Source organism: Malania oleifera, chromosome 7 (assembly GCF_029873635.1).
Source record: "Malania oleifera isolate guangnan ecotype guangnan chromosome 7, ASM2987363v1, whole genome shotgun sequence".
Lineage (NCBI taxonomy): Eukaryota > Viridiplantae > Streptophyta > Magnoliopsida > Santalales > Ximeniaceae > Malania > Malania oleifera.
In genome coordinates, this window is record NC_080423.1 from 75039349 (window position 1) to 75111437 (window position 72089).

General features: G+C 35.2%; 1 protein-coding gene across 1 annotated transcript; it reads right to left on the reverse strand.

The window, feature by feature from the left end:
- Window positions 1-4303: 4303 nt before the first annotated feature.
- On the reverse strand, window positions 4304-35241 carry LOC131160895 (uncharacterized). Its single transcript, XM_058116770.1, has 2 exons — window positions 35065-35241; window positions 4304-5074 (listed from the first exon to the last, which is right to left on the reverse strand). The coding sequence occupies exons 1-2, from the start codon at window positions 35239-35241 to the stop codon at window positions 4304-4306; spliced, it is 948 nt and encodes a 315-aa protein (XP_057972753.1).
- Window positions 35242-72089: the final 36848 nt, after the last annotated feature.

Sequence of the window (72089 nt, forward strand, 5' to 3'; positions counted from 1 at the left end):
CTCCATCCGCTAAATCTTCTTATTGAACAACATTCGCAGATTTTGAAACATCTTCATGTGTCTTAGAATTTCCCTTTTTCAAATCCCGACACTCCGGTTTCACATGCCCCTTTTTACCGCATTTATAATACTGAATTTCCTTCTTCTTCTTGGATTGATTTCAGGATGATTTCTGACTAGACCCATTCTTAAACTTTCCTTTGCCTCACTTATTACAACCCTTACCACAAGTCCTTCTTCATCATATATCTTCAACCTTTGATGAAAATTTAACAAGGCACTTGTTACCTCTTCTAGATCAAGAGTTTCTTTTCCCCACGTGAAGGTGGTCACAATATTTTCGTAGGTATGAGTCGAGGGTAAAGAATTTAACAACATCAAAGCCTTATCATTCTCATCAAACTTCACATCAACCCTCATCAAATCACTTATGATTTGGTTAAAAGCATTGATGTGTTGATCCAGACTTGATCCTTCAATCATCTTAAGCCAATATAAACGCTGTTTAAGAAAAAGTTTGTTATTGAGGGATTTAGACATGTACCGGCTTTCTAACTTTCGCCAGATAGCCGTTGGAGAATCCTCCTCCATCACCCAATAGAGAACTTCATTGGCCAAACACAAGCGTATTGTAGACGTTGCCTTTGCTTTCAAATCTACCTATGTTGCCTTATTCATTCCTTTTGGTTGAGTATCAAGCAAAGTTTTAGCCATTCTTTGTTGCACAAAAATGTTCTTCACTCTCCTCTGCCATAAACTGAAGTTTCCGGTTCCATTAAATTTGACAATGTCAAATCTTGCAGAAAACGATCCTGATGCCATAACAACAATTGCTCTGATACCAATTTGTTGTGATATGGATCAAATAATGAAGATGCACAGCGGAATAAACAACAACAAGTAAATAACACACAACTAGAACAAGAACAACACAAAGATTTATGTGGTTCGACAAAGCTTACATCCATAGAAGTAATGACACACAAATTTCACTATGGAAATCACAATGTACGCAATACACTTCTCAAAATGATCACTCTCACTTCAATATATGCCTAAAATAACATATATAGAAGTTCCTCGGAAGTTTCCCTCCATTTACCCAACCACCCAACGTTCAAAAATTCAAAATTCATAAAAATTGCTCGCCGCCAATGCACCATTCATCGACGAGCACAGGGCTTCATTGATGATCCACAAAAGACGATTCGTCGATGAGAACAAACTTTCATCGACGAGTCCAGATCTCTGAAATTTTCCTGCTTTCGGTATTTTCTCGTTGACGATTTCAGAACCTTCGTTGATGACTTGTTTGATATGCATCAATATGAATTGCATAATCTCACGTTTGACATTCGTTGTTATGGCCACATATTGTATAATTTAATTCGGATAAATTTTTTTTAATGAAAACTTTAACTATGCGGTTCAAGTGGAGATTGCTTGAATTTTATGCATTGGAGTAACCCAAATTTTTAAAAGCCAAATTAAATGAATATCAAACTTTTAGAAGCGTCCACCATTTTTTTGGTATTAAGCCTTGTGCATTAACTAAATATTGGGAATTAGGTGTGTGGGCCTTGTTCACACAAACAACCCATGTTGGGTAGGGTTTCCTTGTGCTAATATTTAAATTTAATGAAGTGGTCTTGCCTTCATCATAATTTATGGTAATTACCCATCGAATCACAAATTAAGGGTAAGGAAAGAGGGGAGTTGGTCCTTTATTACGCATTGGACTAGAATCAATTGACTCAAAGGTGCAACATATACATCCTTAAATTTTTCTTATTATTTTCATATTCATATGTTTGTGAATAGATTTGGAAATTGATGTATTTGTTTATTATTCACAATAAACTAAAATCAACAATTTTTAGTTCTTGCATGCTTCGTATTGTCTAATTGTTATGTTAGACAATATCCATTATTGGATCAGTAACAATAGATTTTGTAAATTATTGTCTATATCTAGCAAATCCTCTTATAAAAGAGTGACTTACAAATGATTGGATCTTTAGGATTGTAAGGAGGATTTGTCTTAAGGTTACTCTATTGACCTCAATGATGGATACTTGAATCCATACTTATAATGTCAAGTTCTTGAATTCAATGAGAAAATTAAATCATATGTTTAGTACTTGTAATGTCAAGGATACGGCTGACTTGTATGTCCTATAGACTTAAAAAGAGCTTGAATTACATAAACATAAGATAAATAAACCCATATGAGTGTCAAATGTGGTGTTTTCTTGTCTCGATTAAGACATAACTATATAACACTAATGAAACAAGATAAATATCAGCAGACATACACAAAGCCAGCAATCCATGTGTCATCTTATTCGAGATACTTGAAAATGTTGAAAATTTGTGTGTAAATTCACTTCTAGTTACTTACATAAATAATTGGTTCAAAAATATCGTTGACCCTACAAAGTATTCCTATGGCAACAAAATATTATTAATTAGATTATTCAGAGACTTTGATGATTTTTGAATAATGATTTGTCAAGTTTTTGTTACTTGAGAATTCACTTGAGAGGGCCAATGATTCACCTGTTAAAAGTTGTTTAACTTGAGAAAATAAGAATTTCAAGCAAGAACACTATAACATGCATGTTTATATGAAGTATGTGAAGTAGCCATCCATGCCTCCATGTTGTATGCACATCTTTGCGCACATTCACTATCTTTTACATGTTTCTTTCCTCTCTTTTATTCATTCATTTGTCCATTTTGATAATTGAAATATTATTTAGAAAATAATTATAAAAAATGAAAAAAAAAACTTAGTCTAAATTTGAATTTTAAACTAATTAGGTGTTTTTAAATTGAAAATATTTTGCTCCAAATGGTAAAATGTGAACATTATAAAAAGTTAAATTGGATATTTTTTTAATATTTAAATTTATTGCTTATTTGAAAATTTTTGGTTACTTTGAGAGAAACTCATTATGAAAAAGTATTTAAATTTGAAATTGAAGAATTCTAAAGTAATCTAGATTATTTCCTTTTGGTGTTGTCCCTTTTGAGAAATCCTATCAAATCCATATCTTACATGTATAAGGAAATTTCCTTTTTCTTTCTATTTTCCTTGTTGCAAAATTTCTCGCACAAAATCTTGTAAGGAAATTTCATATATGCATGTTTAATCACTCGATTCGTCGACACCAACACCCATGCATAAAATTTTCTATGATTTTATAATTTTTTTATGCATTATGGAAAGACTTTGAAATTTTTTTTTGAATTTTCAAAATGAAAGGGGCGGGAGTTTTCAAAACCACATGATAGACATAGGCACCTCTAAAAGATATAAATGGAATGGTTGTCTCAAATTGGAAAGTTAAAGATTAACCCTATATTTGGAAAGATCTTAGATTTAGATTTGTATTTAATTTGGATTAAATGTAATGTAAAATTATATTAAAATTTATCAAAATTCAACCAAATTGAATTTCGACATTTGAAATTCATACTTACAAACGAAGCATAAATGTATTTATAAGTGTGTGTGTGTGTCCCATACTTTAGAGTGGCACTTAGCTCTCACACTTTTTCACATCATGCAAATCTATAGGCTACACTTTAGCCCATTCTTTTATGCCCCAAATTTAATACTTAATCTAGATTGTCTATTTGAAAATGATAGTTACAAAAGAATTTAACGGCAGCACTAATTTAAAATTGGTTAATTCCAACACTAATAATTTAATTTTTATTTGAGCACTTTGCAATCTGGGAAGCAATCTAAAGCCAGCACTAGCTTGAGTCCATTGTATGAAACCCAAATTTTGTTTTTACTGCCAATCTAATTTGAATTTGAAAATAATGGTTACAATTTCGATACTAGTTTAAATATCTGGAGACAATTATTTAAGAAATGTGTTTAATTTCTATTTAAACACTGCAGCCACTTTAGAAAATCATAATCTTCTTCCCTCATCTTTCTACACTGTCTTTATATTTGTGGAGGGAGGTACAAGTACAGCATCATAGAGAAGATTAAGGGGATAATGAGGAAGAATTAAAATTTAAGAGGCCTTCTATGTCAACATTTTGTCAACGGTTGGACCCGGGTAAACCAATCAGGGGATGCCACATTACCTGCGATGGCATCCTGGCCGATGCCTCGTGATAGATAGTGCTACTGAAATTCGAAGGACTGACATGGAAGCATAAACCAAGCCAAGTCAATATGCTACATTATGTATTCAATCAGGATCCAAGTACACCACTCGTCATTTATCAAGAAGCTAGCATATGTGATGGTGCTCAAAATTCATCAGCAATGAATAATTTATCTATAATTAGATGTATCAGAGATACCCAAGCATGAAATCACAGAGGGGTTTTGAGGCATAAAACTAGAATCCCCCGCGAGCTTTTGATCGAGCCGCGAATAACAATCCACTGCCTTGATCGGGATCGATGGAATTTTTTGCTGCATTGTCGGTGGAGTTCTCCATTGAGGAAGTGGCCCTGAAAGAATAAGTGTCTCGAGCAATGGCCCTGCCTCGAGCACTGCCTGCATCAGTCTTCCTTTCTCAGGCAGCGATTTTCCCTTAACAATACCATCAATCGTTGCGGAAGCACGATCGGCTATGGCTTTTCCAGAGTAATCTTCGCTCACCGGGACAGACCCATTACCGTATTCTGAACCAAAAGGCAGTTTTGACATGGTGTTCTTGTTGGAGAAGTTCGAAGACGAAACCGAGTTGAAGAAGCAATTTGGCGGGGATGAAACATATGAGTGGGGATTGTACGTCTCGGGTAAGCCGCTGGGTATGCTTGAGCTTGCTCTCGGTGGTCTTGGAGGGAGGCTTTCGGACGGGGTATGCGGAAGCAGGCGGGAGGCTTTCGCTGATGCCGATGGCAAGGCCTGGTTAAGTTTCTGCAGTTGATCCCTTGCTTCATCTCTTTCCTGGCGGGCCACGGCCAAGAGCTGGAGTAACTGATTTATGTTCTCCTTGCTTTTTCTCATCTCTGCTTGGGCTTCTGTTCTTATTGTTTCTAACTCAAAGGTGGTGCACAGAAGCTTGTGTTTCAGCTCATCAATACTCTCCTGAACCTAAATTAATGGCATGATTCATAAGGATTCAAAATTTTAACACCACATATACTCCCAAAAAGGATCAGATCAGTGTTGGTTGTGAGAAAATTTTCAAAATTAAGTTGAGCGTAGGAAGAAAAGTTGAGTGTCAGAGACATCTCTCATAAAGAGGAAAGGAAATTGAGACACAGGGCTAATGGTGAGTTATAATATGAACCATGAACAATGCTCTGTTTTTTGACTCGAAAAGTTTAACTACATCTACATTTTTTAGTATTAGTTAAAAGTACAAAAGTATCATTTTGATTTCCATTGATGCTGAGATATTCTGATTCCATGCACAAGGAACAGGAGGACTGAATAAAGGCAGGGGAAAGGAAATCAATACATCAGCCTGGTGAATCACATAGGTGCATCCATGGTTTGCTAATTCCATAGCTCCCGCGTGCCCCCGACGCACCCATCTCAACAAAAAAGGGGAAAACTTAAAAAAGAAATTCAACCGAGAAGTAGTTAGTATTAACAGCACATGTAAGGGGATTTGGAAAGAGCTGAGATTGTATCAGCATCTTTGAGCCTTGTTATCTTTCGAAGTTTGAATATTATGCTTCTAATCTACCGGGTGACCGGCTTTTTCCTTAATTCTTCCCTGTCTCGTAACAGGATGGGGTTTGAAGTTTAAACCCTTGAGAAACAATAGAGACTATTCATGCCTTTACTAGCGGGGCAGCTCGCGAGGGGGTTTGAAAAGTATGCCTTTACTTGAAAGGAAAGACAGCATACAAATTTGGAGATCCAACGGCTGTTTTTTTGCGAAATGAAATGAGGTGAGAATAAAAATTTTTTAAAAAAATTTAAGTGTAAAATTATGAAGAACCAAATTATAAATTTGATTCCATTCGGTCTACTGTCTTCCAATGCTTATCAACCTTCTAATGAATGCTGCTTCAAAAGAAACAAATTAAATGAATTATGGTGTTTAAAACTTTCTCACTTGTTAAAAGAATATGAATTCTGAAATGCAGGGAACCGCGCCTGTACTTTTAGGATTCCTTGGGTTTCAAAAGCAAGGAAAGGATTTGGAAGATATGAGTAATTAAACAAAGCCAAACGAGTACTATAAAATGCCATAATCCGAAAGAATGAGCAGATTTAGGAGCTGTAAATGTTTCAATATTAAACATCAGCAAAAAAAATCACCCATTTTCTCATTACATCAAAACAAATTTAATACAGAACACACATAATGATAAAAGATTACAGGAGTATCGCATTAAATTAATAACCCAGTGAAGATTCGAGCTTCAAATCACATCCCAAATCTACCTTTTATACCTAATTAAAAAAAAAAAAAAAAAAACAGAACAGACTAAACACCACGCAGAGTAATTAATAAATTAGTGAAAACTGCAGAGCAGAGTAACATTCCAATTCCAATCAGAACAAAAACAGAAAGCAAAAACAGTCCAAACCCACAACACAAAAAGCAATTTCGTAACACAGAGTAGACACCCCGAAAGAAGATCTCCAGAAATATAGTCCCCACCTCTTGATAACCCCAAAGAGAATCCATCTCTGTTTCTCTCTCTGTTTCTCCGGGGAGAGGATGAAGATGAGAAGAGGTGATGGGGTATAGAAGAAGTTCCAGAAACAGAAGGGGTTATATCTTCATTGAAACAGCAATAAAGATATTTGAAAACCGACCATAAAAGCTATGAGTGCCTTTTAATGACAACAGCAGAGCAGCCCGCAAAAGAAACCATCCGGGCTTATAGGGATACTGGCTTCTTCTTCCTCTTCTTCTTCTTCTTCCTCTCTCTGCTATTCTATTTTTGTTAACCCAACTGAATTTTAATAAATTAGGAATAAACTAACCGTGGGGAGAAAACGTTTCAAGGCTAGTATGAAAGCACGTGCTTTTGCACGTGCATAGCTTTTTTTTTAAAAATGATTTTGTTATTAAAAAATTTGTAATAGTGTAATATCAGAGGGTTCCCCATTTAATAATAATGTAATAATTTAATGATAATATTAAATTATTTTGTTATTAAATAATAATAATGTAATATCATAGGGTTCCCCACACCATTAAATAATAATAATGATAATAATAATTATTATTATCATGCTAGGTAAGATTAGCTATCCTTCTTCGCGTAACTTATTTATAAGAGTATGTTATGAGTGAGTTATTAATTCAAACGTTGGATTTATCATATAACTTTTATTATTATTATTATTATTATTCAAAACAACAAGTTATGAGTGAGTTGTCAAATAACTCACTAAGATATATTTGCTTGGACCTTTGGATACTTGAGTACTTCAACTTTAAATTGATAAGGCATTATATAATCCCTCTATTTAATGCACTTTTGATTTGCTAGATAATTGCATTTAAAACTTGTATTAGTAATCAAAAATTACTTTTTTTTTAATCAAATTTAGCCGTAAATTCTAAGACCCCATTTCGTATTTGAAAAATGCTTAAATAATTTTTTTTTTCATCTTAATAGTTGCCAAAAAAATAAAAAATATATCAAAGCCATAAATAGAAATTTAATTTTACATATTATTGATACTTATTTTAAATTTTTAAATATATTAAGTTGAACATATTTTCATTTTAATGATATCTGATGTAGAATGAAAACACAATAAAAAATAAATTTCTTTTATTTTTCTTTCTTTTCCCTTTCCTAATAAATACCGGATCAAATCATATTTTGCAGGGTATAAATCGATTCAAATCAATGACTTTGATAAAAGAAAAAAATAAAAAAAAAAACATTATATTTGCATTATGCATTTTCTATGTAAAATATTCATGATTGAGAATAAATTTTTAAATTTTTTTTTTGTCAATTAAATTACTATATATATTTTCTCTTTTTACTTCCCTTGACAATTAAAAGACAAAAAAAAAAAAAATATTATATATATATATAACGTATTTTAAGTTTCAAAAGGTACTTAAATATTTTCATTAATTTTCCTTAACCTTGTGCTTCAAAGTTTAGATTCTGGGGCTTCATTTAGATTTACCTAAATTTTAATAAAATGCAACATAAAAATCATATTAAACTTACTACAAGTTATTCTAATTCATGCAAATCCAAATATCAAATCTAATTTTTTTTTTTTTTTTGTTTTGGAACGTATATAATCTAAATATATGTGTTCGCTTTAGTAATGCAGTAATATCTGAGTTAATTATACTTATAATCATAACCTAGCTGGGTTGACTCGAGTGGTAAAAGCAACTTGTGATTTTGGTGATCTCAAGGTCATGTGTTCAATTCTCCATTGAGAGTTTACTTCGGTGAATTACCAGGAGTGTATCAATGGGCGGATGACTTTCACCTCCTGAGTTTGGTACCGCACCATAGTGTCCAAAATGAACATGGGATATTATACATAAAATTTTCAAAAACAAATCCTATAATTATCCAAATATATTCTAAAAATCATTCATAAATATTTCAAAATATACTCCCAATCATCAAACTTAGGAGTTTGGCCATTCAAGTTGACAACTCACTCATAAATCTTTGTTAATGATAAGTTACTTTGAGAGAGCAATTAACCCTACCTAGCATAATAATAATAATGATAATAATAACCCCTAGGGTGTGGTTTAGGTGGTAGTACAAGCTGCGAGAGTGCCTCTTACGAGATCAAGTGTTCAAACTCTCCCGGACTCGTTTCCGCCCCTGAACTCCTGAATTTACCCTCCCTTTGGAGTTGTGGGGTCAACTTCAAGGGGCGCAGAATTAGTCACGTGGACCGTAAAACGGACAGGTGGATACCTGGTGCGTAATCCAAAAAAAAAAATGATAATAATAATAATAATAATAATAATAATAATAATAATAATAATAATAATAATAATAATAAAAGTTATATGATGAATCCAAGGACGTTTGAATTAATAACTCACTTATAACATGCTGTTCAGATTTATATAACCACAACCTAGCTGGATTGGCTCAAGTTGTCATGCCTTGAAAATATAAAACTGTCTCTGATACCATAATTGTAATGACTTGAACCCATTGGGGTCCAAGGGCGACTCTCCATAAATTAATTCAATGCATGTGTCGACGTAATAGGTCACGCCCGTATTTGATGATGACAAATACTCATTATATCTAATGGGTGTTTGAGATTATGTGTAGGAACTAAAATTGACAGATCTTAATGCACATAGAAGAAAGTGAAGAGTGAAGACCCAATTTTTTGTGTTGTAATATATTTAATATATGTAAAAGGTCTGTAATAGTAATAAGGGCTTTTGGTTTGTAATAATCTCACACACATTACATGCATGGTCTAATAGGTAAGCTCAAATCGAAACATAACTGAAATAGGACTTAGAAAAGACCTTAGGACACTCACACATTCACTTGTATGTGTTATACTTTTGAATAGGGTGTTTTTTGGATGAAATAGGACCGAAATGTACAAAATGTACACACTCAGTCGACCGGGACCTCACGTTCATTTTGACCCCTGTCGACCGAACCTAGTCCGGGTCAACTAGTTGACCACAGCTCGGTCGACTGAACTCCTATAGTTCATTTGGCCCCTGTTGACCGAACCTTTTCGGAAGTCAACATTTTGACCCCCTAGTCGACCGAGAACTTTTTGTATACCACCAACTTGGTCGACCGAGTTTCCATGTGTGGGAACCCAATGGTCTGGTCGATCGACCAGTCTAGTTCAAATTGACCCTGGTCGACCGAACCTCGCAAATATTGAAAAATTGCTCTCGGTCATACATGTCTGATCGACTGAACGGGCAGTTCATTTTTGGCATGGTCGACTGAATCCCAAGAACTTGTATCGACCGAACTTGTTATGGTCGACTGGTGCTCTCGGGTTGGACTTATTTTTTTACTGTGGTTAACTCAGTAAAACAGGTTTAAAATAATTAAATAATGTTAAAACTTTCGTAATTATTCCAATCATGTCCGTAATGGTAATAATTCAGGTGAAGTCTATATATATCCCTTCATTTGGAATGATTAGAAACTTAATTAGCCAACTTGATTAAAAATTCTCTCTCAAGCTCAAAATTCCTACTACTCATTTTTACACTCCATTCACTCACTCTTACCCTCTCTCATTGCAAAAACTCTTCATAAGTTTAGTTTGAGTGATTGATTGAAAGGCTTGCTCTCCTTGATTTGCTTGTGTGATACGATTTTCTTGAGAGTCAAACCTAAGTGTTCTTAGGGGACTTTGTTGATAAACTTGTATTAAACTTCTGAGTATTGCATATTCATTGCAATATCTTGGGAAGTTTGTATTTGTTTTTGGATTACAAAAACTATTTCAAAACATTTTCAAATATCTTGAGTTATTTATCTTGATATAGCTTTGAAAAGATATTTGTTTATGTGATATTAATCTTTGTTGCAATATTCATTGTCATCATCAAAAGGGGGGAGAATGTTGACCTTACAGGTCACGTCCGATTTTGATAATGACAAATACTCATTATATCTAATGGGTGTTTAAGTTTATGTGCACAAACTAAATTTGACAGATCTTAATGCATATAGAAGAAAGTGAAGAGTGAAGTCCCAATTTTTTTTGTTGTAATATATTTCATTTATGTAAAGGGTTTGTAATAGTAATTAGGACTTTTGGTTTGTAATAATCACACACACATCACATGCATGGTCTAATAGGTAAGTTCAAATCGAAACATAACTGAAACAGGACTTAGAAAAGACCCTAGGACACTCACACACTCACTTGTATGTGTTATACTTTTGAATAGGGTGTTTGTTGGATGAAACAAGACCAAAGTGCACAAAATGTGCACACTCAATCGACTGACACCTCACGTTCATTTTGACCCCAATCGATCGAACCTGGTCCGGGTCATTTGGTTGATTATAGCTCGGTCGACCGAACTCTTGTAGTTCATTTGGCCCAGGTCGACTGAACCTCTTAGGAAGTCAACATTTTGACCCCTTAGTCGATCAAGAACTTTTTGTATACCACCAACATTGTCGATCTAGTTCCCATATGTGGGAACCCAACGGTCTAGTCGACCGACCAGTCCAGTTTAAATTGACCCTGGTCAACCAAACCTCGCGAATATTGAAAAATCGCCCTTGGACATACATGTCCGATAGACCAAACGGGTAGTTCATTTTTGGCCCGGTCGACCGAACCCCAAGAACTTGGGTCAACCAAACTTGTCCTGGTCGACCGGTGCTCCCGGGTTGAACTTATTTTTTTACTGTGGTTAACTCAGTAAAATAGATTTAAAATAATTAAATAATTTTAAAACTTTTCTAATTATTCTAACCATGTCCCTAACAGTTATAATTCAGGGGAAGTCTATATATATCCCTTCATTTGGAGTGATTAGAAACTTAATTAGCCAACTTGATTAAAAATTCTCTCTCAAGCTCAAAATTCCTACTACTCATTTTTACACTCCATTCACTCACTCTTACCCTCTCTCATTGCAAAAACTCTTCGTAAGTTTAGTTTGAGGGATTGTTTGAAAGGCTTGCTCTTCTTGATTTGCTTGTGTGATATGATTTTCATGAGGGCCAAAGCTAAGTGTTCTTGGGGGACTTTGTTGATAAGTCTTGCCTAAGAAGACTTGCATTAAACTTCTGAGTATTGCATATTCATTGCAATATCTTGGGAAATTTGTATTTATTTTGGGATTGCATAAACTATTTTAAAACATTTTCAAATATCTTGAGCGATTTATCTTTTCATAACTTTGAAAAGATATTTGTTTATGTGATATTAATCTTTGTTACAATATTCATTGACCTACATATTATTTGCTGAATACAAAGATTAAATAATTGTTGCAAACCAAGCATATACATTATTTGATATTTGCACGATTGAGATATTCTGCTGATTGGAATATTTGAAACTTGATTGACTTTTTTGTTTGAGCACGTTGATTGAATTTTTTGTGATACAAAGATTACACTTGTTTGCACTCTCACGCACTGATTACATTGATAGAAAATATATTTGAGAGTTGATATATTAAACCACACTGAGTTTACATATTAAATTATTTTGTAGTGTATGTGATTGAGCGTATCTGAGTACATATCTGCTTTACACAAAAGCACAATTACTGTACCAATATTCTTTGATTGTAAAATCTGAGTGTTTCCAGGCGTGGCCTGAGGGGGCGGTAATCCAGCCCCGTAAGGATTGGTTGTAAAGGTTGAGGTCAGCCCTGTGCTAATTGACCTAGTTTGTTTAAGTGCTGCTCCACCCGCTTAAGTGAGTAATTATAGTGGTAATCCTTGTGCTTGTTAGTTAAGGTGGGGATGTAGACAATTGGTCGAACCTCGATAACATTTCTGCGTGTCACTCTTACTTTACTGCTTTCTAGTGCATGTTAGCTTAATTAAATTGCTTTATTTAATTTTGGGTATATATTTATATTACTTGCACTAGATTGACCATAGGGTTGTGAATATACTGTTGCTAGGATATTTACCTAGGGATTAAATTTTAAAAATACCAATTCACCCCTCCTCTTGGGATCACGGTAAAAGCTAACAGCATGCAGCGAAAATAACTTAAACCTCAAATACCATACCAGAGTACTAAAACCATCACAGTCACATCGTTTGCATTTGTACATCCAGATAACCTTATTAAATCTCCAGGAAAAAAAACATATATAAATAACTTAATATCACACTATACTTACACTAAACTATAATAACTAACATCCCGCCCCGTAACTCGCTAGGCTTGATTTTCTGTATTTCCCAAAATGTGAAAATATTTATTGGGGTGAGACACTTCTTAGAAAGACGAAATAGATTATTATCAGTGTGTGAAAAAAATGAGTTTTTATGTAAGAAAAATACATCCATTAAATTAACTTTAAATAAAAATGGCATTTGTAAAATATAACTCACACCTATATAGTAAAAAAAATACTTATTTTCCTTCAGTTAACAACTCTGGCTTAGTAATAGCCTCAATTACATAAATCTACAAGTATGTATAAAAGAACCTCTCATTTTGGACTAACGATATGTTTAACCCCCATGACGGGTTGTGCGGTCTGAAGATTGGACTTAGCCTTGGTTGACCTACCAAGACTAAATCAAAATAACTCATCTGTGAGTCCAATTCGCCTACCGTTTCCTGGTCTGGACTCCAGGAGGGTACACAACCCTTCTCTGGCCAAATCGACTTTTCATCCACCAACACTCTTAGAACAGTGTGGCTGCACTGATTCTTGTCTGTAGCTACGGTACCAAGCATCCACTGGTCCATCAAGGTTCTTAGAACATATAATGAAATTTAGATAATATAATAGAATGCATGATCTCAATTCTCAACACATAATTCATAGTAATATCTCCCCATCATTCTCAATAATAAATTTCTCAACAACCAACTTCTCAACACACAATTCACAATAATTTTTCCAAAATTTTCCAATGATCCACGTGATTGGTATTTAGACAGTCAAATTCAAAATATCCGCATTATTCCCAACAATTCTAGAAATTAGTATAATACCACAACTTTTACCATATAATACCATAAAAATTCCAACAAGTTTAAATATGCAATATAATATATTATTCTCATGCCACACAATTTTAGTGTTATATCATAGTCTAGTAAATTGACTGGAGAAAGTATGTCATAATACACTCAATATATTTTGCTAAAAATAAGGGTATGATCACCTCTACAGTTTTAATTTAACTCAGAAATATATATATATATATATATATATATCATAGGAAAAAGGAGATGATCACCCTACACACTTTTATTTTCCCAAATACGTATATAATAAACCCAAAATCATAAATTTCATACGCTTGATTCATTTAGAAAATCCAATAAAATATTTATGCATCCAAATACCCAAGTTTAATCGGTTTAATTCCAAAATAAACTGACCTAATCTATTCCCCTTACCTTAGTCCTGGAGTAGTGCCTACGACGTCCAAACGATGAAATCTCTCTGGTTAAAATGTTGAGTAGTGGAGCTGGGACCCAGAAATGATGTTTGTTTTTCAATTTGACCGAGGTACGCAAGCAAAATTAAGAGAGAGAAAGAGAGAATGAAGAGAGAGAGAGAGAGAGAGAGAGAGAGAGAGAGAGCAAAACCTGAAGGGGGGGGGGGTTTTTAAAACTTCCTAAGGAAGTTTCCTGCTTCCTTTATATATATATATATATATATATATATATATATATGTGTGTGTGTGTGTGTGTGTGTGTGTGTGTGTGTGTGTATGTATATATATATATAATATATAAGATTATAATATTATATCTTTATATTAAAGGATTTTATATTAACATATATTATTATATTATAATCTATTACTTAATAAATATTATTATTTTGTTAATTATTATTATTATTATTATTCTGGGTTACTACATCCTCCCCTCCTTATAAAAATTTTGTCCTTGAAATTTGCTAACCATCACTTATCACAACCTCTAGAATTTACTGTAATAATAACCCAACTCTAGAAAGAGCCGACAACCACCCACATAGCGGCCTCATCCCAAGTTCATTAATGACTCTCACTTATAGTAGATACTGAATCCAACTTCCTCTAAAATCCAACACACATGCCCGCAATATATCTTCCAATAACTGAATCGTCCTCCCAGATTGTCCATCAGTTTGGGGAGGAAATGTTGTGCAAAAGGTAAGGTGTTATCCCAAGGCTTTCTGCAAGCTTTTCCAAAATTGGAAAGTGAATCGTGGATCCCGATCTGATATGATGGATACTAGTACATCGTGTAGTCTAACTATCTCCTGAACATACAACTCTGCTACTCTATTCATGGTGTAGCTAACCTTGATTGAAACAAAATGGGCAGTTTTTGTTAAACAATCAACAATTACCCAAATGACATTTTTTCCATAAAGTGCTAATGGTAACCTTGTTATAAAATCTATGGAAATATGCTCCCACTTTCACTCAGGAATGTGGAGTGGTTGTAATGACCCAGTTGATCTCTGATGTTCAACCTTCACTTGCTGACAGGTAAGACACTACTCCACGAATCGAATAATTTCTCTTTTCATGTTGCTCAACCATAAAGATGCTCAAAAATCCCGATACATTTTGGTACTTCTTGGATACATGGTATAAAGAAAGCGATGATCCTCTTCTAGAATTGTTCTTTTAATCTCTACATCATTGGGTACACATAATCTGGTGTAAAACCTCAAAACCCTATCATCTGAGATGTTAAAATCCACCCTCAATTCACTCTGTACTTTACCCATAATCCTCACCAACTCTGTATTTTTCATCTGTGTGGCTTTAATCTTTTCCAGTAAGGTTGGTTGGATTACCAGATTAGCAATGAAAGCCTGATCATTTCCCTCCACTATTTCTACACCAAATCTTTCCAAATCCATTATGATTTGATGTTGAGCTATCACTGCTGAGACTGATGCATTCTCTAACTTTCGACTTAACGCATCAACTGCCACATTAGCCCTCCTTGGGTGGTAGTTGATGGTACAATCATAGTCTTTTATTAGTTCTAGCCATCTCTTATGTTTTATATTTAGTTCCTTTTATGTGAAGAAGTACTTGAGACTTTTATTGTCCATAAAAATTTCGCACTTTTCAACATACAGGTAGTGTCTCCAGATTTTCAACGCAAATACCACTGCTGCCAATTCCAAATCGTGCGCAGGATAGTTCTTTTGTACTCCTTGAGTTGCCGAGAAGCATATGCAATAACCTTCTCCTATTGCATTAATATGCACCCAAGCCCTTTTTGAGATACATCACTGTAAATCACAAAACCACCTACTCCTAAAGGAATTGTTAGTACCGAGGCAGTGATGAGTTGCTGCCTTAATTCTTGGAAACTTTGCTCACATTTATCAGTCCACTCATACTTCACATTCTTTCTTGTTAACCTTGTCAGAGGACTTGATAATTTAGAAAACCTTTCCATGAATCGATGATAATACCCTGTCAGACCTAAGAAACTCTTGACCTCATAAATATTCTCAAGTCTCGCCCAATCCACTACTGCCTCTATCTTACTTGGGTCCACAAAAATCCCACCCTTGGATATCACATGTCCTAGGAAGGTAACTTTTTCCAACTAGAACTCAAATTTCTTAAATTTGGCGTAAAGCTTCCTTTCTCTTAACACTACAAAAAATCAGGGTATTAGTGACGGTTTTACAATAGTTGCTATATATATATCGTTACTACTAACTTTTATTGATGAATTAAAAATTTCTTCACTAATAATGGAGTATTAGTGACGGATCATAATCGTCACTAAAACCCTAATAAAGTCACTATAAAGTCTAGAGCGACTCAACTCAAATTCGTCACTAATAGTGGGTATTAGTGACAAATTACAAATTCGTCACTAATAGTAGGGCATTAGTGAAAGATTCAAATTCGTCACTAATAGTAGGGTATTAGTGACGGATTACAATTTCGTCACTAATACTATGACATTAGTGAATGATTCAAATTTGTCACTAATACTATGACATTAGTGAAGGATTCAAATTTGTCACTAATAGTAAGGGCATTAGTGAAGGATTCAAATTCGGCACTAATAGTATGCTATTAGTGATGAATTTGAATCCTTCACTAATAATTAGAAAAATTAAAAAAACCTTTAATTCTAATTTTTTTAATTATATAAAATTCTGTAATTACATTTTCAAATACATAAACTGAAACCTTAATTACTACAAAATTCGTTGTTGACCCTATGGGTCATATCTTGTTTTGATTATGACAAATACTCTAGTATTTAATGGTTTGATGAGTTTGTGTGTAGGACCAATCAAACGTATCATATGGTGCACGCACATGGATTTGTAGAAGACGAAGATTCAAAATGTGTATTCAATGTAATTTATATTTATCATATTGAGTCTGTAATAGTAAATAGGAAATGATTTGTAATAATTAATGCCTTACTTGCATGGTAGGATCGATAAGCTCGTGACCATAGATAGACCTTAGGGAACACCCTTCGGTCGACCGACACCGGATTTTTTAGTGTCCTCGAACTAAAAAGGACCTAAATATGACCCTAGGATACTCACACATGCATATTTATGAATGGTCATTTGAATTGGGTGTTTGCATGCTTAAACATGACTAAAATGCTCGAAATAGGCGCATTCGGTCGATCGTACTTCACAATTCATTTCCTCCCGGTCGACCGAACCCGGACCAGGTCAACAGTTTGACCACAGTCCGGTCGACCGAACTCATATAGTTCATTTACACCCGGTTGACCGAACTGCCTTTGAGTCAACACTTTGGCCTCCTAGTCGATCGAGCCCAAAATGAACGCCAATGCTCTGGTCGACTGAGGGTCCTCGGGAGATGCCCCAACTGTCTGGTTGATCGAACCATCTAGTTCATTTCTTCCCTGTTGATCGAATTGCGCTGTTTGGAAAAATCGCTCTTCTTGGTCGACCGACCCTGTAGTTCAAATTTGGCTCGGTCAACCGAACCATATGAACTTCGGTCGACCGGACCTCTCGGGTTGCCCCTAATTTTTTACCGTGGTTAACTTTTTAAATGGGGTTAAAATAATTAAATTGTATTAAAACTTTCCTAATAATTCCAAGTGTATCTTAAACGGTTATATTTTGGGGGAAGTCTATATATACCCCCTCATTTGGAATAATTAGACAGAGATTAGCAAAAACAATTAGCAAATATCCTATGATTCTCAAAAGCTTTATTTCTCACTTCCAAGCTTCATTTTTCCATTCTTACTAATCCTCATTGCAAATCTTGCTAAGTAAGAGTGCTATTGTGAGTATCTAGTTTAGCTTATTCTCTCGTTTGTTCTAGTTGATTGATATATATGTATTTTTATTTGAGAGTAAGCTTGAAGTTTTTTCTAGGAGACTTCATTAATAAGTCCTCCATAGGAAAACTTTGTAGAGCTTGTGAGTTTTGCATCATCATTGCAATACTCAAGAGTTCGAATTGCTTTTGTTTGTGAAATAAATTTTTACGAACCATTTTCAAATATCCTATATGCTTATTTTTGAGAAAAATACTTTTGGGATATTTTACTTGTGAAGATCTTTGTTATTGCACCTTTTGATTGATAATATTATCTTGGTACAAAGATTAAATATTTTACAAACAAATTTCAAATATCTCTTGTGATTTATCTTGAGAAAAATTATTTTGAGATATTTGTTAGCATATTGAAGATCTTTGTTGCTATATCTTTTTATCTTGATACAAAGATCAAATAAATTTTGCAAACCATTTTTGAATATCTCTTGTGGGGTTATATTGACAAAAATATTGGTTGAGATATTTGAAGTGTGCTTGTGATCTTTACTTGTGCATTGTGATTGAATATATTGTGTGTTACAAAGATCATATCATTTGCACTCTCACGCACTTATTACATTGCTCATATAATTATTTGAGAGTAGACACTTAGACTACATTGAGCTTATCAAATCCTATCTTTTGGTAGTGTATTGATTATACTGTGCGCAACTAGGTACATATCTGCTTTACATGAAAGCACAATCACTGTACCATTTGAATTGAGAAATTACTATTGTATTTCTAGACGTGTCTTGAGGGAGCAGTAATCCAGCCCGGTAAAGATTGTGTCAGTTGAAGTCAACCATGTGTTAATTGACCTAATTGTAAAGGTTGAGGTCAGCCCTATGCTAATTGACCTGGTTGTTTAGGTGCCGCTCCACTCGCTAAGTGAGCCTATAGTCGTAATCCTTGTGCTTATTAGTCAAGGCGGGGACGTAGACAATTTGGTCAAACCTCGATAACATTTCTGGGTGTCGTCTCCTTTACTATTTTATTGTGCATGCTTGATTAAATTTCTATTGTAGTTTAAATTCCATTGTATATTTGCATTGATTTATTTTACATGCACTAGATTGACCTTAGGCTTGTGTAATACTGTTGATTAGTAGATTGACCTAAGCAATAAATTTTAAATACCCATTTCACCCCCCCTCTTGGGGTTGCACCAAAGCTAACATTCGTAAATCATTCAAAATTTTGAATTTAAATACAAATTCAATTAAAATAAAGAAATAACATATGTTTAGATAACAAAAATTATTTCAAAATTCAAATACAAATACTAGTACAAATTCAAATTAAAATACAAAAATTTCATTTGTTCAAATAACAATAAAAATTACAAAGAATTAGTCAAAAGTTGCATCTGATGACTGTAGTGCATACAAGCATGACATTGTACTGATGTTATGACAGCCGCGAATCCTACAAATTAAGAGTCATTAAAAAAAATTAGTATACAAATGTAGAAGAGCTAGCGCTCAGTATAATCAAGGAAAATAATTATATGATATAACAAATTCGCAAAGATTTCATAGTCATACATATTACACAATTTGTACGGTAGTAATATTAATAATGAAAAAAATAATATCTGTATTTAAAGCAAAACACTAAGTTCCCATATTTCCATTGAGTTGCACACTTAAAAGGTAGCCTATAAAGTCGAAGGGATGAAAGGGTCTTTGAATAACCATGAGAAGATACACACATAACTATACTTGCAACTTTATATATATATTATGTGTAATTACCTTTTAATTTTTCGAAAGGTAAAACTGAGTGAATTCATTAATAAACAAAGCTCAAGTCGAAAACCTAAGGATACAAAAGTGCAGGAAGACCCAAAACAGGAAACCAACAAGGCAATAAAAATAGTGTCCAGCCAACAAATCAACAAAAAAACTGAAGAGAACACCAATAATAGAAAATGTCAAAGCAGCTGAATCAGCTATTGAGAATTTGATAATGTTCATTAACCATACGTGTAATTATTATCTTAATATTGAGATACCTTTAGTTATGGAGGTTGTTTTATCTTTTTTTTTTTTTTTTTGTGATAGTGTTTAAAGTCTTTTAGGCATGTTTAGTCATGAAAATTATTTTATAATTTTTTTATATGATGGTGTTTAAGACCTTTCAAATAGTTGATTAATTTTTTAGGACATGAGGTTAGTCTGTCCTTTTACCCTAATCTCCAATTAAATAAATTTATGTATAATATATGAGTCCTCTGTTACCCTTTTTATAAGCTTAGGTGCTTACGAGCAGGTTTTAATTACGTCTTTAAAAATTACATTAATTAATTATTTAATTTGTATTCTTCTTAATCAATTTGCCATCCTAAAAAATAAATCAGTTTTTGGAGAAATCAGATAAGTTGAATAGAAGGGGATATGTGCATATGACTTCAAATAGGAGAGGACTTAAAATAGGAGTCATGTTTCATTACATGCTTCTCCTTTTAGATAGATGCATTTCGAAAGGTTTTGAAGGAAATTGAGAAAAATGAAAGGAAATGAAAGAATAAGTTACTCATAATTTAAGAGATAATGATAATCCATGCACGCATATTTATATATATACATACAAAATAACATACATATTAAGTTTGCTAGTAATTTTGTTGCAAAGAAAATGCTTAGAATGACTCCAATCTTTTGTAACATACATATAAACAAGAGTAAGGTTATTACTTTAACATTCATTTTATCATAATTATCATTGCACATAGTTTTTTTTTTTCAAAAAAATTTTATTGAAATTTCGGCAGCATGCCTTCTGTAAATTGGACATTTTCCCATAAAACCTGTACCTGATAGGTTCAAATAAGTCATTTATAAGAAGTTCAAGGCACACAAGAACCTATATCCACTACTAGCATGCAATAGACATCAACTGCATCCGTCATGCAGGAGGCATTCTAGACTAGCATGCAATCATGTAGCAATCAACAATTTACAACAGTGGTACATGTATCCATTAAATTCAGAATATAAATAGCAAAGAACGGTGGATAGTATTGAGTTCAGCGTAGCATTGTTATTCATCTAGGCATTTGGACATGGACGTTATGAGATGATGAGAGCATTTAATTTAAAAAATTATGAAGATGATGATCCCTCTGAGTTATGTATATATTCAACTTATGTCTTTTTCAAATTTTCAAATCCTTAGCCAAGTGTTTTTAATATTTTTAATGATTTAGGCTTAGCAATGAATGCTATAGGCTTATAGGACCAAGAATATATAAATGAATGCTTCTTTAAATGAACTAAGCCTACATTGTCTCATTTCTTATGATCCTAACTTTCACTCATCCTTTTAAAAATATTTTAACATTCATTTTATGATAATTATCGTTGCAAATGGTTTTTTTTTTTGAAAAAATTTTAACGAAATTTCGGCAGCATGCTGTCTGTAAATTGGACATTTTCTCATAAAACCTGCACCTGATAGGTTCAAATAAGTCATTTATAAGAAGTTCAAGGTACACGAGAACCTATATCCACTACCAACATGCAATACACATCAACTGCATCCGTCATGCAGGAGGCATTCTAGATTAGCATGCAATCATGAGCAATCAAAAATTCACAACAGTGGTACATGTATCCATTAAATTCAGAATATAAATAGTAGAGAACGGTGGATAGTATTGAGTTCAGTGTAGCATTGTTATTCATCTAGACATTTGGACATGAACGTTATGAGATGATGAGAGCATTTAATTTAAATAATTATGAAGATGATGCTCCCTCTGAGTTATGTATATATTCAACTTATGCCTTTTTTAAATTTTCAAATCCTTAGCCAAGTGTTTTTAATATTTTCAATGATTTAGGCTCAACAATGAATGCTATAGGCTTACCGGACCAAGAATATATAAATGAATGCTTCTTTAAATGAACTAAGCCTACATTGTCTCATTTCTTATGATTCCTAACTTTCACTTATCCTTTTATAAAATATTTTAACATTCATTTTATGATAATTATCGTTGCACATGGTTTTTTTTTTTTGAAAAAATTTTAACGAAATTTCGGCAGCATATCGTCTGTAAATTGGACATTTTGCCATAAAATCTGCACCTGATAGGTTCAAATAAGTCATTTATAAGAAGTTCAAGGCATACAAGAACCTATATCCACTACCAGCATGCAATACACATCAACTGCATCCGTCATGCAGGAGACATTCTAGACTAGCATGCAATCATTCTAGACTAGCATGCAATCATGAGCAATCAAAAATTCACAACAGTGGTACATGTAATCATTAAATTCAGAATATAAATAGCAGAGAACGGTGGATAGTATTGAGTTCAGTGTAGTATTGTTATTCATCTAGGCATTTGGACATGAACATTACAAGATGATGAGAGTAATTAATTTAAATAATTATGAAGATGATGCTCCTTTTGAATTATGTTTATATTCAACCTATGTCTTTTTCAAAATTTTAAATCCTTAGTCAAGTGTTTCTAATATTTTCAATGATTTAGGTTCGGCAACGAATGCTTTAGGCTTATCGGACCAAGAATATATAAATGAATGCTTCTTTAAATGAACTAAGCCTACATTGTCTCATTTCTTATGATTCCTAACTTTCACTCATCTTTCAAAAATATTTTAACATTCATTTTATCATAATTATCATTGTACATGATTTTTTTTTTTTGGGAAAAATTTTAGCGAAATTTTGGCAGCATGCGGTCTATAAATTGGACATTTTCCCATAAAACCTGCACCTGATAGGTTTAAATAAGTCATTTATAAGAAATTCAAGGCACACGAGAACCTATATCCACTACCAGCATGCAATACACATCAACTACATCCGCCATGTAGGAGGCATTCTAGACTAGCATGCAATCATATAGCAATCAACAATTCACAACAGTGGTACATGTATCCATTAAATTCAGAATATAAATAGCAGAGAACAGTGGATAGTATTGAGTTTAGTGCAGCATTGTTATTCATCTAGGCATTTGGACATGAACGTTATGAGATGATGAGAGCATTTAATTTAAATAATTATGAAGATGATGATCCCTCTGAGTTATGTATATATTCAACTTAAGCCTTTTTCAAATTTTCAAATCCTTAGCCAAGTGTTTCTAATATTTTCAATGATTTAGGCTCGACAATGAATGCTTTAGGCTTACCGGACTATAAATATATAGATGAATGCTTCTTTAAATGAACTTAGCCTACATTGCCTTATTTCTTATGATTCCTAACTTTCACTCATCCTTTCAAAAATATTTTAACATTCATTTTATCATAATTATCGTTGTACATAAGTTTTTTTTTTTGCAAAAAATTTTAATGAAATTTCGGCAGCATGCCGTCTATAAATTGGACATTTTCCCATAAAACCTGCACCTCATAGGTTCAAATAAGTCATTTATAAGAAGTTCAAGACACACGAGAACCTATATCCACTACCAGCATGCAATACACATCAACTGCATCCGCCATGTAGGAGATATTCTAGACTAGCATGCAATCATGTAGCAATCAACAATTCACAACAATAGTACATGTATCCATTAAATTAAAAATATAAATAGCAGAGAACAGTGGATAGTATTGAGTTTAGTGTAGGATTGTTATTCATCTAGGAATTTGTACATGAACGTTATGAGATGATGAGAACATTTAATTTAAATAATTATGAAGATGATGGTCCCTCTGAGTTATGTATATATTCAACTTAAGCCTTTTTGAAATTTTTAAATCCTTAGCCAAGTGTTTTTAATATTTTCAGTGATTTAGGCTCGGCAATGAATGCTTTAGGTTTACCGAACCAAGAACATATACATGAAAGCTTCTTTAAATGAACTAAGCCTATATTGTCTCATTTCTTATGATTCCTAACTTTCACTTATCCTTTCAAAAATATTTTAACATTCATTTTATCATAATTATCGTTATACAAGGTTTTTTTTTTTGGGAAAAAATTTAACGAAAATTCGGCAGCATGTCGTTTGTAAATTGGACATTTTCCCATAAAACCTGCACCTGATAGGTTCAAATAAGTCATTTATAAGAAGTTCAAGGCACACAAGAACCTATATCCATTACCAGCATGCAATACACATCAACTGCATCTGTCATGCAGGAAGCATTCCAGACTAGCATGTAATCATGTAGCAATCAACAATTCACAATAGCAGTACATGTATCCATTAAATTCAGAATATAAATAGTAGAGAATGGTGGATAGTATTGAGTTCAGTGTAATATTGTGTTTTATCTAGACATTTGGACATGAACGTTATGAGATGATGAGAGCGTCTAATTTAAATAATTATGAAGATGATGCTTCCTCCGAGTTATGTATATATTTAACTTATGCCTTTTTCAAATTTTCAAATCCTTAGCCAAGTGTTTCTAATTTTTTCAATGATTTAGGCTTGACAATGAATGCTTTAGGCTTACCGGACCAAGAACATATAAGTGAATGCTTCTTTAAATGAACTAAGCCTACATTACCTCATTTCTTATGATTCCTAACTTTCACTCATCCTTTCAAAAATATTTGGACATTCATATTAACATAATTATCGTTGTACGTAGTTTTTTTTTTGAAAAAATTTTAACGAAATTTCGGCAGCATGCCGTCTGTAAATTGGAAATTTTCCCATAAAACCTACACTTGATAGGTTCAAATAAGTCCTTTATAAGAAGTTCAAAGTGTTGACTTTTTGAGTCCGATCCCTGTTTTGATAATGACAAACCACAGTATCCCACTTGTGTAACTGAGTGTGAACAGGTTTATATTTTTGTAAGTACAAGTGATGAATGAAAAATGGAAGCCGTAAAGAGCACTGAGAAGAACACCAATCGGCGTATTCCATTGAGCATTGAGGAGCAGAAGACACAAAGACTTTATCTATTTTCTGGGTTGTAATAGTAATTAGGGTTGAATGTGCATGCATCTTACATGATTTAAAATTGAAACTCTACCTGACCTTAGATTGACCATAGGACATCCAACTAACATGAAAAATTCTTTTCATAAAATTTCTAACTTATACAAAGGTTTTTTTTAATGATTTTAAAGTTAAAAGAAGGCAAAAACTAAATTTTTCAAAGGGGTCAGTCAACCGGCCAGTCAACCAAATGTTAGAAATAAGCAATTTTCTCACTTGATTAGATCTCATATAAAACTATGTTCAACATAAAAATTGTGGCATTTTCCCATAGCTTTGGTTTGATACCAAGAACGTCCAAATTGGAGTTACAAAGAAAAAGTTATGGCTAAAACACTGAAACGTGTCCGTAACAGAAAAACTCCCTTCATGTTTCTTCTGTCTCATTGATGGACATTTTTCTTAAAACAAAACTAATTATCTTAAAATATGTACAACATAAGAGTTATGGTCTTTTCTCTTACCTTTCTATTGATATTAAGAACATCCAATTTGGAGTTGCATAGAAAAAGTTATGGTCAAAACGATGAATAGTGTTTGCATAGAAAAGTCGAGGCCGGTCGACCGAACCTTCACTACAGTCGACCGAAACTCACGGATTTCAAGCCTCGGTCGACCGTACCTTGAGCTTGGTCGACCGAACTTCTTGGGAAAGTGTCCCAACGGCCTAAAAATGGCTGGTTTTCACTATAAAATACATTTTAAGGTCCCAACGACTATATAACGGTCACAAGGGGTTTTTGCCTATAAATACAACCCCAAAACACTTGAAAATTGTTGGAGAATCCCTTTGTTAATTTAGTTTATCATTCTTTGATTCTCCCATACTTCTATACCCCATTTTTTCTTTAAATTCTCATTTTTCTCCTACTTTTCTTTTATTTGAAAATCATTTTGGGAGAAAATATTCTTGGAGGTTTTATGTGAAGAGGCATGAGCATATATCATATACATATATATTGCTTGATGGCTTTATTTTTTCATTTGTGATATATTTTCAAAGATTAAAATGTCCCCTATTCTCTTCTTTTGAAAACCATTTTTGGGGAAAATATTTTTGGGGTTATATTTGAAGAGGCTTGAGCATATAACATTCTCTATATGTATATTACTTGAAGGCCTTTCTATTTTTCATGTTTTCAAAGGTTAAATTTCTCCCATATTCTTTTATTTGAAAAAATATTTTTTAGAGAAATTTCTTGTGAATAATGTCTTGAAGGGTTGGGGTAATATTCTTGCTCATATATTTTGCTTGAATGCCTTCTTGGGATTAATTTTACAAAGGTCAATCATTTTGAAGAAAACCCTAATATTCTCCTACTCATATCTTGAAATAAATTTGTTGGAGAATTTCTTTGGGTTATACAAGAGGGAGCCTTGAGCATATATCAATTTAGTATATACTTGCTTGAGAGGCTTCTCCTTGTATTTTATAAAGGTCAATCATTTTGATAGCAAAATCCTAGTTTCTCCTACTTATCTTGAAGTATAATTTTGGAGAAACTCTTTGGGTTATTTAAGAGCTTTGAGCATATATTCATTAATATATATTGGCTTGAAAAGCTTCTTGAAAAAAAGGCTAAAGCATATATTCATTTTTGTTTGGTACCCTTTATGATTTGAATTTGAAAAGGTCAATCATTTTAGAAAAGAAAATCATTTTCCAAACTCTCAAGTTTTACTTGAAAAATATTTTGAGAGAAAACTCATACTCTACATGAGCTTCATTTCAAAATCATATGAGAGTGCATATTAGATTTTAATGTTGTGCATCCCTGCTTAGTTTAGAAGCATTTGTTTGTACGCAACTTCAATTAAATATATTTGTATTCCAGGCACGGCCTAAAGAGGGAGACTCGCCCTGTGAAGAGTCTCGGATAGACTTAGACCCAGTTAAGAAAGTCCCGGACTGGCTTAGACCCAGTTAGGAAAGATAGGTGTGCCATCCTGGTAAGCCATGATGGTTGGGTTCAGTCCGAAATTGAATTGGGGAGTCTCAGCCCCGTAAGTGAGACCGATTCGGTTCAGCCCAAAAATTGAACTGGGGTTTTCCTCGCCCCGTAAGGAGAGAATGTAAAAGGCTTCTGCTCCGCCCAATTAAGTGAGCAGGTATAACAGAATCCTTGGGAGGTATGCCCAAGGCAGAGACGTAGATTAGTTTTGCCGAACCTCGATAACAAATCTGGTGTCGCTCTCTCTATCTTATTTAAATTCCTGCACTTTAATTTCAGCATGTATATGAATGTTTATTTAATGTCAAAATTATTTGCATACACACATTTGATTTAAATAAGATACTGCACACGTGTATGTTTGCTTTCACTGTTAAATTTATTTTACATACACACTTATACATTGAATGGGATATGATATGTGGCGAGTCGGCGTAATTGTTTAAATTAGTGAAAAATATTTTAAAACCCAATTCACCCCCCTCTAGGGATCGCACCAATTCCAAATATTGGTATCAGAGCCTCGTTGCAAAAGGCTTAACTGCTTATGCTAAAGATCACAACGGCTCAACTTTTCGGTGTATCCCAATTTTAAGGGTCAGCACTTTACAAATTCTCCATTGTTTTCACTGTGTAGATTTTACTATGTGTTTATTGAAAATATCATTGTAAAATCGATTGATTGGAGGTTTTGGAATGTGCTTCGTACATGATATCATATCCCATAGAAAATTGTTTTTAAAATTGCATGTTTCCCAAAATCTGAAAATGATTTGAAAATGTATGACTTTAACTTAATGCATATCATTTGAGTGTCATGCATACTTTTACTTTGTCTTAGCTACTAATGTTATTGAAAAGTTCATGTCTTGTTGTAGTACTAAAGTTTTTGGGAATATCTGAAAAATGTAGAAAAATCGAGAGAGAGGTGAAAGCCACAATGAGCTTAATCGATTAAGAAGGAGTAAACTGGAAAGGTATATCTTCCTCCTTCTACATTATTTGATGCTTGATTCACATGCTGTATGTTTTATGTTTATTCTTACTATGTGAATCTTGTGATGATTGCATACCATCTTATGAGGTGTTTTTTAAAAGGATTTTTTTTCTTATAAGATCTTTATTAGAATATAATATATAAAGGGAATATAATGCTTTAAATCTCTAAATAGTATTTTGTGCTTAAAATTTCAAATTTTAGAATACACTATTGCTTTATTAAGATCTGTTGAATAGCATGCCTATATGAAAACTAAAGTGATATGTCCAATCTATGCTTAATATATCATCATGATTGGTCAATTTTAGAAAATGCATGTTTGAGTGAATATCCTTTAAATGGACAAAATAGTTTTAATTACTATAAGATTCATGATGCTATATATACTTAAAGTTTAAAACTCTTGAATATAGCATGACTTGTCCATCACACAGGTTTAAAGTTTAGGAAATTAATATTATATATATATCATATAGCCTTAAATTCACAATGGAACTTAAAGCTCATCCCATATTTGAAAATTTTGTTATGCCAAATACTATTATTGAATATGAAATTCTTTGATTGCATAACTGAGGGGGAGCAAAATTTTTTTGTTAAAATCTATTGGCTGAGCTAAATGCCACTATTTTGTGCTTGTTAAATGCTTGCATTGTTTAATATATAGTTTATATTTTATTTGATATATTGATTGAACTACCCGATTGTATGCTTAGTTTAGAAATGCCTTCTGCATGGTAGATGCTGTTGATGAGAATTGCATGTTGGTAGTGGATATAGGTTTTCGCATGCCTTTAACTAAACGGTATCTGCATGATGCAAATTATTTTATATTACTTGCTTGAATCTATTAGGTTTCAGGTACATGGAAAAATGGTAAGAAAGTCCAATTTACAGACGAAATGCTGCTGAAATTTTGGTAGAATTTTTCCCAAAAATAAAACCATGTATCAAGATAATTAGTTATTGCATGCCCAAATGTTTTTGAAAGGATGAGTGAATGATAAATGAATATTTATTTTCATTCGTAGTTAAAAACGCATGCACAATAACATATAGGGAAGACTATACTGAACATGTGATAAAATGCCTTAAAAGATAACTAGTATAGTTGCATTAAAAGGACCTCTTATACAGTCTGGTATACTTAGTGAAATCAATTTTTGATTAGTATAAGCAACACATTTCCCTTCCTAGGATACACAGTAATTGCATAGGTTAGTACATGTAAAATCCAAACCGCTATATATTTTGATGACATGTACACATGTAGTTTGTGTCTTAGGATAAACTTAGTTCATGGACACCATTTGGTCAAATTCTTTGGATTATGTACTTTTACTCCGGACCCAAATGGTAGAGCATCCTCCCTTTTAAATTGAACGTCCTATATTTTGATGATGGTCCATTGACTAAGGAATTTGCATGACTTAGGGGGAGTTTTTCATTTTGCGCACGCTCAGTGTGTTTTGAGTTGTGTCATCCTTTTTGAACCCCTATTGCATAATTTTTGAGTATAGCCTTGATTGGTTATTGTGCATTGAATAGATATGCAATATGTTATGCTTGTGTGTTGAACGCCTAATATTTGCTACATGCTGAAATCCCTTGGAGGATGAATATATGATGATTGCACTTTAAATGAACATCATCCTTGTTTGAAAATGCACTCATTTATGCATGCAAATATACAAGGGGGAGCTTAAGCCCCGTCCTCAAGAAAATGATTAAAATCACCTACCTCATGGACTTATGTGCCTCATTGTTTTTGTTTTTGAGTCCTAAAGTTTTTCTTGGTACCTTGAGCATCATATCTAGTCCTTCATTGAATTATACTTCGATATGGATTGTTCTTGGCATGTACAAATACTTTTGAGGACTTTATTTCAATCTTCCGGTGCATGTGTATCCTATAGGATTGATTATACTGGTTGCTTGTTGAAAATTGCCTAATTATCATCTAGTATATTTGCTTAAATTGTTGCTTATACTATTTAATGAATTTTCACAATTTGTATTAGTATAAGTAGTTCACAGCATCTAAGCTCGTATTGAAATTGATAGGGGGACCTTTTGAACTTAAATTTTCATCTTGTTGTGCTCACCCATTCTTTTTCTTAGATATATATTAAATTTTCGGTGGCATGTAGATTAAAGTATGATGATTGTATTGAAAATCTTAAATGAAAATATGTTATTTAGCCACAAGTCAATTTAGGTTTTGCCATATGATCTTGCAATTAAATTGTATGATATTTTTGAATCAATATGGTTGCATTTATTTCTAGTTAATTTGTGAAATGCTCCATGCTTGAATGTATACCATAAAAACTTTGCTTGCTTAAGTTCTTATGTTAAAGTTTCTTTTTCAGCAAGCATTGTCCCCAGAACTTTTTAGTAATATCCAAAAGGAATTTTTTTTGGCAAGAATGATCTTATAATTTTTAAATCTTATTTCTTGTCTATGAACTTAAAACCAATCATGACAGGTACTACTTAGTTTCAAAAATTCATTGTGTCATGATTATTTTAAAAAGTTTTTAAGGGCTTTGGACTTTAAATAGTATTTTTTTCAAAGAAATTTTGCTTTAGCTCTTTTGCTGATGACAAAAGGGGGACATGTTTCTTGAGCAAAATTATAAACCCCTTTTATTTCTCTGCCTTTTGTTATTCAAAATGGAAAACGACAAATGCACAAACTTGAATATTTTGTTAAAATAGCTTCAAACATAAACTGCGCATTGAACCACTAAGCTTAACTGTCAACTTAAAAATTTGTGAAGTCTTCATGTTTATGATTGAGCGTTTTTGAATATCATTTTGAATTTATGCATATCGTAAGGGGGAACCTTATCAGGCAATCTCAATTTTGCTCCTGTGTTTGTCATCATAAAAAAGGGGGAGATTGTTGACTTTTTGAGTCCGATCCTTGTTTTGATAATGACAAACCACAATATCCCATTTGTGTAATTGGGTGTGAACAAATTTATATTTCTGTAAGTACAAGTGATGAATGCAAAATGGAAGTCGTAAAGAGCACTGAGAAGAACACCAATCAGCGTATTCCATGGAGCATTGAGGAGCAAAAGACACGAAGACTTTATCTATTTATTGGGTTGTAATAGTAATTATGGTTGAATGTACATGCATCTTACATGATTTAAAATTGAAGCTCTACCTGACCTTAGATTGACCATAAGACGTCCAAATAACATGAAAAATTCTTTTCATAAAATTTCTAACTTATACAAAGGTTTTTAAATGGTTTTAAAGTTAAAAGAAGACAAAAACTAAATTTTTCAAAGGGGTTAGTCAACCGGCCAGTCAACTGAATGTTAGAAATGAGCAATTTTATAACTCAATTAGATCTCATATAAAACTATGTTCAACATAAAAATTGTGGCATTTTCCCATAGCTTTGGTTTGATACCAAGAACGTCCATATTGGAGTTACAAAGAAAAAGTTATGGCTAAAAAACTGAAATGTGTCCGTAACAGAAAAACTCCCTTCATGTTTTCTCTAACAAAACTCATTATCTTAAAATGTGTAACATTAAAGTTGTGGTATTTTCTTTTACCTTTCTATTAATATTAATAAAGTCTAATTTGGAGTTGTATAGAAAAAGTTATGATCAAAACACTAAATAGTGTCCGCGCAGAAAAGTCGACGCTGGTCGATCGAACCTTCACTACGGTCGACCGAAACTCACGGATTTCAAGCCTTGGTCGACCGTACCTTGAGCTTTGTCGACCAACCTTCTCGAGAAAGCATCTGAAAGGCCGAAAATGACTAGTTTTGAAAGTAAAAATACATTTTAAGGTGCCAACGGCTATATAACGGTCACAAGGAGGTTTTGCCTATAAATACAACCCCCAAACACTTGAAAATTGTTGGAGAATCCCTTTGTTAATTTAGTTTATCATTCTTTGATTCTCCCACACTTCCATACCCCATTTGTTCTTTAAATTCTCATTTTTCTCATACTTTTTTTTATTTGAAAATTATTTTGGGAGAAAATATTCTTGGGGGTTTTATGTGAAGAGGCTTGAGCATATATCATATACATATATATTGCTTAATGACCTTCTTTTTTCATTTGTGTTACATTTTCAAAGATTAAAATGTCCCCTATTCTCTTCTTTTGAAAACCATTTGAAGCGGCTTGAACATATAACATTCTCTATATGTATATTACTTGAAGGCCTTTCTATTTTTCATGTTTTCAAAGATTAAATTTCTCCCATATTCTTTCATTTGGAAAAAATATTTTTTGGAGAAATTTCTTGTGAATAATGTCTTGAAGGGTTGGGGTAATATTCTTGCTCATATATTTTGCTTGAATTCCTTCTTGGGATTAATTTTACTAAGGTCAATCATTTTGAAGAAAACCCTAATATTCTCCTACTCTTATCTTGAAATACATTTTTTTGGAGAATTTCTTTGGGTTATACAAGAAGGAGCTTTGAGCATATATCAATTTAGTATATACTTGCTTGAGAGGCTTCTCCTTTTATTTTATAAAGTTCAATCATTTTGAAAGCAAAATCCTAGTTTCTCCTACTTATCTTGAAGTATATTTTTGGAGAAACTCTTTGGGTTATTTTAGAACTTTGAGCATATATTCATTAATATATATTGGCTTGAAAAGCTTCTTGAAAAAAGGGCTAAAACATATATTCATTTTTGCTTGGTAACCTTTATGATTTGAATTTGAAAAGGTCAATCATTTTAGAAAAGAAAATCATTTTCCAAACTCTCAAGTTTTACTTGAAAAATATTTTGAGAGAAAACCCATATTCTATATGAGCTTCATTTCAAAATCATATGAGAGTGCATATTAGATTTTAATGTTGTACATCCCTACTTAGTTTAGAAGCATTTGTTTGTACACAAATTCTATTAAATATACTTGTATTCTAGGCATGGCCTGAAGAGGGAGACTTGCCCTGTGAAGAGTCTCAGATAGACTTAGACCCGGTTAAGAAAGTCCTGGACTAACTTAGACCCGGTTAGAAAAGATAGGTCCGCCATCTTGGTAAGGCGTGATGGTTGGGTTTAGCCCGGAATTGAACTGGGGAGTCTCAGCCCCATAAGTGAGACCGGTTCGGTTCAACCCGGAAATTGAACTGGGGTTTTCCTCACCCCGTAAGGAGAGGATGTAAAAGGCTTCTGCTCCAATTGGTTAAGTGAGCAGGTACAGTGGAATCCTTGGGTGGTATGCCCAAGGTGGGGACGTAGGCTAGTTTGGCCGAACCTTGATAACAAATCTGGTGTCGCTCTCTCTATCTTATTTAAATTCCCGCACTTTAATTTCAGCATGGGTATGAATGTTTATTTAATGTCAAAATTATTTGCATACACACATTTGATTTAAATAAGATACTGCACACATGTATGTTTGCTTTCACTATTAATTTTATTTTACATACACGCGTATACATTGAATGGGATATGATATGTAGTGAATCGGCGTAATTGTTTAAATTAGCGAAAAACATTTTAAAACCCGATTCACCCCTCTCTTGGGATCACACCAATTTCAACACAAGGCACAAGAGAACCTATATCCACTACCAGCATGCAATACACATCAACTGCATCCGCCATGCAGGAGAGATTCTGGACTAGCTTGCAATCATGTAGCAATCAAAAATTCACAATAGTGGTACTTGTATCCATTAAATTTAGAATATAAATGGGAGAGAACGGTGGATAGTATTGAGTTTAGTGTAGTATTATTATTCATCTAGCCATTTGGACATGAACGTTATGAGATGATGAGAGCATTTAATTTAAATAATTATGAAGATGATGCTCCCTCTGAGTTATGTATATATTCAACTTATGTGTTTTTCAAATTTTCAAATCCTTAGCGAAGTGTTTCTAATATTTTCGATAATTTAGGCTCGGTAATGAATGCTTTAGGCTTACCAGACCAAGAACATATAAATGAATGCTTCTTTAAATGAACTAAGCCTACATTGCCTCATTTCTTATGATTCCTAACTTTCACTCATCCTTTCAAAAATATTTTAACATTTATTTTATCATAATTATCGTTGTACCTTGTTTTTTTTTTTTGGAAAAATTTTAACAAAATTTCGAGAGCATGCCGTCTCTAAATTGGACATTTCCCTATAAAACCTGCACTTGATAGGTTCAAATAATTCATTTACAAGAAGTTCAACACACACGAGAACCTATATCCACTACCAGCATGCAATACACATCAACTACATCCGCCATGCAAGAGGCATTCTAGACTAGCATGCAATCATGTGGCAATCAACAATTCACAATAGTAGTACATGTATCCATTAAATTCAGAATATCCAACAAGTAAAGCTATCATCCGTACAAGATGAATATCTATCATATGAAAATTTCCCAACTAAACAAGATTTACAACTATGATAGCAATAAAAAAAAAAAAAAAGACATGTACACATTATGCAACCATATCAAGTAATTAGAAATGACAACATCCAAAAGTTGGATGAATCCATAAGGAGGATGCATTTAGAAGGAGCAAACATCCAAAACGACCATCCGTTCAAAAGGAAGCCGCATCGAATATGAAGATGCATCCACAAGGAGGATGCATCCAAAAGAAGGTTGAATCCACAGAGAGGATGCAGAGGCACATCCATAAGTAAAAAATGCTTTCACAAGGATGATGCATCCAAAAAGTGCAACACTGATGGAACTTTCTGAAATAAGAAAGATCAACAAATGATATTATTCGATGAAAAAAAATAATTATAAACTTTAATTGAAAATATATGTGTCATGTCATTGAATTTAATGGATAGATTCATGCAAACTATCTATAACTACAAAATATAAAAATTACCCCAAATATGAGACTTTAGTTCTTCCCTGAATTTGTACTTTTCCTAGAGAATACATATAATGCTATCTCCCCCCCCCCCCGCCCCCAAAAAATTATCCGATTACTGTCACCCCCTAACACTCAGCTTAATGATTTTTAGTGTCGAAGATAGAATAACGTATAAAGCTCTTTAGAGGAGCTAGTATGAGTATTCGTTAATCATTGAAAAATTCACTATATTATAACACAAATAATCACATAAAATACTTTTGCACAAATACTATGTTAAGCAATAAGTACCATACATACCTTCTAATCAGAGGAGCCACCCGCATCATTTGGTCGAGATTGGCGCATCATTTCCTCGAACTGTGCTTGCCTATTCATCATGGCTTGCATCTGGGCTTGGAAGGTGGAGACCGTGTCTCTCAATTGCGCGTTCTCTATTTCCATCATCTGCATCCGTCGAGCCATCTCCCACTCACGATACTCGGCCTCTCGACGCCCTCGTTCCATGTCTGGACGAGCCGCCACACCCATGGATGATGATGCTGTTGGGGCGATGCACCACTTCCAATACCTTTCACCCAGCCCCATGCTCATTGCCCACGCACTTGGGAAGTGATCTCAAAATCTGTCATTTGCTAACTTCCCTCTAAAACAGGTGCATCCCTCAGCTTGACAATCCGTGCCTAATTTCAGTCATAAAAATGATAAAAAGGAATAAGTAAGACTACAACATTTGATGTTTTGAATCAAGTAATAAACTAAATCTTTTGTTTCACTTATATGTTTGTCCTGCGCACCCTCGCACAACTCCCTCGATCGCTGTTGGTGTGTTCTCTGATAAAGATCTAGTGGCAGCTCCTCTGCGCCAGTATCAGGATCACACTACATTATTAAATGAGACATCATAAGTATTATGTCATGTAATGGTCTGTTAGTTTTATATACAGTAATTACCTGTCGATGATTAACGAATAACCTTGATCCACCGCAATGCGTCGTAGGGAGTTTGCTGCGGTTTGCAGCATTTGTTTCACATATGGCCTACAAGGAAGATGTAATGACGGTTTATTAGCGACATCATTATGAAAAATTTGTGATTATAATACAAACACATCACTTGATAGCGTGGGTCGCAAAAATGGCGACACACCACCTCCTAATCCTCTTGGGATATCTTATTGTATGGCCGCGCTTCTGCTTCATCTCCCATCGCTCGAAAATGCTCCTGCATTTTCAAGTGATAACTCTTAAATTTATTGCACAATTGGACGTTGACCACCCACCTCACATGGTCATCCTCGAGGATGTCCATATCGAACTCCTCCTGCATATATAGGTAATACAATTACAATGTTAGATAGTTGTTAATTGGCTAGTATATTAAAAGTAAAAAGAATTTAATTTAAAATAACTTTATAGGGTTTGGGATTACTTACCAAAATGCGCATGTAAAGAACCATGCACTACTCCTGAGTCACCTGCGGCCATCTGAAGGCCGTGACTGGAGCATACTATCGGCATATAATGCTGAGCTCACTTGTCCACGCGATGCACCAATCCTTTAGCGGGGCGGTGTATCTTGGATTAATGTCGATCCGAATCCGATGCTTTGTCCTCTCCAGGTGCTTCTTCAACGACATGTTCTTCACTGCACCAGGACCTGACCTGACCATGGATGTAGATGCTGAAAGTAGAGTTAAAATTAAGAACAACATTATTGTTAACTTGATAGGTCATACCCGATTTTGATAATGACAAATACTTTTGGTATTTGATGACTTTCGAGTTTGTGTGTAGGTATATAATTAGCAGATCAACTAATGGCACATGAAGACTTAAAGTCTAAAGACCCTGAAGACTTCTTTCATGTTGTAATTTATTTTAATTCAATATGGGTTTGTAATAGTAATTAGGATATCGGTCTGTAATAATCTCTGCATGTCATTCATGTTGATTTTGTAAGCTCAAATGACCGTAGAATGACCATAGGGGCTGAATGACCTTAGGGCCTCAGTCGACCGACGCTGGATTTTTGGGACTATCTTAAAACGGCCCTTGAAAAGACCTTAGTGTGACTCTAGGTCGCAGCACTCACACACATATCATATAATATATAGGAGTATTAAATCTATGCTGAAATTGAATATTATTAGGGATTTTGTGAGAGCTTGGGCAACCGAACCCTCGGAGTTCAAAACTCCTCGGGCGCTTAAATTGCTGAAAAGTTAGCAGTTTGACCAGACTTCAGGCGACCAAACCTGTATTGCCCTATCGTTCACAGACGACCGAACCCATGTCAGAATGCTTTTCACCAACTCGGGCTGCCGAACCATCACGTTCAAAAAGGCCTTGGGTGACCAAACACACGAGTTCAGGCTACTGAACATATGATCAGGCACTCGAAGTTACGAAAAGAGGCTATTGACTTTGATTTGGGCAACCGAACTATAATCCGGGTGACCGAACTTATTTGAATATCTTTTAAAGTTGTGTCTTTTCGAGCAACCGAACCACGGTTTAGCAACCTGAACCTCGGCGGGTTAAAATTGTTTTAACTGTGGTAAAATCGGGTTAAGTTGGGTTAAATGTGTTTAAACATTTTGAATCTTTTCTAATAATTACCAATGAGTCCCAAACAGTTATAATTTTACCCCTGTCTATAAATATGGGTTCATTTGTAAAGATTAGTAAGAGATTAGCCAAAAATAATTAGCAAAAATCCTCTCTATCTCAAATACTCTTTTTGTCCAAATACTCTCAAGTTTCTATTCCCTTGATACATTTTAGTATTGTGAGAGTATATTGGTTGTGCTAGTGTATACTAGGTATTGCTAAAAACTCCCACTTGCTTGTGTGATTGAGATATTATTTTGGGGGAGTTTAGCTTAGGTTTATCCTATAGATTTTCATACTATAAATCTTGTGTTGGGATAACCTAGTAAGCTTAGGATATTTGCATTGTTATTGCAAGTGTCCAATAGTTTTGTTTTTGGTTGTGTAAAGATATTTTCAAGCAAGCAAAATATTTTCAAACTGGTAGTGTGCCTATTTCATTGAAGAAAATCTTCTTGAACTAGTTTGGATATCTGATTAATATATTTGGAATACTGATTTGCTATTGATTTGTGCTTTGCTTAAATTCTAAGGTATTGCTTGTTTAGAAGACTTTTGAGCATATTAGCCATCATATCTTGTTGAGTGTTGCTTGCACAAAAATACACATCACTGAGCTTACATTTACCTACATTGTTGATGTGTATGTGATTGCGCGTATTGGGTACATATCTGCTTTACATGAAAGTATAATTACTGTACCTTATTGTGAAAAATACTGTTGTATTTCCAGGTGTGGCCTGAGGGGGTTTGATCTAGTTCGGAAGGATCAGGTTGGGATCAGCCCCGTGAATTTGACCTAGTGCCTTCTCTGCCTCGCAAGGAGAATTTGTAAAGGATGAGGTTAGCCCTGTGCTAATTGACCTGGTTGTATTAGGTCCCGCTCCACCCGTTAAGTGAGCATTAGTGGAATCCTTGTGCTGGTGTAGTCAAAGCAAGGACGTAGGCATAGTTGGCCGAATCCCGATAACATATCTGGTGTTGATTTTATTTTATGCAATTTACTTTATGCACCTGTATGTTTACGTTTATCATTTAAATATTTGATTAGGAATGTGAATACGTAGAAAGATCCTAGGTTTGTGAAATACTGCTTGCTAGATTGGTTGAACCTAGGGGATTAATTTTTAAATACCCAATTCACCCCCCTCTTGGGAATACACCAAAGCTAACAATTATAATCATACACGTGAATAACTAACATCAATAGTTGAGATGTAAATAAATCAATCATATCCATACCAAGACTGCTCATCACGGTTGGCAACTTGCCCTACGTATCAGTTGCATAAATGGTATCCATGTTTAGCCGAGGTGCTGATGGCTCAGACAATGGTGCTGCCGCATCAGGACCGACTGGCTTCGCCGGTCTTGAGGATGTCGGATCATCCTCATGCGATGTAGTCGTGTGCCTGAAAGGAAGTCTCCAACGTCGATCTCCTGGTGCCATATCTGAAAATTTTTAGAAAAGTAAATATAAGAAGTACGAATATTAGATGGATGCATAATACATATATTTTAAGTTATTTACACATGTTTGATATATAGTGACAAACATAACATGCTTACCCCCTTATACGTCCTCAATATCGGTATCATTATGACTTTATAAAGTGTCTTCCCCTTCACTACAGTACTCGACCCTTATTTCATCTTCCCCATTAGTTTCCTCATTGTCGATGAAGTGAACATCTACAGAAGGTTCAATTGTAATGTTAGTTGTCCCTACGTGTTCTACGGTGGCACCATCCCTATGCAATGGTATAGGATTGGTGCCTTCTTTGACAACATTTAAAGCAGATTGCGCTGCTGCACTGATAGATGACTCATCTTCTTAGAATGCAGTCTCACTGACACTCATCTCCCCATCTGCAACTTTTGTAACAGCGTACAAACTTTGGGGAGGAATATTTTGGACCACATGCCATTCACCCTTCAATTTGGTGTCTTTAAGGTAAAACACTTGTTCTACCTGCATCGCAAGCATGAAAGGGTCATTTTGATACTAGGTCTGGCTAAAATTGACAATGGGAAAGTAGGCATCGGTGTTTATCTCAGTCTTTTTATTGCCGATGTCCCACTAGGTACACTTGAACAGGTGGATGAGTATGTTGGCTCCATAGTTGAGCTCTATAATGTCGTCTAGCACACTAAAGTAGTCAATTTCTTCATTTCATTTTGTGCTTAGCACCGCAACCCCACAATTTTGGGTTCTTCTAAGAAGTTCGAAGGACTTTGTATGAAATTGTAACCCGTTGACAATGCAACCGCTGCAGCAGTTAACTCATTGATTGGGGCCACATGCCAACGTGTACAAATCTTTACTTGCTATTCATTCCTTATTATAATACATGACTTTCATCTATTAAATAAATAGGATTTTAGAAGAATAAACCGTCAATAGTGAAAACATACATTGCTTCTCACTCAAGCAGTATTTGTTACTTACACGACTCCCAAACCAATTGATAAATTCCTTCTTATGTCTTCCGTCAACATTCCGTTCATTTTGGGCCAAGAGTTCAGCTTTATGTTCGCTATATGCAATAGTTGTACATGTTAATGTCAACTAAGTATATAATTATGCATATGTAAATACAATGCAAAATAAGGAGTTTGGAACCATGTACTCGATATATGGAATAGTTTTATCACAATTATTGAGGACGTAAAAATGAGCCTTTTATAGGTCGTCCATATCAATGAAATCGTAAACTCGTGCACTGAGAGGCCAAACATTTTCTTGAAATATAGAGCTCCTTAGTTCTTCATCTTCGGCATTAATAGCATGAACGTCTGCATTTCGCTCCTCACGAGTGAACATTGTGTCAATATCATGTAGATACATTGAGCAAAATGCAAGACATTCATTGTCAATGTATGCCTCAATGATTGAATCTCCCGGTCATGCCTTATTGCGCACATACCCCTTCAAAGTGGACAAGAACCTGTGCATTTAACATATAATTATAGACTTGTAGACACAATAAAGAAAAAAAATAAATAAAAACAAGGAAATCACATGACCATTATACAAGGACTTTATAATTTACCTCTCAATAGGATACATCCAATAATATTGAACCAGTCCTCCAATTATGGTCTCCCTTGGTAAATAGATGGCTAGGTAGACCATCACATCGAAGAATGCTGACAGAAATATTTTCTCCAACTTGCATAGTTTGATCACGATGTCATTCTCTAACTGTTCAAGTACGTTTACGCTTAATTTTTTGGATCACAATTGTCGAAAAAAGATTCCCAGCTCAATCAGCACGGAGCGAACATCTTCAGTCAAGTGTCCACGAAGGAAAACGGGTAGAACCCATTGTAGAAATACATGACAGTCATGACTTTTCATTCCTAGCATCTTCCCTTCCTTTGTGTTTATGCATTGAGCTATGTTCGATGCATATCCATCAAGGAACTTCATTGATTTCAACCATTCGAAGAATTTATTCTTCTCATCCTTCGAAAATGTGTAACAAGCTGATGGCATGAAAATTTTGTCCCCATCACGAAACAGGTGCAACTTAGGCCGTATTCCCATATCCCGACTAGCATTTGCGGTATCCTTTGTCTTCTCATTTATATCAAGCAATGTACCAATGACATTCTCACAAATGTTATTTTCGATGTGCATGACATCCAAGTTGTAGTGTAGTAGAAGATCTTTCCAGTATGACAACTCGAAGAAGATGCTTCTCTTTCTCTAATTTAACTCCCACTTAGCACATTTTCTTTTTCTACTGGTTGGTGGTTTCCCAAATTTCACATCTCTGATCAACCTTAGCTGATTCAATATCTCTTCCCCACTTAGTCGCTTTGGCTGTGACCTTCGTTCAGGTTTTCCATTAAAGCTTTTGACGCCACGAGTCTTCCAAGGATGTCTTGTTCGTAGAAAATGACGATGACACATAAAGCATAACTTGCGGCCATGCTTCAAGGATAAGGACCCAGCATCCTTATTACATACTGGGCATGCTAAGTAACCTTTTGTGCTCCAACCTAATAGGTTGCCGTAAGTGGGGAAACCATTAATTGTCACAAGGCTGCAATATGCATCCGAAATGTTGTCTCGGTTTTCACATCGAATGTCTCCACTCCTTTTTCCCATAATTCTTTCAACTTGTCAATTAACGAACGCAAGTAAACATCAATATCATTACCAGGTGCCCTCAGTCTAGGAATGAGAACAGACATATAAGTGAAAGGTTCTTTCATACATTACCATGGCGGCATGTTGTATGACATCATCATAACTGGCCACATGATATACGAGTTGTTCATGTTACCTAAAGGATTGAACCCATTTGAAGCAAGGCCAAGTCTGATGTTGTGAGGATCACTAGCAAACCACGGATGCATTTTATCAAAATCGGCCCAAGATTCGAAGTCCGCTGGATGGCTAAGGGTCTTTCCATCTTGAAGACGTTTCTCTTGATGCCATCTCATATCTATAGTAGTCTTTTTGCACATATACAATCGTTGCATTAATGGACAATATCCAAAACTTTTTTGGGGATCTTTTTACCCTTCTTCTGATTAGTTGTGTACCTCAGTTCACCACTGTTGACCTTATAGGTCATGCCCGATTTTGATAATGACAAATTCTCTTGTATTTAATAAATATCTAGTTCATGTACAGGTTCATATTAGCATATCATCAATGACACGTGAAAGCTCAAAGCTTGAAGACAATCTCATGCTCTTAATTGTAATAATTTTTAGTGAAATTTGTCTGTAATAGTAATTAGGGCATTCGGTTTGTAATAAGCACACACATCATATGCATGGTTTATTTTGAAAGCTCAAACCAGATACAAACCAAAAATAACCATAGAAAGACCTTAGGGTATTTCCGGTCGACCGACACCGGACTTTTTCGGTGTCTTCAAATTGGACCCCAAGTGCCCCTAGGACACTCACACTTTCACATATATTTGTTAGGCACTTGAATAAGCCTTGTTTGCTTCAATACGGGGTCGAAATGCACACACGATGCACTTTCGATCGACCAGCCAAGCCAGTTCATTTTGGCCTGGTCGACCGAGACACCCTGGGTCAAAGTTTGACTACCCGGTCGACTAGCAAAGGTAGTTCAAAAGGCCCTGGTCGACTGAAACTCCCTTGGGTCAAAGATTAACCACTCGGTTGACTGAAGCTGGTAGGTCAAAAGGCCCTGGTCGATCGAAACCCTCCTGGGTCAACAGTTGACCATCTGGTCGACCGAGAACATTTGTTCTCCAACTACCTGGTTGACTGGAGGGTCCTCGGGAGAATTCCCAGCGGTTTGGTCGACCGAACCAGGAAGTTCAAAATGCCTTGGTCGACCGAAATTCAGAAAATTAGGAAATCGCCCTCTTCGGTCGACCGAGCCTTTCAGTTCAAAAGTCCCCTGGTCGACCGAACCATTTGAGTCTTGGTCAACCAGACCTCTCGAGTTGCTCCTATTTTTTTACCACGGTTAATAATTTTAAACAGGGTTAAATTGATTTAAATGTCATTAATCTTTTCTAACAATTAATAGGTCCCCAACGGTCAAAATTTTCAGTATGTCTATATATACTCCTTCATTTCGTGGATTAAGCATCCATTAGCAAAAAAGATTAGGAAATTTTCTCTCAAGCAAAAATACTTTCTTTTAACTCTCATTCGCTCATACTCTTCCAAATACACTCTAGCTTACATTCAATACTCGTAAAATCATTTGTAAGTATTCTTGAGTGCTTAGATAGGAAGGTTTACTCTCTCTTGGTTGTGAGATTGATATGTTTTTATTGAGAGCTGAACTTAAAGGATTCTTAGGGTACTTAGCCAATAAGTTCATCCTAAGAAGACTTTACTAGGTCTTCTGAGATTGCATATTTGTTGCAATATCTTAAGAAGCCCATTTTTGCTTTTGGTTACGAACTATTTTCAAAATCATTTACAAATATCTATTGCTCTTTATTTTGAAAACCATTTGAGGAGATATTTGTGTTTGAGGTGAAACATCTTTGTTGCAATATTTATTCACTCAAATATTTTTGCTGAAAACAAAGATCCTATATATTTTGCAATCCAAGCATATACATACTTCCATGATTGAGATATTCTATTGATTGATATTCTTGAGGCTTATCTGATATTCTTTGTGAACACATTTAGTTGAAATACCTTGAGATACACAGATTGCTTGTTTGACACTCTCATGTACTTACTACACTGATAGAAAACATAGTTGAGAGTTGAAATATTTCGACCACACAGAGCTTACATTTTAAATCATCTGTGGTGTTTGTGTCTGTACGCATTTGTGGTACAAATCTGCTTTACGTGAAAGCATCCATATATTGTATCGTTTGATTGTATACCTGAGAGATTCCAGGCGTGGCCTGAGGGGGCGGTAATCCAGCCCGGTAAGGATTGGTGTAAAAGTTGAGGTCAGCCCTGTGGTAATTTGACCTGGTTTGTATAGGTGCCGCTCCACCCGTTTAAGTGAGCAAGTTATTATGATAATCCTTATGCTGGTTAGCCAAGGCGGGGACGTAGGCAGTTGGTCGAATCTCGATAACATATCTGCGTGTTATCCTTTCTTTACTGCTTTCTGGTGCTTGTATGATTGTATAAACTGCTTTATTTAATTTCTGGTATATTTACATTATTTGTACTAGATTGACCATAGGCTTGTGAACATACTGCTGTTAGGAGGAATACCTAAGAGATAAATTTTAAAAATACCAATTCACCCCCCTATTGGGATCACGGTAAAGCTAACAACCACATTCTGGGCACTCATTCGTATTTTCATGTTCACCATAAAAGACGACCTGGTTTGTATAGGTGCCACTCCACCCGTTTAAGTGAGCAAGTTATTGTGATAATCCTTGTGCTGGTTAGCCAAGGCGGGGACATAGGTAGTTGGCCGAACCTCGATAACATATTTGCGTGTTATCCTTTCTTTACTGCTTTCTGGAGCTTGTGTGATTGTTTAAACTGCTTTATTTAATTTCTAGTATATTTACATTATTTGCACTAGATTGACTATAGGCTTGTGAACATACCGCTGTTAGGAGGAATACCTAGGAGATAAATTTTAAAATACCAATTCCCCCCCTATTGGGATCACGGTAAAGCTAGTAACCACATTCTGGGCACTCATTCGTATTTTCATGTTCACCATAAAAGAGTACACAATCATACCTACACGCATGTATTGGAGTGTAACCGAGACCCAATTCACGCATGTATGTCTTCGCCTCATAAAAAGACTTAGGGTATGTTTCACCATCAGGTAGTGCTGCCTTAATGAGGCTTAAATGCATGTTGAATGCGCTCTGAGATAACCCATGCATTGTCTTTGCATGACGCAACTTTATAAAAAACTCTAATTTTGAGAACATTTTACAATTTGGATATAGGGGCATTCATGCATCCCTCATGAGATTAGCAAATGGTTTACCGAGTCGATTCAATGTACTAGCATCGCAAGGTACGGTACCTGCTGAAGTAGATTCATCACCAGTATGCGACACAGGCACATCGCCCGTGTCCATTTCAATCCCCTTTATAAGTCACCTAACATTTCAATTACCCCTTCCGAACAGGTATCACCACCTACTATATTTGCCCCCTCATCTTCATCGTTATCATCATCACTCTGAACTGCGTAATCTTCACCATGTAACACCTATGTTGTGTACCTTTTCTCCATTCCAAAGTCTAATAAATGTGAATAGACGAAATCAATGTGTTTGAATGTTATGTTCTTGCATTTCTTGTAAGGACACCTTATTCTACTGGCTTTGTCTGCACGACGACGTGTGAACTCTATGAAATCATGTACCCCTTTCACGTATTCTGACAAAAACCTACCCTGAGCGTTCATCCAACTCTTATCGATGTTCATTAATTACCCTATAACATGTTCAAGTAAATGGTGTTCATTACATTCTTATAATGTTTATAACGTATGCATCGTGAATCCTATAATCAACCATCATACTCAAAAGGTACAGTTCCTAGCCCATTTAGGAATGTTGCATTTGCATTGCAATCAATCGCTCAAATTCCTTTATCGTTGTCATTGTAATTTTCAGCTGCATCTCCCTATGTCTCTCCAAGTACACAAGATGGGGGAAGTGAACATGTTACTAGTTTTCCATCACTAACAAATTGTCACGACACCCCACTATGCACCCACAGAACACAAGTAGGGACGCACTCAAAATATATAATAACAATTGACAAAGCGTGAACGATGACAACAATATAAATACAACTCCCTGAACTGTCCACATTGGACAGTCCAAGAATGGCTGAAATACAAACATTACTAATCATAAGTGAAATATATAATTAACATGTTTAAGTGAGTATTAGTCAACATAGTATGCCTAATAATCAATTGAAATATAACTATTGGCCTTTCAAGGCTTAATACCCTATTTTGATGCTAACAAACAAGTAGGACTTAACATACTTCAGTTGAGTGTTGTATTTCTCAGGAATCAATGTTGAAAGTACTCATGTAGCATGGATCAAAGTTTGATAGCATGGATCAAAGTCTAAAGACCATAAGACCATGATGATTAAAGAGGATCAACATGAGAGCTCAAAGTCTGAATCAATGATGAAATATCAAAAGGATTTAAAGAGATGAAAGCTCAAAGAATTCTGAAAGATCAGAGACTAGCAATAAAGAAAGTTCAGAGAAAAGAAGAATTTTTAAGTATTTAGGACACGTTTTTGTTAGTACTTTAAGTTTATAAACATGAAGTTTTCATTTTGAAGCTCATTGGGCGAAGAGACTTAGAGACCTTAAGATAAAAACTTGGAACTTGTTTTAAAAGTTAAAACAAATCTATATTCTAAGCAACAATGAGAGAGAAATCAAAAATTGACTAGAAAAGAAAAATAGTCAGTGGACAGATGACTGTCTGTTAATAGACAGACGACTGGCCAAATTAACAAGGCTTAAAACTTAAACACAGAAGCCTAACAGACGACTGTCAACGCTCTGACAGACGACTGCTAGTGTAAAGTAAGAAGACTGTGAACATTTCACCAGACGACTGTCCATCGTTTGTGTTATTGAAAAACTTAAAATTACTCATGGGGAGACGATTGTCCCCATATGGACAGACGAATGCCACCTCATATTCTGGTGATAGACGACTACCACTAAAGGGACTGACGACTGTCACCTTTCTGCCTTTGTTTTTACAGTTATATTAAATGGACAGACGACTGCCAGGACTTCACAATCGTCTGCCTCGTGGCATTTTTCTAATTTCCAACGGATATAATTTTTGAAATTCAAATATTTGGAAACTCAAATAAGTTTAATATATGGAAACAACTCTGAGTATTCTTGGGGAACAAGTAAGAAAGTTTTCTACGTCTATAAATACCCCCAAGATACATTGATTTTAATACACCAAGATCATTAAGAAATCATATTCTGCTGTTATACTCTCTCATTTTGAAATTTTGAAAGTGCTTCAATTGCTCTCATCCTTCCTTGAAGTTAAGAGAAGTTTTGCTGAATCTCTCACTGTGTTTGAGCATCGAGTTGTTGATTCTTTCATTTATTGAAAGATACCTACGGTGATAAGTTTCTAAGAGCTTCATTCTGAAATTCATCTTCTGAATTTACTGAAGTGCATAAGTGTTTCAAATTTGTACTAATCAGCTCTTTGAGGAGCAAATTCTTGTACATCTTGTTTTCTATCTTTGTTACACGATTAGTTAACGGTTCGAGTATTGAATCGTTGGACCAAATAAAGGGATATTGTTTGGAGAAAGCGGGCTCTAGCCTTACCCATGGAGTGCTTGTAATAGGTGTTGTTCCGGCTGATAAAGGAACAGTAATAGTGAAACTTTTGGCAGTTTTGCCAAGGGCGAGGACGTAGGATGTGTTGAAGCCGAACCTCGTAAAAATCCCTGTGTTCTTCTTTCTCTATTCTACTCTTTATTTTTCTTTTTACAAAAGATATAATCTGCGTGGTTGCTTTAAATTTAAATTCTGAATGTTTGGTTGTTAAATAGACCGGAAGGTAATTCGTTTTGGATAAATCAGCATTAATTACAAAAACCTCAAGGGACTACGTTGGTTGATTATCCTTGACCTATTAATCTGAAAGTTTATTTAAAAACTGAACATTAAAAAGAAGAATAATTGTGATATAGGGCTTATACTGAGTTCAGCAAATTTTCACTTATATATACAGGTTTATTGTTACATAAATTGAGGGTTTGATCTTGGTGTGTTGATTGTGATTGTTTCTAAGTTCTACAACTTAAAAGAACTAATCCTAAAGGGAATAAATTTTTTAAAAATCCAATTCACCCCCCTCTTGGGAAGCTATTCCAATTTCAATTGGTATCAAAGACTAGTTATAGTAATTCCTAACCAGAAACTATAAAAAGATCAAATGGAAAATATAGGAGTAGCACTCTTTGGTAAAGGCCAATCCTTAACCCGTCCACCAATTTTTTGTGGACATAATTATACGTTTTGGAAAAAGAGAATGCAAATCTATCTCCAACACATGGATTGGAAAGCATGGCAAGTAATTATGGATGGAGACCTTATTCCCACTAAAATAGTTGATGGAAAACAGATTCCAAAAGAAAATAGGGATATGACCGATTCAGACTATAAAATGCTTCAAATCAATTCAAGCGCTATAAATGCTTTATACTGTGCCTTAGATGCTAACGAATTTAATAGGGTCATGGCATGCTAGACGGTTAAAGAAATATGGGACAAATTAGAAGTGACATATGAAAGAACTATTGATGTTAGAGGCAATAGGATAGACATGTTAACAAGCGAATATAAAACATTCAAAATGAATTCTGATGAAACAATATCAAGTACGTACACCAGATTTACCCATATAATAAATTCCTTAAGTGCCTTAGGGAAAACTTATACTACCTACGAAATGATCAGAAAAATCCTAAGAGGTCTTCCCTCAATATGGGAAGCAAAGGCTACAACTATCACTAAAGGTAGAAACCTTAAGACCACCTCTTTAAATGAACTCATAGGTTCACTTCTTACCTATGAAATGACCTTAAGAGAAATGAATCCTGAGCCAAAGCATAAAAGATCCATTGCACTAAAAGCGTCTAGCCACAACTCTAGTGAAGAGGAAAGTGAGACAAGTGACTTAGATCAAGATGAATTAGCATTCATCACTAAGAGATTAGGTAAGTTCTATAGAAGAAATAAGAGATTTCCTAGGAAGTTCAATAAAAAGAAACTTGAAAAAGGAGAGACAAGTAGGAAAGAAAATAAAAGTAAGAATGAACCTCCAATATGTTATCACTACAAGAAACCAGGGCATATCAAACCAGATTGTCTGTTGCTCAAGAAAGACAAGAAGAAAAAGAAGGAAGCTATGAAAGTTACGTGGGATGATTCAAGCTCCATCGAGACAGATAATGAATAATGCGGATAAGAGATGTCAAATATATGCTACATGGAGAATGAAGAAGAGGTAAACTCCTACTATTCCTCTACAAAATCTTACAATGAGTCATGTGATGAGTTATGTGACAACATGCCTTCCTATAAAGCATTGCAAGCTGAGTTGTTTTCGTTGCATAAGAGATTCATAAAAATTTCCAAGAGAAATATAACTTTGAAAGATCAAAATAAAGAACTATTAAAGCAACTTGAATCATTCAAAATCATTGAAAAAGAAAAAGACACTTGTATTGAGAAGTTAGAAGAGGAAGTAAATAAAGTAACTCAAGAATTAAGCAAAACTCATAAAGATAGTTTGAATAAAAAGGATTTAGAAGTAAATGAACTTAAGATATTAGTAGAGGGTAAAGAGAAAATTATATATAACTTTACCAAAGGTAAAGATAATTTTGAAAAGATGATTGGATAGCAAAGGATACATGGAAATAAAGAAGGGATAGGTTATAATGGTAAGGCAAATAAAAAGAATAAGAAATTATACATGGGATACTCCATTAAGGAAGCCAAGCACTATGCCAGCACTTCCTCAAACAAGAAACATGAACACACCACTTGCTATATGTGCAAGACTAAAGGTCATGTAATGTTTGACTGCCCACTAAAGAGAAAGTATGTTAAAGTGCAAGGGGAATGGAAAGTCAATAATGGAACTAACAACAAAACAAAGAAAATTAAAAGAATTTGGGTTCCAAAGACTAACACAAAAAAAAAAAAAATCCTCCATTGTAGGTGTGCTTTAGGACAACATCATCAACGGATAAGTAGTACTTGGACAGCGGATGTTCAAGGCACATGATTGGCAATAAGACCAAGTTTACCTCTCTAAGAAAAAAGGATGGAGGATATGTCACTTTCGGCGACAATGCCAAGGGAAAAATTATTGGCATTGGAAAAATAGGTAAAGAACCTTCTCTAACTATTAACAATGTGCTCTTAGTAGAAGGATTGAAACACAACCTTTTAAGCATTAGCCAATTAAGTGACAAAGGGGTAGAAATAACCTTTAAGAAAGAAAAATGCGTTATTCAAAATCCTAAGAACAATGAAACCCTGTTTATAGCTCATAGGATAAACTATGTCTATTGTATAAATTTTGAGAACTTAGTAGATCAGAATGTAATTTGTTTGGCATCAATGAATGAAATAAGTTGGCTATGACATAGGAAACTAGGACATGCTAGCATGGACCTATTATCCAAAATTTCAAAGAAAGATCTTGTCAAAGGACTACCCAATACAAAATTCATAAAAGACAAGATATGTGATGTATGCCAAAAGGGAAAACAAGTTAAAACAAGTTTCAAAAAGAAAAAATACATATCTACAAAAAGACCCCTAGAATGCTGCACCTAGACTTATTTGGTCCAACTAGAATCTTAAGCCTAGGAGGTAAACAATATGCTTTTGTAATAGTGGATCACTATTCAAGATTCACTTTGGTATTATTCCTAGCAAACAAAGATGAACCCTGTGACATGCTTATCACATTATGTAAGAAATTACAAAATGAAAAGGGCTATAATATAACAAACTTTAGGAGTGATCAAGGTAGGGAATTTAAAAACAAAAATGTTGAAAAATTCTGTAATGAATATGGAATAAATCATAATTTTTCCGCACCTAGGACTCCACAACAAAATGGAGTTGTTGAAAGAAAAAATAGAACCCTACAAGAAATGGCAAGAACCATGCTAAATGAAAATGATTTCCCTAAGTATTTTTTGGAAGAAGCAGTAAATACAGCTTGTTACATAATAAATAGAGTATCCGTACGATCTAGTATAGACAAAACACCATATGAATTATGGAAAGGAAGAAAACCTAATATCTCTTACTTTCATGTATTCGGTTGCAAATGCTTTATCCTTAATACTAAAGATGATCTAGGAAAATTCGATGCAAAATCAGATGAAGGAACTTTCTTAGGTTACTCATCAAATAGTAAAGCTTGTATGGCTTAGAATAAAAGAACTCTTACAATTATTGAGTCAATACACATAACATTTGATGAATCAAATGATCATGATAACAAAATTAAAATTGATGAAAAAGAAAATATTTCACATAAAGAAGAAGATATTGAAATGAAAGAAGAAAATAATAATGAAGCCTCGAAAGAAAACACAATTGAAAATCTAGAACTACCTAAAGAATGGAGATATGCTAAAAGTCACCCAAAAGACCAATTTCTTGGAGAACCATCAAAAGGAACCACTAGAGCCTCATTAAAAAACATTTGTAATCATTATGCTTTCTTGTCTTCAGATGAACCCAAGAATATAGAAGAAGCCTTAAAAGATGACTTTTGGATCATAGCTATGCAGGAGGAACTAAATCAATTTGAAAGAATTCAAGTATGGAAACTTATACCTAAACCCAAAGATAAGTCAATCATAGGAACTAAATGGGTGTTTAGAAATAAAAAGGATGAAACTGGGGTAGTTGTAAGAAATAAAGTTAGGCTTGTAGCACAAGGTTAAAATCAAGAAGAAGACATCGATTATGAAGAAACATTTGCTCCTATAGCAAGAATGGAAGCAATAAGGATGCTTCTTGCCTATGCAGTCTATAAAGACTTCAAATTACACCAAATGGATGTAAAAAGTGCATTCCTAAATGGCTATATTAATGAAGAATTTTACATTAAACAACCTCCAGGTTTTGAAGACTCTAAAAATCCAAATCATGTATTTAAGCTAACTAAAGCCCTATATAGATAGAAACAAGCTCTTAGAGCTTGATATGATAGGCTAAGCAAATTTCTACTCCAAAATAATTTTTCAAGAGGAAAGGTAGATAGTACTTTATTTATAAAAACCAAAGATAATAATATGCTTATAGTACAAATTTATGTTGATGATATTATATTTGGAGCAACTCAGGAAGACTTGTGTAATGAATTTGCTATAACTATGCAGAGAGAGTTTGAAATGAGCATAATGGGAGAATTAAATTACTTTTTAGGAATGCAAATCAAACAAGCTAAAAATAGAACTTTCATAAATCAAACTAAGTATATTAAAGACATGTTAAAGAAGTTTGATATGGAAGAAAGTAAACCTATAGGAACTCCCATGAGCACCTCAACTAGTCTAGACAAGGATGAAAAAGGGAAACAAGTTGATACCAAGCATTACCGAGGCATGATAGGAAGCTTACTTTACTTAACAGCAAGTAGACCAGATATAATGTTCAATGTGTGTATATGTGCTAGGTTCCAATCAGCTCCTAAGGAATCACATCAAACAGCAGTGAAACGGATCCTTAGATATTTGCTAGGCACACTAGATTTAGGGTTATGGTATCCAAAAGGTACTAATTTCAAAATGATGAGTTATTCAGATGCAGATTATGTAGGATACAAAATAGATAGAAAAAACATTAGTGGGACTTTCCACTTCTTAGGGCACTCACTAGTTTCATGGTTTCTAAAGAAACATAATTTTGTAGCATTATCTACAGCTGAAGCAGAATACATAGCAGCTGGAAGTTGTTATGCTCAAATTTTATATATGAAACAACAATTAAAGGACTTCAAAATTCAATACAAACAATCCCCATAAAATGTGATAATAAAAGCATGATAAATATCTCAAAAAATCCAGTATCACATTCAAGAACTAAACATATTGATATACGTCATCATTTTTTAAGGGATAATGTAGACAAGAAAGAAATAGTTCTTGAATTTGTTAATACTTATGCTCAATTAGCTGATATATTTACCAGACCATTAGCTGAGGATCAATTTGTATTTATTCGACAAGAATTAGGCATGTTACATATAAGAGAAGTTAACTAATAAGGAAGAAATTCAATTGGTCAAGGCAGACGACTGCCAGTAAGCTAGCAAGCGACTGGCAGGTTACTGTCTACGTAAAAGACAGTAGACAGAAAATTTCCAGTGAGCTAGCAGACAACTGGCAGGCTACTGTCTGAGTAAAAGACAAAGGACAGGCGATTGTCCAATTAGTGACAAGCGACTGTCTCGCAGCGGATGGTGTTCCTTTCACTTAAAAACACAACTTTTAAACCCCACAGACGTCTATCCTTTCGTCTTCCCTTCTCTAAAACATTCTTTCTTCCTTTTCTTCAAAGTTCTTTCTCTCCCAAGCTATTCCCAATGATCATCCATCACAAACCTACTCCATACACATCTAGGGTTTCTACACTTCAACTGGTTCATCAAGATGGTTCGTACCAAAACGATGGGAAAGAAGGACAAAGCCTCCTCATCTTCTTCAAAGCCTAAAAGCAACGATGACATAGAAAAATGGCTGGTCTCTTCACCAGCGAATCATTGTATCAGAATCACATATTTGCAATTGAACCAATGTTCTGTAAGATTTTAGACATCACTTTCTTTGAAGAAAATTTTCCTGAAATTATTACAATGTTCAAAACTATAGGATGGGACAAGTTCATTCTTCATCAAGTGAAAGGCTATTACCTAGATCATATTAAGATTTTTTATTCCAACTTGGTAAAGATGGAAGTTGGAATTACTATTGAGATTTATGGTCAAAGGATTACTCTTACCCCACACTCATTAAGGAAAATTCTTCATATCAAGCATGGAAATTTTGAGTGTACTCCAGTTGAGAAGCAATGGACTATGGAACAAGGATTTTCACCACAAGAATTTCTGCCTCTTGTGATGAATGATGCACCTGTTTATTTTGGACATCCTCCACCATATAAGTAACTCAATCTTCAGGCACAAATCTTGCATAAGATCATTGCATACAATATAATTTCGAGGTCTGGATCCTTTGATCATGTATCATTTTTTGATTGTTTTATTATGTGGTGCTTACTAAAAGGGAAGAAATTAAACTTATCCAGCATTATACTGAAGTGGATGGTGATGAAGCTTGAATCTCCTAGAATTCGGCTTCCATACGGTGGTATTCTTTCCTTAATCTTTGCCCATTTTCAGGTCCTCTCTCCAGCTTCAAAAATAGTAAAACAAACTCATTACCATGTTTTCTCGTCTACTACACTGAAACGAATGGGTTACAAAAAGTATATTGAGGGTTGGATGTTTCAGAGCAATAGACTGGTAAGACCTGCACAAGAAGAAAGGAGTCCAGCTCCTGAAGAAGCTGATATGCCACCTTGGTTTGTTCCATTTTATCAGAATTATACTAGCTTTTGTTCTGAAATGCGAGAAAACTTTGCTTCTCTTCAAGATAAACTCTTAACCATTGATGACAAGTATACCTCGTTAGACAATCGTATTTCTAAGATAGAGCATTATGTCATTAAACATGACACTGATTCATATAATGAGGACAGTGAAAATTCTGACGTGGAAGAAGCTGAAGATGAAGAAGGTGAAGGAGAAGAAGAAGAAAAAGAAGAAGAAAATGCAGGAGATGATGAAGAAGCCACTGAAGAAGAAGAAGAAGGCTCACAGCAATCCAAAGGAAAAGGAATTGCTGAAGATAGTGACACTAACTTTGATACATAGACTTTTGATGGTGTTTTTGCTATTTTGTATGCTACACATGCTTAAATTCTGAATGTATTTTGCCTTTTTGTTGTTGTAAAAAGGGGGAGTATGTGTAAGCAAAGACTATGAGTCTTTATATGTATTTGTTCCTAGCTCTGAAACCCTGAACTTTTGAAATGCTTGTTATCAGTTTGATGTATTATAAGTTCTAATGTTAATGATAACTCTAAAAGCTTTGAAACTTCTGACCTTATGACTTACAAGAAATTATTGAATATGCTGATTGATAGGGGGAGTATTATGATTTATCACTTGTGAATAATCCTTAATCAATTGATGTTAATACATTATATTTTAACACTGGTATCACATATTCTCAAAATGATATTTGCCCTTGATCATTATATTTTTGATCGATGTCAAAGGGGGAGAAGTGTTTAGCAAAAATTGTTGAGTTGAACAAAAATTGAGCTTGAACTTGAGCTTGAACTTGAAATGAGCATGATTGATGTATGATTTTAAAATAAAGAAATGAGCATGATTGATGAAGTATTTGACAAGGAGGAGAAGTATTTGTTATTGATGGATATACTTGAACTTGAATGATGTGTGATTTTAAAATAAAGAAATAAGCATGATTGATGAAATTAATATTGATTCTATTGAGATGAAGCCTATTGAAAGAGGGAGTCTTTTAAGGCTCACTCAAAATTTTTACTTCTTGTTTGTCATCATCAAAAGGGGGAGATTGTTGGCCTTACAATGCTTAATACCCTATTTTGATGCTAACAAACAAGTAGGACTTAACATGCTTCGGTTGAGTGTTGTATTTCTCAGGAATCAATGTTGAAAGTACTCATGTAGCATGGATCAAAGTCTGATAGTATGGATCAAAGTCTGAAGACCATAAGAGCATGATGATTAAAGAAGATCAACATGAGAGCTCAAAGTCTAAATTAATGACTAAATATCAAAAGGATTTAAAGAGATGAAAGCTCAGAGAATTCTAAAAGATCAGAGACTAGCAACAAAGAAAGTTCAGAGCAAAGAAGAATTTTTAAGTATTTAGGACACGTTTTTGTAAGTACTTTAAATTTATTCAAAATATGAAGTTTTCATTTTGAAGCTTATTAGGCAAAGAGACTTAGAGACCTTAAGATAAAAACTTGGAACATGTTTTTAAAGTTAAAAAAAATCTATATTCCAAGCAACAATGAGAGAGAAATAAAAAATTGACTAGAAAATAAAAAGAGTCAGTGGACAGACGACTGGCCAAATTAACAAGGCTTAAAACTTAAACACAGAAGCCTGACAGACGACTGTCAAGGCTCTAACAAATGACTGCCAGTGTAAAGTGAGAAAACTGTGAATGTTTTACCAGACGATTGTCCATTGTTTGTGTTATTGAAAAACTTGAAATTACTCAAGGACAAACGATTGTCACCATATGGACAGACGACAGCCACTCAAGGGACAGATGATTACCACCTTTCTGCCTATGTTTCTACAGTTATATTAAATGGACAGACAACTGCCAGGACTTCATAGTCGTCTGCCTGGTGGAATTTTTTTGATTTTCATTGGATATAATTTTTGAAATTCAAATATTTGGAAACTTAAATAAGTTTAATATATGGAAACAACTCTGAGTATTCTTAGGGAACAAGTAAGAAAGTCTTCTACATCTATAAATACTCCCAAGATACATTGATTTTAATACACCAAGATCATTAAGAAATCATATTCTGCTGTTATACTCTCTCATTCTGAAATTCTGAAAGTGCTTCAATTGCTCTCATCCTTCCTTGAAGTTAAGAGAAGTTTTGCTGAATCTCTCACTGTGTTTGAGCATCGAGTTGTTGATTCTTTCATTTATTGAAAGATACCTATGATGATAAGTTTCTAAGAGCTTCATTCTGAAATTCATATTCTAAATTTACTGAAGTGCATAAGTGTTTCAAATTTATACTAATCAGCTCTTTGAGGAGCATGTTCTTGTACATCTTGTTTTCTATCTTTGTTATAGGATTAGTTGACGGTTCGAGTATTGAATCATTGGACCAAAAAGGGGATATTGTTTGGAGAAAGCGAGCTCTAGCCTTACCCAAGGAGTGCTTGTAATTGGTGTTGTTCCGGCTGATAAAGGAATGGTAATAGTGAAACCTTTGGCGGTTTTGCCAAGGGCGAGGACATAGGCTGTGTTGAAGCCGGACCTCATAAAAATCCCTGTGTTCTTCTTTCTCTACTTTACTCTTTATTTTTCTTTTTACAAAATATATAATCTGCGTGGTTGCTTTAAATTTAAATTCTGAATGTTTGGTTGTTAAATAGACTGAAAGGTAATTCGTTTTAGATAAATCAGCATTGATTGTGGAAACCAAAAGGAACTACGTTGGTTGATTATCCTTGACCTATTAATCTGAAAGTTTATTTAAAAATTGAACATTACGAAGAATAATAATTGTGATACATGGCTTATACTGAGTTTAGCAAATTTTCACTTATATATACAGGTTTATTGTTACATAAATTGAGTGTTTGATCTTGCTGTGTTGATTGTGATTGTTTCTAAGTTTTACAACTTATAAGAACTAATCCTAAAGGGAATAAATTTTTAAAAATCCAATTCACCCCTCCTCTTGGGTAGCTATTCCAATTTCAATAACAATTGATTTGTCTTACATGTACGATTAGGTATGAATGTATAGTAACCGTTCTTGGACGGGTCTAAGCTTCAATGAATACATCAAATGACAGTAATTAATTTGATATTTTACTTCATATGACATTTAGTTCTTGATCTTTCACTGTACATTTAAGATTTTTTGCATACCATGAAGTGAAAATTGAAGTAACATGATTATACAACAATGGAGATTTGAATTAAATTGATAAATGAGTCTTATATCAGTGGCCGCTGCTTTACTTTGAATTAGAAAGAACTCTCCCCCACCCATCTTCCTCCTAAATAAAAAAAAAAAAATTCAATCTGCCATTCCTATTTTAAGGGAAACAAAGAGAGAGGAAGAAATGACAAAATGGGATTTGTAAGGTCCCATTTTCAACAAGATTCCACTTGCTTTGGAAGCCCACGTGGGCTTCATTTATATATAATATAAATAAACAAATAAATAGGATTCTAAATTAAATAAAAAATATTATTATTATTATTATTATTATTATTATTATTATTATTATTATTATTATTATTATATATATGCTTTTTGCAAAATAAATAAATAAATAAAACCTATACAAATCAAAGGTGAAAAACCTCAATAAGACAAAAAAAAAAATATTAAATATATCGGATGTGTATATTAGATTTAACATGATTTTATCATACGTAAAAACAAAAAAAAAAAACTTAAATTAGTCGTAATGAAATCATAATAAATTTGATACAATTGGTGGAAGTAACACCCATATAGGACCAATGGCAAAGGGTTCACCCTATTGGATAGTTGTATTTTTTAATAAACAATTTTGTAATTTTTTATCATATAATTTCTTATGCATAGTATGAGGATGCCACAAATATTTTTATAGTCTACTGAGGAGGTTTTTTATTGGGATTTATTACTATTATTTGTATTATTTTATGAATGAAAATTTATTTAGTTCATATTAAAATACCTTAACTATTTTTAAAAAATATCAATTACAAGATGACATAGAGGAAATGTTAAAAGATATTAATTAGAACATAGACATAGAATAATATGATTAATATTACTCTAAATATCATTACTCGCATGTTTTCTATCTATTGAAAGGCTTCATTGTCCTTTTAGCCTAAATACGTACTCCACATTTCATTTTATCATAATGATTATATAAAGTTCAACCATGCATGCTATAAAGATAAAGAAAATTCAACAATTTAAGCAAAAAATATTTTTATTAATTATTAATACTCAACTTAATTAAATATTCCATAATAAAAGCGCCCAAATTTTAATTAAAAAAAACATACTAGGGCTGGGAGGTAGAGGACTCAAGCGGCGACGCGGCTGGGGTTGCGGCCCCGAGTGCAACTGGAGGCGAGGTACCCAACGACCACTAATTGGCCGGGTAGTGGCGGTGCGGCTGGGGCTGCGGCTCCGAATGTAGCCGAAGGCCGGGGACTCGATGGGGAGTGGCGGGTAGCGGCGGTGGTGGATGCGGTACTTGCTTTAGGCAACCAAAGGAGGAAGGAAAGGAGGGGAAAGAAGGGAGGAGGGAAAGGAGGGGAAAGAAGGAAGAGGGAAAGGAGGGGGATTGGGAGAGCGCGTAGAGGTAGATGAGCGGGAAAAGGAAAGGGAAAGGAGGGAAGAGAATGAAAATTAGAGCAAAGTTAATAAAATGACTAGTAGTGACGAATCCAAAACCATCACTACTAGTAGAGCAATAGTGACGAATTAATAAATTCACCACTAATACTCTGCATCCAATTTTTTTTTTTTTTAATATATGAAGTATTAGTGATGGTCCTCAAATCCATCACTAATACAGTGGAAATAGTGACGACAATCTAAATTTCGTTACTATTACTCTGAAATAAAAAAATTGAAATTATTTTAGAATATGGAAAGCATTAGTGACGGTTCTCAAATCCGTCACTAATACCGGGGTAATAGGGATGAACATATAATGTCGTCACTAATGCTCTGAATAAAAAATATTGAGATTATTTTTAAATACGGGAAGTATTAGTGAGGGTTCCCAAATCCATCACTAATACTCGTGTAATAGTTATGAATAAACAAATTCGTCACTAATACACTGAAGTAAGAAATTTTTATTTATTTTTAAATACGTGAGGTATTAATGACGGTTCTCAAATCCGTCACTAATACTGGGCAATAGTGACGAATATAGGAATTTGTCAGTAATATTCTGAAACAAAAAATTCTTATTTATTTTTTAATACGTGAAGTATTAATGACGGTTCCAGATCCGTCACTAATAATAGACAAATAGTGACGAATTACTTTATTCGTCACTAATACTCTAAAAAAAAAAATTCTTACTTATTTTTAAATACGTGAATTATTAGTGATGGTTCCCAAATCCGTCACTAATACTAGGGCAATAGTGACGAATTTGTATATTCGCCATTAATACTCTGAAACAATTTTTTTTTTTAAATTGTAGTAGTGACGGTTATTTATTCATCACTAATAATAATCTTTTAGTGACCGATCTTATTCGTCAATAATACTGTAACAATTGTCGCAAATATTTTTTAGGGATAATTTCTACACGAAAAACTATTGCTCGCTATTTTTTTCGGCTTTTAGTGATGAAATTATTAGTGACAAATTCAATTTCGTCACTAATAGTTCAGTATTAGTGACGGCTTCTCAAATTCGTCACTAATAGCCCCCTTTAGTGACAAAATTGAATCCGTCACTAATAATTTCGTCACTAAAAGCCAGTTTTTTTGTAGCGTCGCACCTAGAGTACCAACCTTAAATGATTCTCATGTTGATCGGGACTCTTCGAATAAACCAAAATATCATCAATAAGGTCCAAATATTTATGGAAGACCCTGGTCATAAGGTCCATAAATGCAACAGGAGCATTAATCAGTCCGAATGGCATAATTAAGAATTCATAGCGGTCATACCTAGTTCGGAATGTAGTCTTTGGAACATCCTTTGGCTTGATTTTTACCTGATGATACCCCGATCGGAGATCAATTTTAGAGAAGACTTGTGTTCCCTGGAGTTGGTCAAACAAATCATCTATAGGGGGAAGTGGATACTTGTTCTTAACTATCACCTTGTTTATTTCCAAGTAATCAATACACATTCTCATCGACTTGTCTTTATTTTTAATAAATAAAATTGGTGCGCCCCAAGGTGACACACTGGGTCTGATGAATCATTTATCTAGTAACTCCTGTAACTGTTCCTTCATTTCTTTCAATTCTACTAGAGTCATTCTGTATGGAGCCTTAGAGATCGGTGTTGTTCTGAGAAGTAGGTCAATAGCAAACTCAATTTCATGATCAGGAGACAACCCAGGTAAATCCTTTGAGAATAAATCAGATAATTCCCTCACTATTGGGATATCCTCAAGTTTTAATTCTCTTTCTAGTACTTCCTTCACACATGCTAGATACCCCTGACATCCATCCAAGAGTAGTCTTTTTGCCTGAATAACTAACAATATTTGTGGTGAGGAGTGCACATAATACCTAATAAATTTATACTTTTGCTCCCAAAAAGGTGTGAACACTACCACTTCTTGTAACAGTCTATACTAGCATAATTGGAGGCTAGCCAGTCCATCCCCATAATTACATCAAATCCATGCATGTCAAACACTACTAAACTAGCAGGTAGCATTCTTCCCTGAATACCAATTGGATAGTCCTTAAGTACTTTTCTACATACCACTACGGTTCCCGTCGGTGTGACCACAGATAAGTCAGCATCTAAAAGCTGAGTTCCCACCTCACACATTTTTATATATTCTAGAGATATGAATGAATGCATTACTCTTGAATCAAATAATACAATAACTCTATTTTCAAATATAAAGATATTACCTGTCACCACGTCACCAACATTTTCTGCATCTCCCAATGTAAGAGAATAAACCCATGCCTAGGCGATGCTCCTTCGATAGCTGCCTCAGGGTGCTTGATTGTTTCCGTAGTATTGATTGGGAGTGCGTGCATTGTTCGACAATGCATGACAGTCTCGTGCAATGTGGCCGGGTCTACCGCATCGATAACAAGTAACCACTCTAACCCAATATTCCCTCCAATGCCTTACATTACATTTAGGACAAAGAGGGCGTGATGGATTACTATGATAAGCTCGATTCGCCATTTCTTGTCTCTCGCCCACACTGTTACTATTTCTTTTCCATGGACCCTGGCTTGTACCAACATGAAAACCTAGAGGAATGGGCCTTTTCCCCTAATTCAGTATCCCTGCACTCCTATGTAGACTTGTCTCCATTAACATTGTTTTATCCACCAACTCCTAGAAATTTTGAACTTGAAATGCCACCACCTGCTCGTAGATCCTTCGACTTAGGCCTTTCTCAAATTTCCTTGCATCTTTGATTCATTTGAAACCTTATACGGGGCAAATCGGGACAACTCAACAAACTTGGCCACATACTGCTGAACGGTCAAGTTCCCTTGAGTTAAGTTAATAAACTATAGTAACTTGAACCAATAAAATATAAGAAATAAATAAAAGGAAAGAGAAAGGGAAAGGGAAAGAAAAGAGGGAAGATGGTTTGGAACAGGGCTAAACCGTCGACAGTTTTAGGGAGCCCAGAAAAGTTGTCGATAGTTTTCTTGCAGAAAAACTACCGAGAGCATTTTTGGGTTGGCAGATGGCCAAATCGTCGACGGTTTCAGGGAAACCGTCAATGGTTTTCCTGTGGGTTGAGTTACTTAAAGGCTAAGCAAGGTTTTATTTTTCATAACTTAACATTTCTCTCTCTCTCTCTCTCTCTCTCTCTAAATTAGGTTTTCAGGACTCTCTCTCTCTACTCTCACTCTCTCATATGGCTCTCTCTCTCTCTCTCTCTCTCTCTCTCTCTCTCTCTCTCTCTCTCTCTCTAAGATCACTCGGAGCCCATCCTCGCACTCCGATCGTCTCTCCCTCCTCTCTCGGCTTACAGACTCACTTTCGGTGGCAGGTTCGGAAAGCTAGGTTTTTCTTTTCTGGAACGTAATTGGCTTATTTTTCAAGAACAGGTAAGGGGATAAAGTTATGCCTGGTTTTTATTGAATTTGAACCAATTAAAATGAAGTATTTTGTTATAGAAAAAATTTGTGTGACTTTTGGGTGAATCAGATTTATAAAAATGCTGATTTTGATGGTTACGTATTTGGGGAAAATCAACGGGAGGAGGGTAATCATCTTTGTTTTCTTAAAAAATCAAATATTTGAGTTAAACTAAAACCTAGAGATGATTATGTCCTTGTTTTAAAAAAAATTATGCTTTTCTGGACTATTTGTTATATTATGGTGCATTACTCAAGTAAGTGTGGCATGAGATTGATGTTTTGGTTTGAATGTAACTGCTCGTTTCTTTTTGAAATGTGGAAAGCTATGGTTTTGATATACTTTCAATAAATATGGAAAAGGATATGCCAATTCAATACCAAGGGTCTGATATGTCGATTTAATACCAAGGCTTTGATATGTCGGTTTGATACCGAGGGTTTGATATGCCAATTTAATACTGAGGGTTTGATATGCCGATTTAATACCAAGGGTTTTGATATGTCGATTTAATACCAAGGGTTTTGATATGCCGGTTTAATATCGAGAGATTATGGTATGCCGATTTTATATCAAGGAATGAATGAGTTTATGAAAATGCTCAATTGTTTTGAATGTCTTATGAAATAAAATCAGGTTACATTTTTTATTACTTAAATTGCATGATATGGTTTAAGAACCTTGAGGACCGGTTGTATTGAGAACACGGTACCATTGCTAGTGAATTATTTGGCCAGGTGCAACCACACTGTAGTGGAAGTGTAGGGGGTTTCAGCCGGTTGGCCTGCAAAGAGTTGTTGTACCTTCCCTGGGGTCTGGACCAATACGTGGTAAGGCAATCAGACTTGTAGCTGAGCTTTGACATGCCTGCAGATGGTTACTTTGACATTGTTTGGGCTGATCACTCAGGCTAAGTTCAGCCTTCGAGCCACACAACACGTCAGGGGGTTAATCATGTCGTTTGTCCCTGGGGGTGTCTTCTACGCATATATATTAATTTATGTAAATGTTGTTGTCTATTAATTGAACTGGTTTACACTATGGGAATGAATGAGTATTTTCAACTGTATAGGTGTGAGTATAATTCTGCAAATGTTATTTTTGATTAAATGGAGAAATGAATATTTTTTATTCTACTAAAACTCATATAGGCTACACCCTGATTTTAACTTAATCTGTCTTACTGAGAGGTGTCTCACCCCAATGATCATTTGAGTTTTCAGAAGGTACCAAGGATCATGCTTAGCATATTAAAGGGGCTGAGTTTAGTTTGTTTAGTTTATATGCGTGGTTTGTATAGACGAAGCTAGTTTCTATCTTTAATTTTTGGGTTGTAATATTAAATGCTTGGAGACCCTTGTGAATAATGGCAGTATAGAACTCTGGTAATGTTTTGGAGAATGTTTAAATTATTTCTGCTGCTTTTATTTGATGATTATGGTATCAGAAATACAAATATTACATAAGTAGCACCCCGGGCCTCACATGGTGGGTCGGGGTTTTACAGGTGGTATTAGAGCCTAGGTTTGTTAGGTTCTGCGGACTTTGATGGTTGATGATTACTAGGGTATAGGTTGAGATGAGATAAGGATAAGAGTGGGTAGGTTAGGTTGGGTTTGGTCTGAAAGCTTAGAGGTCGAGATCCTTTTACTATCTTCTGTATTTTTCTTAGAGTGATGATTTTAGGAAAATCATAGTAAATCCATCGATGGTTTCGTTTCTGGGTTGAGAGACTGAAGCTTGGAATTTAAGTTGGAATGTTAGGTCGATTGAATATGTGTGTAGTGACGGTGTCGTGATTAGAGGTCGACACTTTGAAATGACTAAGGGTATACGAGAAAAATGGGTAGTATGGTTTGCAGGAGGCAAACCGTCGACGGTTTTCTCCAGGATAGGCTCTCTGTGTCTCTTATTTTGTGGCAGGGTTGTATGAATGAATCTTAAACTGAGAACTCATATGTTATACTAGCTGTTTCATTCAATACTTGCATCATATATGATAAATGTGGAATTTCTAAGTCGGTTTCTATCCTATCTTCATGGTGGATTCCAAGGGAAAGGACATTGATGTCAGAAGGGATAATCATTTGGAGACTTCCAGTGAGGAGGATTTCGATACCTCGATGGTGTTGTGGGCTATAGCGTGGCAAGTTAGGAAGGAGATCCGAAGGGTCTCCAGGAGGCAGGATCAACCACTGGTTGATCAAGGTTGCATGTTCGATCAGTTTACTAGGATGAGCCCGCCAACATTTACAGAAGGAGCAGACCCGATCGCAATTGAGGATTGGGTTCAGGAGATAAAGGAATTGCTGGGTGTGTTGCATTGCCCAAATGAGCAGAAGGTGTAGTACGCTACTTTCAAATTGGTTAGGAAGGCTAAACAATGGTGGAGAGTGGTAAAGCTGGTGGAGGAATAGCGGCCAGGACGTGCGGTTATTACCTGGAGCTGCTTTAGGGAGATCTTCTTCGACAAGTATTTCCCCGCTGCTACCCAGGAAGCTAAGCTGGAGGAATTCCTAAATCTGACTCAAGGGCCCTTGACAGTATAACAGTACGGGGCCAAGTTTGTGGGGCTATCTCATTTCGCCCTATACATGATCCCAGACGAGCCAAAGAAGGGCTAGAGGTTTGAGAGAGGCTTAAGGTAAGGAATACGCGCACAAGTAGTGGCATTGTTGGCCCAGAATTTCCCTGAACTGGTGGACAAGGCCATGGCAGTAGAGGCCAGTATTTAAGAGAGGGGGGGTAGCGAACCAAAGGAAGAGACCTATTCAACATACGTTTCAGACTAGCACCAGCCAGGGATCATGGAGGAAGCCTGGTTATTTTGTGGGCCAGCGACAAGAGATGGGACCTCGAGCCTATCAGGGGGATTCATCACGTTCTACTTGTCCCAGATGCCATCCGAGGCATTGGGGCGAGTGTAGGGGTGGCTTATTTAGTTGTTTTTGGTGCGGTAGAGCCAAACATATGGCACGGGACTGCTGCGTGACGTTGAACAACACACCCCCACAGCATCAGTATCGGGGAGGTAACGCATGGGAGCTACTAGAGGGGCACTGCCTAGGTGCAAGTGTATTCCTTGACTTTAGGCAACACCAAGAATGAGGGAGATATGGTAACAAGTAACATTTATTTGGTTTCAAATAGGGTTATTGTGTTGTTCGACTCAGGAGCAACACACTCTTTTTTATCTCAAGGATTCATCAAATTGTATAGGGTAGAGACTCAGTTGTTAGATGTCGAGTTAGCGGTGGTCACACCTACAGGGTCAATTGTAGTGTGTAATAAGGTGATCGGAGACTACCCAGTGGAGATTCAGGGGAAAATGCTACCTGCCAGCTTGATTATTTTTTACATGCATAGTTTTGATGTCATTTTGGGGAGAGCTGGCTAGCATCCAGTTACGTGAGTATTGATTGCCACAGGAAGGAAATAGTGTTCAAACCTCCTAGGGAGCAGGAGTTTAAATTTGTCGAGTCATGTGTGCGCTTTGTACCACAGATCCTTTCAGCTATTCAGGCAAAGAGGCTACTTTTGGAGGGATGCCAGGGGTACCTAGTGTTTGTGAAACAAGCACCGGAGGATGAACTTAAGTTGGAGGATATTGCCATGGTAAGGGAGTTCTCAAATGTTTTTCCCGAGGACTACCAGGATTGCCTCTTGATCATGATGTGGAGGTTTCCATTGATTTAATTCCAGGGATGACACTAATTTCCAAGGCTCTATACAGAATAACTCTGGCTAAACTAAAAAAGTTAAAGGAATAGCTACAGGAGCTACTTGACAAGGGGTATATTAGACCAAGAATATCATTTGGGAAGCACCGGTGTTGTTTATAAAGAAGAAAGATGGATCAATGAGAATGTTCATCGACTACAGGGAAATCAATAAAGTGATAGTAAAGAATAAGTACCCGTTACCCCGTGTTGATGACCTATTCGACCAGCTACAGGGCACACGGGTTTTCTCCAAGATCGATCTGCGATCAAGGTACCATTAGATAAAGGTTAAATCATAGGATGTACCAAAGACAACTTTCCTTTCTAGGTATGACCATTACGAATTTCTGGTTATACCTTTTGGTTTGACCAATGCTTCTGCGGTATTCATGGACCTCATGAACAGGGTGTTCCACGAGTACTTAGATCAGTTCATGGTTGTATTCATCGATGATATCCTGGTTTATTTGAGGAGCCCTCTGGAGCATGAAGCTCATTTGAGACTAGTACTTCAGGCACTTAGAGAAAAGAAGTTGTTCGCTAAATTTAAAAAATGCTAATTCTGGATGGAACAAGTTACATTTCTGGGACATGTGGTGTCCAAGGAAGGTGTTTTAGTGGACCTGAGCAAAAAAAAGGTGGTAGTTCATTAGGCGAGGCTGAAGAACGTGCAAGAGGTCAAAAGTTTCTTGGGTTTGGCAGGATACTATCGCTGGTTCGTAGAGGGATTTTCTAGATTATTAGGCCCTTTGACATGACTTATGAGGAAGAATATAAAGTTTGAGTGGACTGGTGAGTGCAAGTAGAACTTTCAAGAATTAAAGCAGTGACTAGTCACTGCCTTAATTCTGACCATTCGTTATGGAGAGGGTGGATTTTTGATCTATAGTGACGCATCTCAGAAAGGGCTTGGGTGTGTCACAATGTAGTAGGGAAAGGTCATCGCGTCGCTTCTCGCAACCTCAAGGAGTATGAGAAGAACTATCCCACACATGACATGGAATTGGCAGCAATAGTTTATGCTTGTTTTCATATATTTGAGTTAATCTAAAACCTAGAGATGATTATATCCTTGTTTTCAATAAATTATGCTTTTCTAGACTATTTGTTATATTATGGTGTATTACTCAAATAAGTGTGGCATGAGATTGATGTTTTGGTTTAAATGAAACTATTGGCTTCTTCTTGAAACATGGAAAGCTATGGTTTCAGACTATTTTCAAGAAATATGGAAAATGATATGTCGGTTTAATATCGAGGGTTTGATATGTCGATTTAATACCACGGGTTTGATATGTCAGTTTAATACCGAGGGTTTGATATGCCGATTTAATACCGAGCGTTTGATATGCAGATTTAATGCTGAGGGTTTTGATGTGTTGGTTTAATACCAAGAGTTTTGATATGCCGGTTTAATACTGAGGGATTATGGTATGCTAGTTTTATATCAAGGAATGAATGAGTTCATGAAAATGCTAAATTTTTTTGAATGTTTTATGAAATAAAACCAGGTTACATTTTTTATTACTTAAATTGCATGATATAGTTTAAGAACCCTGAGGACTGGTTGTATTGAGAACATGATACCGTTTCTAGTGAATTATTTGGCTAGGTGTAACCACACTGTAGTGGAAGTGTAGGGGGTTTCAGCTAGTTGGCCTGCAAAGAATTTTTGTATTTTCCCCGGGGTCAGGACCAAGACGTGGTAAGGCAATCAGACTTGCATCTGAGCTTTGAGATGCCTACAGACGTACTTGCAGATGGTTACTTTGACTTTTTTTGGGCTGATCACCTATGCTAAGTCCAACCTTCGAGCCACACAACCTATCATGGGGGTTAATCATGTCGTTTGTCCTAGGGGGCGTCTTCTATGCATATATATGAATTTATGTAAATGGTGTTGTCTATTAATTGAATTGGTTTACACTGTGGGAATGATTGAGTATTTTCAATTGTATAGGTGTGAGTATAATTTTGCAAATGCAATTTTTGATTAAATGGAGAAATGAATATTTTTGATTCTACTAAAACTAATATTTGTTACACCCTGATATTAACTTAATTTGTCTTACTGAGAGGTGTCTTACCCCAATGATCATTTGACTTTTTAGGAGGTACCAAGGATCGTTCTTAGCAGGTTAAAGGGGCTGAGTTTAGTTTGTCTAGTTTATGTGCGTGGTTTGTATAAACGAAGCTGGTTTTTGTGTATTATTTTTGGGTTGTAATATTAAATTCTTAGAGACCCTTGGGGATAATGGTAGTCTAGAACTCTAGTAATGTTTTGGAGAATGTTTAAATTGCTTCCGCTGCTTTTATTTGATGATTATAATATCAGAAATACAGATATTACTTTAGTAGCACCCCGGACCCCACGTAGCGGGTTAGGGTTTTATAGGTGGTATCAAAGCCTAGGTTTGCTAGGTTTTGCGGACTTTAATGGTTGATGATTACCAGAGTATAGGTTAAGATGAGATAAGGATAAGAGTGGGTAGGTTAGGTTGGGTTTGGTCTAGAAGCTTAGAGGCGGAGATCCTTTTATGGTCATCTATAATTTTCTTGGAATGACGATTTTAGGCAAACCATTGTAAATCCATTGATGGTTTCATTTCTTGGTTGAAATTCTGAAGCTTGGAATTTAAGTTGGAATGTTAGGTTGGTTGAGTTTGTGTATAGTGCCGGTGTTGTGATTAGAGGTCGAAACTTGAAATGACTAAGGGTATACGTGAAAAAGGGGTAGTATGGTTTGTAGGAGGCAAACCGTCGACGGTTTTCTCCGGGTTAGGCTCTCCGTGTTTCAGATTTTGTGGCAGGGTTGTATGAATGAATCTTAAACTGAGAACTTATATGTTATACTAGCTTTTTCGTTTAATACTTGCATCAAGTATGATAAATGTAGAAGTTCTAAGTCGGTTTCTATCCTATCTTCATAATGGATTCCAAGGGAAAGGACATTGATTTCAGGAGGGATAATCATGTAAAGACTTCCAGTGAGGAGGATGTCGATACCTCGGCGATGTTGCGGGGTATAGTGTGGGAAGTTGGGAAGGAGATCCGGAGGGACTCTAGGAGATAGGATAAACCACTAGTTCATTGGGGATGCACATTCGATCAGTTTACCGAGACAAGTCTACCGACATTTGCAGAAGGAGTAGACTCGATCGCAACTGAGGATTGGGTTCAGGAGATAGAGGAATTGCTTGGTGTACTGCATTGCACGGATGAGTAGAAGGTGCAGTACGCTACTTTCAAATTGGTTGGGAAGGCTAAACGATGGTGGAGAGCCATAAAGCTGGTGGAGGAACAGCAACCAGAACCTGCGGTTATTACCTGTAGCTGCTTTAGGGAGATCTTCTTTGATAGGTTTTCCCCGTTGCTACCTAGGAAGCTATACCATAGGAATTCCTAAATTTGACTTAGGGACCCTTGACAGTATAACAGTACATGGCCAAGTTTGTGGATCTCTCTCGTTTCACCCAATACATGATCCCTAACAGGCCTAAGAAGGGCCGGAGGTTTGAGAGAGGCTTGAGGTATTCACATGCGCAGGTAGTGGCGTTGTTGGCCCAGAATTTCTCTGAACTGGTGGACAAGGCTATGGAAGTGGAGGCTAGTATTCAGGAGAGTGGGGAGGGGGGGGGGGAGTAGCGAACCAGAGGAAGAGGCCCCTGCCACATAGGTTTCAGATTAGCACCAGCCAAGGATCATGGAGGATGCCTGGTAATTTTGTGGGCTAGTGACAGGAGATGGGACATCAAGCCCATAAGAGGGATTCATCATGTTCTACATGTCCCAGATGCCATCAGAGTCATTGGGGTGAGTGTAGGGGTGGATCAGTTGGCTATTTCTGGTGTGGTAGAGTCGAATATATGGCATGGGACTGCCGCGTGACGTTGAATAACACACCCCTACAGCATCAGTATCGGGGAGGTATTGCACGAGAACTACTAGAGGGGCACTGCTTAGGCGCAGGTGTATTCCTTGACTCTAGGCGACACCAAGAATGCGGGAGATATGGTAATAAGTAACATTTATTTGCTTTCAAATGGAGTTATTGTGTTGTTCGACTCAGTGCAACACAATCTTTTGTATCTAAGGGATTTATCAAATTGTACGAGGTAGAGACTCAGTTATTAGATGCCGAGTTAGTGGTGGTCACACCTATAGGGTCAGTTGTAGTGTGTAATAAGGTGATCAGAGACTACCCATTGGAGATTCAGGGGAGATCACTGCCTGCTAGCTTGATTATTTTTGACATGCATAGTTTTGAGGTCATTGTGGGGATAGACTGACTAGCATCTAGTTACGCGAGTATTGATAACCACAAGAAGGAAGTAGTGTTCAAACCTCCCGGGGAGCAAGAGTTTAAATTTTTTGGGTCATGTTTGCGGTCTACACCACAGATACTTTTAGTTATCTAGGCAAAGAGGCTATTTCTGGAGGGATGCCAGGGGTACCTAGCATTTGTGAAAGAAGCACCGAAGGAGAAACTTAAGCTAGAGGATATTTCCATGGTAAGGGAGTTCTGAGATGTTTTTCCTAAGGAGTTACCAGGATTGCCTCTTGATCATGAGGTGGAGTTTTCCATTGATTAAATTCTAGGGATGGCACCGATTTCCAAGGCTCTATACAGAATGACTCTAACTTGAAATTAGGAATAGCTTCCCAAGAGGGGGGGGGGTGAATTGGCTTTTAAAATTTTATTTTTAAAACCCTAAACTTATTTTAATATTTAACCAATTCTTTAACTTTTTTATCTATTTTTTCAATCAAACAAAAACTTGGTTTCTTTTAAACAATCAACAAGACAACACATAAAACTTTCAATCTTCAACCATAATTTGTTTGCCAAATATAAGTTTACTGCAACACTATTAGATTGATGGAAGATTCAAATTTCAGTACTTTCTGAAATATAAACACAGTTCACTCAATCTCAAGATTTATACCATTCAATCACAATATATTTATAGTATATATAACTTTGAGCTTTTGTATTCTATTTAGCCCTGTGATGAATGTGAGTTTGAACAAAGCCCGATATATATGAAATTGCTTCTTCAATATGATGTTCAATATAAAATCCAATTACTCTTTCCAAGCTTCAGAATTCAAATAAACTCTTAAGTTAATTTATCTTTGGAATGTTTAACTAAGTAACATACTCCCGTATGGTTTCCGCAAAATATGGTTTCAACAACGTACTCCCTCTCGGTTTCTGCAATCCCAAATTCAAAATTAAACCTTAATTTTGGTTGATTTCCAAATATACGTAGTTTGTATGATTTTCAAATTTAAACCATCCACACAATTGAAATAAATACTGAAAATTAAGAGCAAGGGAAAAAGAGACTGAGACAGAGATTTTTACGAGATTCGGCTTATACCCAGCCTACGTCCTCACCTTTGGCAAACCACCAAAGGATTCACTAAACTTGTTCCTTTAACGGGCGGAACAAACCTTTACAACACTCCTTGGTTAAGGCTAGAGCCCACCTCTCTAAGCAATATTCCTTTCCTTAGCCAACGATCCAAACAACCCTTGGAATCGTCAATCTATAAGAAATAATTCAAATAGATGCATACAAATAATGCTTACACAAAAAGCTGATTAGTACACTTTAGAAACTAATATACTTCAAATTTAAAATTTCAAAATAATGAAGTAAGAAGCTCAATATAAATATCACTGATTTACTTCTATTTGATGAGGATCAAGAACTTAAATCAGATACTTCATAGAAGTTTTAAAAACCTAGAGATTTCTTAGAAATTTCGCAACAATTCAAAGCTTTAAAATAAATAGCAAGAAGCTTTGAGTGAAAGAGATCTTGAAAAAAAATTTTCAATGCTTGGTGTGTTTTGATTCTCATAAAACATGTATATATATACTTCAAAAACACTTTCATTCGTGCTCCCCAAGTTTACTTGGAGCCCCCAAAGTGTCCAAAAATATTAGGGTGCAAGTCAATTAAATTTGAAAAAGAGAAGTTTGAAAAATCTACCCATTGCCGTACTTCGGTTGCCTGAGGTGCAACCTCAGTAGCCTAAAGTAGGTTCAGGAGCCCAAAGACACAGGGTCAGGCACCTGAAGATACACTGCCTATTTGATTTTTTTCAGCAAAAATCTTTGGTTGCCTAAGGATTTAACCTCAATCGCCTAGACAGTACAAAATCACTTTCCTTCTTTCTTTTTCAAAAATATTTGGTTTCTTTGCTTTCTTACTTTTGAAAACATTTTATGGGGTTTTAAAATAAAGTGTTTAAGTCCATATTTATCCCCTAATGAGATTCATTTCATTCACAATGACATATTTAACTTTGAAGTACTTACATGAAGATTTCCTAACAATATGAACACTTCGTTGTTCTTTGAAACTTCATGATCATCTTGGAGCTTGAGGATCATTTCATCTTCAGATGTCTTT

What these genes read in the sequence shown, in the direction of transcription:
- LOC131160895 (XM_058116770.1), bottom strand. Translation starts at nt 35,241, where the DNA reads ATGGGGCTGGGTGAAAGGTATTGGAAGTGGTGCATCGCCCCAACAGCA. An exon ending in ACGCGCAATTGAGAGACACG is followed by an intron (nt 5,075 to 35,064) that starts GTCTCCACCTTC and finishes CCATTAATTTAG; the next exon opens with GTTCAGGAGAGTATTGATGA.